Source organism: Phaseolus vulgaris, chromosome 11 (assembly GCF_051622355.1).
Source record: "Phaseolus vulgaris cultivar YP4 chromosome 11, ASM5162235v1, whole genome shotgun sequence".
Lineage (NCBI taxonomy): Eukaryota > Viridiplantae > Streptophyta > Magnoliopsida > Fabales > Fabaceae > Phaseolus > Phaseolus vulgaris.
In genome coordinates, this window is record NC_143508.1 from 36,279,307 (window position 1) to 36,351,395 (window position 72,089).

At 36.1% G+C, this 72,089-nt stretch overlaps 2 protein-coding genes and 2 pseudogenes across 12 annotated transcripts; 2 read left to right on the forward strand and 2 right to left on the reverse strand.

The window, feature by feature from the left end:
- Nucleotides 1–14,426: 14,426 nt before the first annotated feature.
- LOC137826999 (protein NDR1) lies at nucleotides 14,427–15,320 on the reverse strand. The gene has a single exon (XM_068633210.2). The coding sequence runs from the start codon at nucleotides 15,209–15,211 to the stop codon at nucleotides 14,585–14,587; it is 627 nt and encodes a 208-aa protein (XP_068489311.1). The 5' UTR covers nucleotides 15,212–15,320; the 3' UTR covers nucleotides 14,427–14,584.
- A 1,311-nt stretch (nucleotides 15,321–16,631) lies between these two features.
- LOC137827077 (pentatricopeptide repeat-containing protein At4g04790, mitochondrial) lies at nucleotides 16,632–51,973 on the forward strand. 11 transcript variants are annotated; one of them, XM_068633462.2, is made up of 18 exons: nucleotides 16,657–17,018; nucleotides 17,265–17,318; nucleotides 17,464–17,628; nucleotides 17,725–18,087; nucleotides 19,197–19,376; nucleotides 22,090–22,154; nucleotides 24,478–24,504; nucleotides 26,860–26,967; nucleotides 27,477–27,590; nucleotides 29,351–29,446; nucleotides 34,823–34,921; nucleotides 35,196–35,315; nucleotides 44,071–44,175; nucleotides 47,068–47,232; nucleotides 47,308–47,438; nucleotides 47,533–47,611; nucleotides 51,213–51,430; nucleotides 51,522–51,973. In XM_068633462.2, the coding sequence occupies exons 1-18, from the start codon at nucleotides 16,838–16,840 to the stop codon at nucleotides 51,739–51,741; spliced, it is 2,490 nt and encodes an 829-aa protein (XP_068489563.1). In that variant the 5' UTR covers nucleotides 16,657–16,837; the 3' UTR covers nucleotides 51,742–51,973. The 11 variants fall into 11 exon arrangements, 9 of the variants coding, with proteins under 9 accessions (XP_068489486.1, XP_068489563.1, XP_068489417.1 ...); XM_068633316.2 differs by having other exon boundaries at nucleotides 17,464–18,087; XM_090297194.1 differs by lacking the exon at nucleotides 24,478–24,504 and having other exon boundaries at nucleotides 22,090–22,185.
- LOC150023224 (uncharacterized) lies at nucleotides 35,709–37,398 on the forward strand (annotated as a pseudogene).
- A 4,017-nt stretch (nucleotides 51,974–55,990) lies between the features above and the next one.
- On the reverse strand, nucleotides 55,991–58,740 carry LOC150023225 (TMV resistance protein N-like; annotated as a pseudogene).
- Nucleotides 58,741–72,089: the final 13,349 nt, after the last annotated feature.

The window sequence follows — 72,089 nt, forward strand, 5'->3', positions numbered from 1 at the left end:
TGAAGGAATTCCTCAACCATTTTGGGGCGCAGGTGGTGAGGCTGAACACCAAGGATGAAACCATGATGGTGCATGCGTTCAGGAAGGGAATTGTGCCTGGACCCTTCAGCGAATCACTCATCAAGAACCGCCCCAAAACTTTCGATGAGATAAGGCGTCGAGCGGTGGCTCACATTGTCGCGGAGGGAGAAGTCAATGAGAAGCGCACATGCGTTGTCCCTACGCGCCCACGAGCACCAGGCCGACCTCAGCCCCTGGGGGTGCATGAGGCAACAACAGAGAAGAGGGCTCTAGCGAAGCAGCAGCCTTACGAGCCCAGGAAGCCCAGACTAGGGGCCGCACAAGGGAGAATGTGCCACCTAGGCACAACGTTGTGGTAGAATTGAAGGACCTAATCGTCGTCCCCAACATAGCGGAGAGGTCGAAGATATCCGCTAAGACTGACAAGAAGTTAGGGCCTAACAACAACGCCTGATGCGAGTTCCACCAAGCGTTTGGCCACCCCTTACTCAACTGCTTGGCGTTGGGACATCAGTTAGACGAGTTGGTGAAGAATGGTTTCCTAAAGAATTACCTGGTGGAGTCACTGGGAGCCCAGAACTCGACAACGTTAGGAGAGGATCAGGGACACGAGATACCCGTACATGGCGAAATCCACATAATTGCAGTGGTTTCTCAGACGGAGGGTGCACCGCTTCTCAGCGGAAGAAGTATGCACGAGCAGTAATGTTAGTAGAGGCGCAAGAGGCAGATGAAGATCTCAACGTCAATCTTGTCTTCACAAAGGCTGATCTCTGAGATGTTGTTCCCCATGATAATGACCCAGTGGTGATCTCAGTAGTGACCGTAAGGAGAAAGGTACACCGTGTACTGGTAGACCAGGGAAGCTCGGCAGACGTGATGTTCTGGACGACCTTCAATAAGCTGCAGTTGTCCCCTGATCAACTGAGGCCTTATATTGGCTGCTTGTACGGTTTTGCGGGAGACCAGGTGGAGGTGCGTGGGCACTTAGAGTTGAGGACCACCTTCACTGATGGTGCTGCGTCCCGTGCGGAGAACATCAGGTACCTCGTCGTCAATGCCCCCTCCACATATAACATACTGTTGGGTAGACCTACGTTGAACAGGTTGAGGGTGGTGGCATCGACGAGGCACATGAAGATGAAGTTGCCCGACTTGGGAGGAAAGGTGATAACCATCAAGTCAGACCAGAAGGAGACTAAGAGATGTTACGAAAACAACCTCAAGACCAAGAGAGGGGTGTTCATGGTCACCACCAGGGCACCGAGTGAAGAAAGAATCACCCCTGCAAAGATCGCCTGTGCAGAGATCACCTGGGAAAGGCAACCCGAGCTAGCAGGAGAAGTCCTGGAGAGGGAGATTGGGGGAAAGACGTTCAAACTTGGCAAATCACTAGGCCAAGTAGCGTAGGACCAGATCCCCGAGGTCATAGCACGACATCTGGATGTCTTCGGATGGACCGCCTCAGACATGCCAAGCATAAACTCATACTTCTTGTGCCACCACCTCACCATGGACCCCAAGGTCAGGCCTGTCCGTCAGAGAAGAAGGAAGTTCAATGAAGAAAGGCGGCAGGTCATAAAAGAAGAGACGAAGAAGTTGTTGAGCGCCGACCACATAAGGGAGATCCAGTACCCTGAGTGGTTGGCAAACGTGGTCTTGGTGAAGAAGGCCAATGGAAAGTGGAGGATGTGTGTCGACTTCACAGACCTCAACAAAGCTTGTCCGAAGGACTTGTATCCTCTACCAAGCATTGACGCCTTGGTGGACAGCGCCTCGGGCTGCAGAATGCTCAGCTTCCTGGATGCTTTTTCTGGATACAACCAGATTAAGATGCATCCCAGGGACGAATGCAAGACAACGTTCATGATAGATCTATCTTGCTACTATTACATGGTGATGCCCTTTGGGTTAAAGAATGCAGACACCACCTACCAGAGGCTAATGGATAGAGTGCTCGCACCCATGATAAGGCGAAACGTGCAGGCCTATATGGACGACATGGTGGTGACCTCACAGGTGAAAGATCAGCATGTGGCTGATTTAGAAGAGCTATTTACGACAATAACTAAGTACAGACTGAAGCTGAACCCCGAAAAGTGTGTGTTCGGGGTGGAAGCGGGTAAGTTCTTAGGTTTCCTACTCACCGAGCGTGGGATAGAGGCAAACCCCGAGAAGTGCGCTGCAATCCTCACGATGAGAAGCCCAATCTCCGTGTAGGAGGTGCAACAATTGACAGGGCGGATGGCCGCTTTGTCTAGATTTGTATCAGCTGGAGGAGACAATGGTCACCCTTACTTCCAATGTCTGAGGAGGAACAACAGGTTCATCTGAACCAGAAAGTGCGAAGAGGCGTTCCTCAAGTTGAAGGAGTACCTGACCAGTCCCCATTGTGCAAGCTACAGTTGGGTACTCCACTCCGCATATACTTCGCTCTAACGGAGCGGGCGATCAATTCGGTCCTTGTGCAGGAGTAGGACCAAGTGCAGAAGCCTATATACTTTGTGAGCAAAGTATTGTAAGGGACTAAGGTAAGATACCAGGTCGTAGAGAAGGCAGCCTTAGCAGTGGTATTCTCAGCTAGGTGACTTCGCCATTATTTCCAAAGCTTTACGGTAATGGTGATGATAGACCTGCCTATCCTCAAGGTGCTACAGAAATCGGATGTGGCGAGAAGGATGGTACGCTGGGAAGTGGAACTTTCGGAGTTCGATGTCCAGTACGAGCCCCGAGGTCCTATCAAGGATCAGGTCTACGCAGATTTTATGGTAGAGCTCTTCTCAGCAAATGCACACCAAGAGGAAGCCAACTTCCGGTGGGTGCTCTCTGTAGACGGGTCCTCTAACCAACAAGGCAGCAGGGCAGGCGTCATCTTGGAGGGACCAAATGGGCTATTGATCGAGCAGGCCCTACGGTTCGCCTTCAAGGCCAACAACAACCAGTCAGAGTACGAAGCCCTCAACGCTGGCATGCTACTGGGCAAAGATATGGGTGCACAAAGTCTGTTGGCAAAAAGCGACTCCCTATTAGTCATAGGTCAGGTGATTGAAGAATACCAGGCCAAGGACCCTCAGATTGCCGCATACCTAGGGTATGTCCAGATTCTTAAGGGGTCATTCGTGGTGTTCGAGCTAATGCATGTCCCAAGATAGCAGAATGCCCGAGCTTACTTGCTAGCTAAGCTCGCCAGTTTAGGTAAGGGGGGCAGGTAGAGGACGGTCATACAGGATACCCTGAAGACACCTCCAACTTTCACTGCAGATAACTTGGTGGGGTACACCAGGTCAGCACGATGAGAGGAGGGGCGAGGAGTCTTCGATCACTGACCCAGAAGACACTGAAGACTCCCAGGATAAGCATATCCAATCCTGGGGGGAATCGATGCAGGTTTGCCTGGTCAAAGGAGGAGAAACCTGGATGACGCCCTACAAGCGCTTCTTGGCTGATGGGGTACTCCCATTGGAACCCGCAGAGGCTAGGAAAATAAAGAAAAATTCCTGCCAAGTACACTCTCATTGACGGAGAGCTGTTTAGGCACGGGTTCACACACCCAATCTTGTTATGTGTAAGCGGAGACCAATGCGTGCGTATAATGGCAGAGCTTCGCGAATGGATATGTGGGAGTCATATCATTGGTTGATCTTTAGCATCGAAGGCCATTCGTGCGGGATATTATTGGCCAACCGTAAGGGAAGACTGCATGAGGTACGCACAGCAGTGCAAGCAGTGTTAGCAACATGCTGACTGGCATAAGGTGCCGCCAGAGGAGCTCAGGTCGATTTACAACCCTTGGCCATTTCATACATGGGGGATCGATATCCTGGGACCCTTTCCTTTGGTGATAAGGCATATGAAGTACCTCGTGGTTGCCATAGAGTACTTCACGAAGTGGATCGAGGTTGAGCTAGTGGCGCAGATCACGACCCACAAGATCACGCACTTCGTGTGAAAGAATATAGTGTGTTGCTTCGGGGTGCCGAAGCGTTTGGTGTCTGATAATGGCACATAGTTTGCACGTCAACAGCTGGGCAAGCTATGCTCAGAAGTTGGAATAAAGCAGGTGTTTGCATCAGTCGAGCACCCCCAGACAAATGGTCAGGTCGAGTCTGCCAACAGAGTTCTGCTCAAAGGTTTGAAGAGGAGGCTCGAGAAGGCCAAGGGAATCTAGGCAGAGGAGGTTCCTAGAATTGTGTGGGCTTACCAGACCACTCCCCAGTCCACCACCAAAGAGACACCCTTCAGCTTGGTGTATGGATCGGACGCGATGATTCCAATGGAGATCCAGGAGAGCTCGCCACGCTTCCAGCACTTTGTGGCCGAGGAGTCCAACGAAGAGAGAAAGGTGAATCTGGACCTACTGGATGAAGTCAGGGAGGAAGCAAGAATTAAAGTTGAAGCATTAAAGAGAAAGGTGGAGTATAAGCATAGCTCAAAGCTGAAGCCTCGTCAGTTCCAGGTCACCGACCTGGTGATGCGGAAGGCCCACCCATATCAGCTAGAGAACAAGTTGTCCCCCAAGTGGACTGGTCCTTTCAAATTGACAGAGGCCCTTGGGAATGGGGTATACAGGCTTGAGACGCTGGAGGGAGGCACGATTCCTCATACATGGAATGCGACCAACCTTAAGTTTTATTTCAGTTGAACTGTAGCATTGTACATAGTTCTTAGGGGACGCTCTTTTTCCCTTATAAGAGTTTTTTAACAAGGTCACCCAATAAATTTCAATTGAAGTATCTTCGCGAGTGTTTGCACAATGCAGTTATGAACCTGTCTACTTGCGTTAGAGGTCTCGAGCGAGGGAAAGGTAGGTTCGTAGAGAATGCCTTCCCCCTCAAGTGAGAACGCCAAGGTTGGACGAAATGGTTCACCAGAGAAATCCTCCTTCACCTTCGAGCGAATACGAGGTCAGATACGAACTTTTCCTTTGCGTTAGAGGTCGCGGGAGTGGGAAGGGTATGTTCGCAGAGAACACCCCCCTCCTCGAGTGAGAGCGCCAAGGTTGAATGAAACAGTTCACCAGTGAAATTATCCTTCGCCTTTGAGCGAAGGTAAGGTCAGTTACGAACCGTTCGCTTGGGTTCGAAGTCTTGAGAGTGGGAAGGGTAGGTTCGTAGAGAACACCTCCCCCTCGAGTGAGAACACCAAGAATGAACAGGTGTGGTTCACCAGAGAAATCCTCCTTCGCCTTTTAGCGAATGTGAGGTCAGATACGAGTCATCCCCTTGCGTTAGAGGTCTCGAGCGCGAGAAAGGTAAGTTCGCAGAGAACGCCTCCCCCTCGAGTGAGAACGCCAAGGTTGAACAACGCAGTTCACAATTAAGTCCTCCCCTGACTTTAAGCAAGCGCGAGGCCAGCTTGGAACCTTCCCCAGGGGTTAGAAGTCTCAAGGGCAAGAGGGATGGTTCATAGAGAGCTCCCCCCTCCCCTTTGAGTGAGAACGCCAGGGGAAAAAAGTAAGGTTCACTAGTTAAATCCTCCCTAGACTTTATACAGCAAGAACGAGGTCAGTGTGAGTTTCTCCTCGGGCTAGAAGTCTCGAGACTGGGCAGGATGGTTCGTAGAGCGCCTCCCTCTTGAGCAGGAACGCCAAGACGAGGGCATCATGACTCGCCAACGATATTAGTAAAGCGCCTCCTTGCTCAGTAAGGTAGGAGCGAGGTCAGTTAGAAGGTCTCTCTCTGCCACGCCTTATGGAGTAGGTACGAAGAGCGGCCACCAAAAGTTCCCTCACCTTTGCCTACTGGGGCAAGTTCAGGTTAGTATGCAAAATCCCGCTACCTAATGAGTATACGGTAGAATGGGGCAGGGAAGCGTGCTACCTAATGTTCAAGTGTTTGTCAAAGGCGTTGTTAAAAAGCGTCAGCGCGAGGTACAACAGTTAATAGTTGAAGACGAAGAACGCAAATTAAAGCAAGTTATGCGCAGCGTTCAAACAGTTCAAGTCATGCAAGTTTAAAGCAGATAAACAACTCAGATAGTTGAAAGTAAGTAAAACATTTATAAATATGAAGGAATATTGTATGCTAGAAGACCAAATACAAGCTAAGATGGTGGAGCCCGTGGCACGATCTGCCCATCCACGACGTGATTCGACATCGCGAAGGGCGAGGCGTCCATCTCAGGATGCACACAGGCAACCTGAGCAAAGGCGTCCTCGAACCCTGCGGCGTACGCGTCGACAACGTCTTCAATAAGCTCAACATCGGCTTTCTTGAAATTCTCGGCCTGTTGACGTTCAAGCCATCTCAAAGAAAGCTAAAAAGCAAGAAAAGAAAAGAAGAAAACGAAGGTTTAGAAAATGGTTATAGCGTAATTCAGCAAAAACAGAAAAAACCCCACACTCGAAGAAGAAACTCAGAAAAACAGGGGAATAGAGGAAAGGAAGAGGAAACCTCAAATGCAAAGAATTTAAACAATCCCAGCCAGTTATCAAGCAGCGAAATCGAAAAATAAGGGCGATCAAAGGATAAAGTTCATAGCTTTCAATCAATGTCGGTTAAAAGTTCTAGGCTTTGTAAAAGGAAAGGCGAGAGCGCTCGAGGAAGAAGATGAAGCAATCAAAGGTGTTTCTGAGAATAATGGAACAGTGATTGGAAGCGCGCGTTTTCGAATACTTAACGTAAACTAAGAAGCGCAAGCGACGTTAAGTCCTGGTCTTTGATCAAGACATGTGTGCGCAGATTAAAATGGGCACAGAGAAATGTCACTTCGGTGTACTGTTCACATCCTGTCACATAGAGCCACGTAGGTCGCCAGGGGCGAGGACTTAGTCTCTTCGCTGAACAATTTAACAGCTGGAGACTGGGGGCTTGTGTACCGACCAGTCCTCGGGTGTCGTTGACTGCTAGTGGACGTGGGGCCACGTAAGCTAGGCCCCACGAGCGGCATGGGCCAGCACCTTGCAGACGACACGCCCAGGGTGTCGAGGAGTGGTCAGGCCTCAGTCATGTAATGAGGGTGCCTCGCAAACGGTACGCCTAGAGGATCGAGGAGTGGTCAGGCCTCGGTCATCAGGATATGTTGACGTGTCGTCGGACCTCGGCAAGTCAAACAGCGAAGCTGGGCCATGAGAGGTGGATCCCAGACAACACACCAGTTACCAGTAGGGAGAAGCCTAGATCACGAGGGGCCCATGCTTGTGGTGTGGATGACGCATTCAGGCGTAACACAAGTAAAGAGCCACTGGAAGAGATAAGGCCCGTAAGGGTTACGTTCCAATGGTAAACTGCATGCATGGCACGTGAACAGTTAAGGGACTCCCAGGACAGATGGCCTCAGAGATTAGGTACACAAGTTGGTACCCAGGTGGTCATCCCGTCAGAGGTTGAACTCTAGTAAGGGAGCCTTACGCGCTAGATTGCCCTAAGAGTGGGTGATAGCGGCGCTAAGGCACACCCTTAGTAACCCTAATTACGGTTAGCAGAAACATTGGAAACAGTGGAAACCTTAAAGTATAAAAGGGGCAGTATCAAACCTAATGAGGGACGTTAATTCTTACGCAGCTTTAGGATACACACACACAGAGCTTTATACAGCTAAGTTTTGGTGTTTCCTAGCCCTAAGATTGACTTGAGCGTCGGAGTGCAAACGGCCTCTAGGGCGCCCTTTGTCTTTGCATTTTCAGGTGTTTGATCGAAGGAAGGTACGAACGAAGGCAGGGATAATCAGGCATGTGATCGTCGGAGATGTACAAAGGCAATCGAGTCAACCGACATGTACAAATCTCTTTCATAGGTTCTAATACATAATACACCATCTTATACTACAATTCACACATCATCTTATATTCATGTCTCTAATTTACACATTACTCAAAACATGTCATTTACATTTCAATTCCATGTATACACACACATTTATCACAATTTGCCCAAATTAAATAAGTAAATCATTTAAGTATATGATTCAACAATTTCTACATATAAACATACATGTACGTAATCTAAATATCCATAAAAACTAGGAAAATCCACTTGAATATGTGCGTAAGATGATACCTTGGCTTACGTGAAGAAAATTAACTTGTGTGAGGATTGATGGCATTTTCATGTGTTCTTCTTGAATCAAAGTAGAAAATAAGGTGCGAAAGCAATGGGTGAGATGATCAAGACCCTCCTAGGAGTTGTGTTGGCCTTGTAGGTGCATGATGAGTATGGTGTTTGAGTGGTTCGGCCAGCTCAAGGGAGAAGGTGAAAGGATTGAAGTTTAGAGCCTAGATTTCTAGGAGAAGTAAAGCTTGTGCACAAAAATGGCAGCATAACCTTACTCAATTAAACTTGAAAAATACAATGAGATAGCTTTCCTATTTATAAGCTATCTTGGACGTAAATGTTAAGCTATCTTCTAAGGAAAAGAAAACCAAAATTAAATCTAAATGCTAAGCCATGTGCCATGTGCAATGACCGGCCACACAACCCTAGTTTCTAGAATGTTTCCATCAAAAGTGCTTTCTACACTATCCTATCTACTAAGTACCCCTAATGGGCCTTTATGCAAACATATACAAAGCCTTCTCTCTTCCATCCGTGGCTTCATTTACTTGTGTGTGAGCATGTTTGGCCATGGATCTTGTAAGGGGGCCTAGACGGTCTAGCTCCATGGATAGCCTCCCTCCTTCACGTCCTAGACGCTCACCTTCACGTCCTAGACGCTCACCTTGGTCGTGGTCTTGGTCTAGACGCTCTCCTTGGCTTGTGCCTTGGCTTCCTTGGGTAGGTGTGCTTGGCCCTCCTCCATCATTTAAGTATATGATTCAACAATTTCTACATATAAACATACATGTACGTAATCTAAATATCCATAAAAACTAGGAAAATCCACTTGAATATGTGCGTAAGATGATACCTTGGCTTACGTGAAGAAAATTAACTTGTGTGAGGATGGTAGACAAAACACTCACTAAAGTGTATCAGACGAAACTGTGACTAGAGTGACTTAAACGAAACCTTCATTTAGGCGTGTCTATTATCACTAAGTGAGGGTACCATCTGAAGCACACACTAGAGTGCTCAAACAAAACATTTTCTTAGGTGTGTTTGTTATCGCTAAGAGAAGGGGTATCAAACAATATCTTTAATTAACCACTCATACAAAACCTCTTGGATCAACACAGAGACACTTCTTAAAACAAAATTATCTTCATTAAACTTCGAAACTCGTTCCTACATCTCTTTGTAAAACTATTCCTTTCAGGAATAACAATGAGTTTACTTACCTTTAAGACTAAAAGAAGATGGAGACTCCACATAGACAAATAAGTAAGAACCCTAGTTTGACAAACAAAACAAAGACTCCAAAATCAACATATTCCTAAAGAACATGAACCATACATGTCCTTGTAAAATTTTTACTCCATATATAATGGAAGAATTTCCAGCTTTTATGTGACACGTGAGCTTCATATTTTATGTGTAACTGCATAATTTCAAAAACACATGTATTAAAAGTTCTTCCTTACTTAGTTGAAGGACTTTCACCTTACATGCAACAAAAAAGCTTTTGGCTCAACATGCAACTGCCAAATTCTTCTACTAAAATTTTCATCAAGGACTCTAGTTAAAAAATCACTCATTTGTTTCCCTTACTTGAAACGTTCTATTCCCAAGAAGCTCCAAGTTTAAGCAAAAAGAACACCCAACACTACAGGAAATCATTAAATAAAAATCACTTTTAGAGACAAAAAATAATTAGTTACTATATTGACTAAATTAGATACTATTTTAGAGACTAAAAAATTATTGGTATATAAAGTAGTTTATATTATTAATAAAATTTATAAACTAGTTTTTAAATTGGTATCTAATTAGGTACAAAGGTTTGATTTTGACTTGCATTGTTGTGAGATTGCTTTGATCGAGGATTTATGGTAGGATTAAATCTTTTCTTTTTTGAGTGTCATTGAGTTTTTTATATGCGGTTTATTGTGTAGTTTATTACTTTGAAGGCATTTTTATAGTTAATTAGGGCTTAGGGTCCCACCACCATGTGCACATTTTTTTTCTCTATGGTCCGCCATTTTCTTTTTGGTGTATTAACTGAAGGTTTGCTTTGTAATTTGTTTGATATTTGTGTGCATATTCATATTTGACAGGGATAGGTTTAATTTATTGGTTATCATGTATAAAGGGATTTTTTAACGTTGTGGTCCACCATGGCGGGAATTTTTTAAATGCTGACAGAGTAGGATATGTTGGTGGTGAGACAACTACATGGTCATGTGACTCAGATAAATGGATTTATTTTTAGATACTAGGAATTCTAAAGGAAATTGTCTATGTAATAGTGAATGAATTTTGGTATTCACGTGGTGGGTATTCTGTGTTGGAAGATAGGTTACACCTTTTGTTTGATGACAATGGCGCAATTAATATAGTAATCATTGCAAACAAATATGGTGAAATGCATTTATTTGTGGTACACATTGTGTCAGAAGTTGTGGTTATTGACAACCTTTTGGAATATAGGGTTAGAGTGGTAATGATGGAGGAGTTCAGAGCGAGGCTAACTATGACAATGATGGTGAGGAGTTTGAGGATGAGGGCACTGGTGGTGAGGAGTCTAATGGTGTGGAGGGTGATGTAGATGAGTTTGATGGTGAGGAGGTGATGTAGATGAGGTTGATGGTGGGAGGTTCATGTAGATGAGTCTGATGGTTGACTTGTTGAGGATGAGTTTGAGAGTGGGGAGGATGATGATGAGATACACATGGGTGAAGAGGTTGAGGTTGAGGCTGAGCAAGTTAATGTTGATTGTCATAATCAGTTTGTGGAGGCTAAGGTTGATGTAAATTATCATTCTAACTTGCATGGATTATTGGAGTTAGAATGAAATGGAAATATGAGCGGAAGCACCAAATGGAATTTGGAGAAGATGTAGTGATTTATGAAGAGTGAGAGGTTAGACCAACTCACTTTAGAAGGTGCAAGAATGAGATTAAGAATGTGTTTACCCCAGGGAGAGGAAGACAAGTTTTTTGTTTGTGTAATTTGGGCAACATAATACTATATTTCATAATTTGAATTTACAAGAGGCTAGCACACTTATTTATAGTGTTAGGGCCAACCAAAAGAGAGTCAAATTCAAAATCTAGATCTAGAAGAGCCAATGAGAGTGTGACATGTTACTAGTCACACTCTCCATGCTTCCTCCCATGTGTAACACATGTTAAATGTGTCTTATGTGTGTAGCTAGCTCCTTGGTGTGCCTCTTGCTTCCACTTGGATGTCTAGGGTTTACATTGGGATTAATGAAGTCCAAATGTTGTCCTAGATAGCTCTTGCTACACTATTATAACTATATTCTACTCTAGGTCCAAATATCAGGCTTAAAACCTACACTACTTGGTCAAAATATTTGGCCCAATTATTTTATGCTACTAAGCCCAATGCATGGCCCATGAAATCCTAAATTATTTTATACAATTATTTAAGCTAAAGCGTGGTCCAAAAAATAATGTTGACTAGTCTCTTTTAAAGTTAGTCAAAACTTAGTCTTCTTGTGTTCTTTTGACCTAAGCTCTAGTTAATATTTTGATTACTTGAAGGACTTCTTGGATATGCTCATACATTCATTCATCATAGAGTTGTCCTCTTGATTGGGCATACAAAGATAAACAAAAGCCCAATTAGACTCATATTTGCAAGTAAGTCCATAAACATACTATAAGTTGTCATCCTCCTTATTATGTGGTTGTTTGTGGCTGGATTGTTTCTATCAGCAAGTTAAAGGTGATTGTCATAATCTGTTTGTGGAGGTTGAGGCTGAGAATGAATATGAAAGATATAATGTGGAAGATTATGAACCAAATTCCAAGGAAGATTTTCAATCATTGGGTAATGATGATAACCCAATTGATGACATAGGCCTACAGGATAGAAGATTTGGATAATGTGGATAAGAGTGAGGAAGTTGATAACATGCCATGAAGTAGTGGTGAATTCCCTACTTTTACCATGCCTAAAAACATGGTCAATTTCAAGTGGGATTTAGGGACCTATTTTATAGACAAGGAAGTTTTCAAAGATGAAATAAAAACATATGTTGTTTATTCTGGGATAAATCTCAAAATGTTAAAGAATGACAATATAGAAGATTTAGGGTTAAAATGTAATGGATCTGGTATAAGTGGTTTGCATATTGTGGCCATTTACCATCAACTAGTATGAAATTAAGGAAAATTAATTACATCCATACTTTTAGTAGGCAATTCAAAGTAGATTTACTTAGTACTAAATGGTTAAGTGGAAAGTTGAAGCCTTTTATAATCCAAAAATTGAAAAGTTTTGATGTACATGATAAAGTTGTCAAGAAATGGAACACAAGTATTTCTAGATCAAAGGCATAAAGGCAATGTTAATGGCATTCAAGAATGTGCATGGTTCATTTCAAGAATAGTACAAAAGAATTTATGATTATGCCCATGAGCTATTGAGATCAAATCATGGGTCCACAGTTAAAATGAAAGTTGAAGAAAGTAATGGGATGATAGTCTTTAAGAGGATTTATGTTTGTTTAAAGGCCTACAATGATATTATTTTGGCATGTAGGCTCATCATTGGTTCAGATGGGTGTTTCTTAAAAGGCTATTATGAAGGAGAACTGTTCACGACACTAGGAAGGGACCCTAATGACTAAATGCTCTCATTGGAATATGTTGTAGTTGAAATTGAGAACAAGAACTCATGGTCATGGTTTTTCAAACTAGTCATTGAAGATTTAGGAGGTGCAACAATAGTTCATTAAACACATTTATCTTTCACCAACAAAAGGTATGTACTACATCTTCATTGTGTATGCTTTTGTATATATTTTTCATCTTATGAAAGATCCATCTGCCCACAAAATGCAAGCAAACTACAAAAAGAATTAAATTTATCTTGATTTTAGGTACCAAGATTTACAATAACTTTGACCACCTTTTTTTAATTGTTATTTCTGTAATGGATAATGTGTCACTTTCGTATGTGTAATAGTTGTTCTCCATACCACTTGTTTAAAGTGAGACATATCTTTATAGTTCGAGACAAGTTTGTTGTCAACTTGGATAAAAGGGAGTGTAGTTTATTAAAATAGTATCTAGTTTAGTTCATATATAATGATTAATGATTTTTTATTTTTAATTAATTGTTATTTAATAATTTTCTTGTAGTAATATATTTGATTTTGTATTTCTCATGTTATTAGTTGAGTTATATATATATATATTAAAGAGATTTATGAATATTATTCGGAATCATATGTTTCATTATATAAAAATAGTGTGTTGAGTTGTTTACAATGATTATGATTAATTCATATAAATAAAATATTACCAAATATATTTGATTTTTTTGTATAACAAAGTTTTTTTGTTAAAACTATTACGCTTCGTGTTACAAGATTAATGCATATATCAACTTACTTATACTGTTTTGCATTTCAATGTAAGAGGTTCGAATAACATAAATTATACTTCAACTTCATAAAACACATGTCGGATTATTCCTAAGCAATTAATTAATACAAAATTTAATTTATTTTTTATTCATATTGTTAACGTCAAAACTATCCAATAAAAAAAATCTAATAGGTTTAGACTATTATTAGATCATTATTAACAATCTTCCATTATTGTATGGTAATGGATATTATAAGTTTTGAATTAATCAAAATAAACAAGAAGATAAAATAGTTTAAATATTAAAGCAGTATGAAAAGATATAGAAAGTTTTGAAGCAAATATGTAGAGACTTAAATGACAGAGGCATAAGGAAGATCAATATAATGTGTATGCAACAATTAATAACTTCATATGCACAAATTCAAAATGTTTCTCCCCATTTTCTTATTAGTATGTAACCAGCTGTTAAAACTAATAATTTTATTTACCATAGTCTTTTTCACTCCTTTTTTATTTCCTTTAAGTTTGCAGCATATAGATTAAGAAAATAAATACATTTTTTTTTTATTTTTATAAAATTATTTGTAATTTCTTAATGTTTATCTTATTTTATATGTAATTTTTAATAAAAAGGTTACATTATTAAATGGGCACATATAATATTGGTTATTCATAATTATTCTTTATTTATAAAAAAACATGTTGAAAGTTGAATATTTAGTTCTTATAATATGTTGACATAACAATTATATAAGATCCAGAATAAGAAAAATAAAGAAAATATCCTTTTACATTAAAATAACTTTTTGTTTTAAAAATATTTTATAATAAATAAATATTTTTAAATTAAAAAGATAAATAATATATAATAAAATGAAGCCTTATTAAAAACTCTTGTGTAAAAGAAAAAAACAGATATTAGATAATGTAGTATAATAGAAACCATAAAAAGTATATTAAAATTATATTACTTCTTCTAACATTTATAATTTGTTCTATATTTGTTATTTTTATAGGATCGTCAATATTAATTTCAAAGAAATTATATTCATTCATTTTCAAAAGGTGAGATGATGAGAATTCTTCATAATGTAAAAAATAATGATAGGAAAAAAAATATTAAACCAACAATCAATAATAATAGTAATAATAATTAAAAAACCCACTCAATAGTCAATGGTCAACTCAAGTGAGAAAGAAGCCGGTGACAAGAACTCCAACAACCGCCACATACCAACTCCGAACCACCGCAGCTCCGGACCCGAGCCTTGGAGGAACGTCCCCGAGCCTAATCTCTTTAGGCTCGACCTTCTCCCCGGAGCTAGCATTAACCTCAACATTAGCCCCTCCGGCCAAACGGTGCCGCTTAATGTAAAACGCCAGCCACACCTTGTACTTCACCCTAGTCGCGAACTCCACACGCAGAAACACATTCCCGTTTTTCACCGCCGCCGTGCGGTTGAGTCGTGCTAAGTGCGGCGCCACGGCGGAACCCCACTTGCGCGCGGTTTTTTCGCGGCCCTGGTAGAATGGTAGGAGCGTGGCGTTGGTGAGAGGGCGCGTGGTGGTGTTGTCGAGGAAGAGCGCGAAGGTGACTAGAACGGCGCCGTATTTGACGCCCTTGTCCTTGTTGTCGTTTTTAAGGGAGAGTTGGAAGACGATGGTGTCGTTTTGGGTGAGGAGAGAGAGGGATTGGAGGGAGCATTGGGGAGGTTGAGTGCGGAGACTGAGCCAGAGGAAGAGCGCTGAGAAACCCAGGGAGAAGAGGGTGGCGAGGCAGCACGCGCAGCAGTCGGGGCGTGCAGGTGCCATGCACGTGACTGGTGAAGAAGAAGAAGAAAAAGAAGAAGAGAGTTTTATGGGCAGTGGTGATGTACTGAGATGCTGGTTGGAATCGATGATGGAGTGTTGCTGTTTGAAATTCTTTTCTCTTCTGCCCCTCTTCGAATGTCTTCCACCTTCATCTTCAATTATTCTTCCTTTTCACTAATTCAAATATTACATTTTTCAAATAAGTTTTAAATTCTCGTATAATTATTTTTCATTTTTTTTTATGGAATGTTATTTTTTTTTTATATTTTTTAATTCAATTTCTGCGATTTAATTTTATTCAGTTTTCTTGTTGTCGATATTATTAAATTTTAACAAGTTTATTTTAAATTACTATGGTTTAGGGTTTACTGATGGTAGTTCTTCATGTACTTTTAATTTTTTTCCTGCACCCACAATGTTATGCAAAGACCAAACTCTTTCTATTGTTTTTTAAGAACCCTAAAATGCACTTGAACTGTATTTATTTTTTTTGCATTCTGGATTATGGAATATGGAAAAATTTCATATTGATACTTGAGTAAAATTTCAGATCTACCAATCCGTAATTCAAAATATGTATTTCACATTTAAAAATCCATCGTTCAAAAAAAGTATTCAAGATTCACCAATTCGTAACAGACATATGCATTATGGATTTAGAAATCCATAATTAAAAAAAAAATATTCTAAATCCATCAATCCATAACAAAATTAGGCTTCCAGATTCAGCAATCCGAAAATCAATAATTTATGCAAAATTTGCTTATGGAAAACACCCTCATTCGAAAAAAAAAATGATTCAATTATGGATTGATAAATCCGTAACACACTTCCAGATCTCGATTTCCAATAACAACGGTATCATTTTTCAAATAAAAGTTAGATTTAGAAAATTGTAAGCCAACTTGAAAGTTTGATAACAAGAGAGACCTATAATCTTGAATTAGTTGTAGGTTTTGTTCGATAAGTGAAGTAGTGTTTAAGATTCCTTCATATAATAATATACGTGGAGTATAGAAAATAACTATATAATCTGAAATATTAAAATCACTTATTGTCCATACACCCATGACATTCTAAATTTATAGAATATTGTTTTTTCTTTTCATTCAATCTAACAAAATCTAACAATAACATGTGATTTATGCTATAAGTATCATTATGTAGTCAATCATATAAAAAATATTCTTAAAATGTGATAGTTGTAATTCTTGTTTGATAAATATATTTTTAAAAAATTATACTTTTATATTTTTAAAGAAAAATACGTAATTTTGTAACTTATTTTAATAGTGTGTATTTGTACTTTAAGTTAAAAGTTAAAGACATACACAATTAAAATGTTAATATTATTAATCATTAAGTAATTATTTGTTAATTTTGTTGCTTTTATTTATTTATTTAGTGTCCTTTTTATTTTGATTTTCTTTCTTTCACTAGTCCGACACCCTCGGTTACAACATTTTGTTATTCTGTGTTCATGTTCGCCATGTATGCAGTGGTTGGGTTCCCACTTCAGCTTGCACAGCAACACAAAACGCATTTTTAGAACGAACGAAACTAACAATTCTGCAACAAAAGCTAAGCACCCAAACTCGTATTTTTCTACCTTGTTGCAGAGCTTAGATGCGCGCCCCCACCGTAAGAAACCTATGCACTCTCAGCGCCCTCTTCCGCTCTCGGTTAACCCGCAACCTCGACACCAAAGTTGAAACCTTTAGAAAATCTTCTCCTGAATTCGAAGTGGGTTTTGGTTCTGAACTGCAACACTCCTCAGAGTTCGACCTTCCTCGTAACTCTTCCCGAGGTACCCTTCTCAAGTTTTAATTTTTATGCCTACCCATGTTTTCATCTATTTTAAGTCTCATAGAGGAGTCGTATTGCGTTAATGAGTTTTGTGTTTATTTGAACTAAACGAGTTTGAAAAAAAAAATATTGGGCTTTGTGCTAGCGAATGCTTTTGTTTCACTTGTTTTGTTTCTTGGGGTTACTTTGGTGTGTTGTTGGGGTATTTGGGTTCTAATGGTGTTGTTTTTTCAACGTTTTGGTGCAGGGGATTTGGTCGACGAAGATGGGAAAACTGCTCAACTCTCTGCTATACTGTGCTGTAAGTGTTTGTTGAAATTACTGACAGAGTACATGTCTTGTGTTTTACTTCGGGTGACGTGGTTACCTAGAGAATTGAAATGGCCTTTTGCTCATGTTTTTGTTTTGTGTCAATGTTGGGCATGTGCTGTTTTTTTCTTTTGCAGCTAAACAGGACAAGGGGTCTGGTTATGATGAGGTCGATCACGAAGAAAAATGGAAAAGTGTGGTAGAAATACCATGGATACCAGACATGCCTCATGGTAAATTATCGGGCAAACGAAAGGAGCTAGGGCGTGAGCGGAAGCTTAAGTGGATTTTTAAATACTCAGGTGATGTCCGTTTCAACAGGTTAATTAAATTCTGTGCAGATAAACTAGGAACAACAAACACAGTTAATGTGTTGGGTCACTTGGGTCGAAAAACAGGCGTCAAGGAGTACAATACACTGATAAGAATGTGCGTACAGAAGGCTAGGGTGACTGATGATGAATACATTGCTCTAAGTGAAATGAGTAAGGCTTTTCACCTTTTCAAATTAATGAGGGATTGTGGATTTCCACTTGAAGAGCAAACATATGATCCACTTCTTCGGTATATAATTGATATGGGTTTGGTTCAAGAATTTCAACTTTTCTCTGATATTATCAAAGCTGAGAATCCTGGTTCAGCTTCACGATTGGGTTACTATGAAATGTTGCTGTGGTTAAGAGTTGACAATGAAGAAATGATCCGGGACATTTGTGAGTTTATTACAGTCGATGATAGAGAAGACACTTCTGCCTTACGAGGTTGGTCAATCAATTTTAATGATTTGTTTTGTCTAATTTTGAACATTCAGTACAGGATTTTAAAAGCAACTTGTAAGAAATTTGTAAGTTGCTTTATTTTTTTTCATTTATGCTCTGGTTGATCGAGAGAAGAGAAATAGGATGGATGGAAATTGTTTGAGATATGCTTTGATTATGGTACGGATATATGATTTGATTATATTTAATAGAGAGATATGATATAATTTGATTGGGAAACATCTTACCAACTATTTCTCATTATTGGAATCTTTTATGAGGAGACAGTTTAGTGAAAATATCTGCTATTTGAAGTTCCTTAGGGACATGGATTGTAACCACAAGGCCTCTGTCAAGATTAATTTTGATGAAATACTTGTCAATTTCAATGTTTGGTCCTATTATTACCAGTTTATAGGCAATGTTCATGGCTGACTTGTTATCACATTACAATTGCATAGATTAATAATATCTCCTTGTTAGTCAATAATATCTTTTAATAGGTCAGTATTTCAACAAATATAAAAAGGATGAGTGGAAATGTGTAAGAAATAAAATAGAAGTTAATGGTATTTGGTTGAAGAGAAATAGAGAAAATATAAAGAGATGAATGCAAATAAGTTAAAAATAGTATAGGGGTTCCACCGATTTCAAAATTAATTATCCTCCAAATCCCCTAAATTAAACAAGACCAACTTATTTCCATCCTCTAAACCAATAAGGGTAGTAGGGACCACAATGACACCTTCTATAAGACATATTCTTGTTCTTGCTACCAGGGAATACTAAGTGACACACTTTAAATGATAACTGCTTTGGAAATGGATGTTTATGCCTGTGCTACAATCAATGGTATTTTTCTTAATTCATACCATGTTAGAAACACAGTAAGAAAACTGAATTTGCACTAAATTGTATTCGAAATATGTTGCTGGCCTCCAGCTTCCTAATAATAGAAGTGACTGTGCTAAGCATAGTTATTTGAAAATCAGTGTATGCAAAACAATTCATCTTGTTCTGTATTTTTATGTCCAAGTCCAAGCAACATTTTTGTATAACATTTTTGTTTCACGTGGTAGACAAAACTCAGCTAAAATCAATTGCTGTTGCAGTAAGTTACTTGATGGCTCTTTGTGAAAGTGATCGGAAGATGCAGCTTTTGGATGTGGTGAAGAATATAGACATCATCAAGCTTTTATCAGCAGAATCTATTGAAAATATATTCCAATCATTAGGCAGGCTCCAGCTGGAATCTGTTGCAGAGGATATACTTTTGGATTTGAGAGCACGTGGTATGATTATGATCTTATTTTCTTTAAACATCTTTGGAGATGGAATTAGACGTGGTGCACTCTTTTGTTTATTAGATAAGACCTTAGGTATATATATGTGTTCCACTTTATATTACAACTGTGTTTTTCTTGGGATTTAGATATTTGATGTGTTTGGTTTGTAAAATTATCATTATGATATAGTGTTGAAAAGATAGAAACCGAGATTACATATGAAGAATTTTGTGTTTTAAACTACAACAGAGCTATTCAATTTATTGAGGAGAGAACATGATTGTAGAATATTTAGTTGCCTTATTTAGACTAATAACAAAATTATAGAATCAATCTAATTGATACTAATATCATTAGTTACTATATATGTAGAATTCTAACATATCTACAAGATTTTAACATTCCCCCTTAATCAGGAGGATGTAGGTCATATACACTTAGCTTGTTACATATGTAGATAGAGGATATAGGTCATATGCACTAAGCTTGTTACATATGTAGATAGTTTGAGGACCACCTGGTGACTTAGCGAATATGTTTGCTAGTTGATTGTGGGAATTGATAGAGCTAGTAAACATTTCCTTGGAGATGACTTTTTCTTTCCCAGTATGATAATCAACTTTAATATGCCTTATCTTTTCATGTAGTACTGGATTTGAAGTTAGATGCATGACAACATGATTATCACATAGAAGTGATAATTGTATAACCTCCCCAAACTGTTGTTCTTGAAGCAATTGTTTGAGTCATATATAAGCTCCTAATTGGCTACAACAATTGGTTAATCTGCCTCTGTGCTGAACCTAGCTAAAACATTATGTTTCTTGCTTTTCAAAGGGACAAGGTTATCTTCGACAAATATACTAAAACTAGAGGTTAAAAAGAGTACAGGTGGGGTCTCAAGTAGATATTTGTTTTTCTTGTTTTTTTGGGGTGTATGAGTACAATATATTTTATGCAACACACTATGAGATGCTATAAATGTCTGAAATTGAGTAAACAAATACTCACATGCATTATGTTAGGCAGGAAAATAAAGACAGCACTTGGAGGGTGTATCATAGAAGGAAATTTAAAAATAAGGGTTGAGCGGCTTAGTTAGTTGTTGGGTTAGTTAGTTGTGGTGAGGGGGTCTTTAAATAAAGACCAACCTGCTGTGGGGAAGGGGATCTGAATTGTTGTAAGAAGTTGACAGGATTAAACCTGTGTGAAAGGAGCTATTCTCCTTTGTAACCCTTTTGGGTGTTCTGTTCTGCACTGTAATAAAACAGAGTTTTCTTTCTTCTTGTTGTGTTTGGGAGGGATTCTGGGTTTTCTGTTTGGGAACCTAACACATTATCACTTTGCAAAGTTCAAATTGGGACACCAAATTGATTTTTGATTTCGTGAAAAGAAGATTGAAAAATAGAACTGGGACCCCAAACATCTGAATGGACTACAATAACAAAAAGGGGACAAAGCCCAACTAATAGTGTAATTGGAAAAGGAACTATAAATATGCTTACCTAATTGACATCAATCAAAAGACAAAGATTGCAACTTGCAACTTTAATACAATAGATGATTCTAAAGTTATATTGCCAAATCCGCATATGGTTATACTATCACCATTTGCAACTGTAAGAAGTTGTTCTCTGGTCATTTTGACATATGAATTGGAGAGCTTCGAAAAAGGAGTTATGTGATCAGTTGCTCTTCAATCAAGAATCCAAACACCTTGAGAAAAAGGTTCATTAGTATTATATGTACTCTTACCTTTCTTATCTTTCTGGGTAGGGTATACAATCTAGAGAGTTTAGTCATTGATTTAATCATTGTTTTCAAATGATTATTTTCCTCTTTGAAAGCTTTCATACTAAACATTGAAAAACACACTACTAAAAAATAATAAAGATTCAACTCTTAACCAGAAAAAGGCCTATTTGGAAACAACCAAATCAGAGTCAAATGAGACGTTGCCATTGGTGCTAAAGAGGTCCCAAAGACCCTGTGTGTGGTGGTAGCAAGTTACGCATACTTTTCTCGCCCACCGCTAACCTCAACGATGATGGTTAAGAATGGCGGTTAACTAGGCAATGGAAACAAAGCTCTGGTACCAACTTGAACTATGTTAGAAATAAATAATTATTTTATTGATATCAATCATATCAATTACATCCTCATCATCAGTGCTTATAATAACCAAAACCTTTTTAAAATGGAAATAAAAATATGTTGAAATGAATAGGAAGATTCTGAAGATTTTTTTTTAAGTACTATGGAGATATTGAGAATATCTTTTACGTTAACAATATGCTATTTACAACATAATTTTATTTAGAATTGTAGAAATTGAAATTAGTTTAAAATTGTAGTCCTAATGTTTTTGGGCTAGTAAGGGTTAATATACAAGTACACATATATTCATAAACAAGTTTCACTTTGCAAATTATTGAAGCTTTAGAAAAAAAACATGGCTTTAATTTTCTTAATTCATAATGTATTGTTCTTTAAGGTAGAGATCTATTGTGTGTATATATAGATATATATTTTCTTGAAGCTTTGTTGAAGTTGCATATGTACTAATTTATGTTCTTCTAATACTTTGCCCATATTTATTTGGAATGTGAATGGATGGTGAAAATCTGTTCTCCTACGGAAGGATCAAGTATTATCTTCCTCTTTAAGTTTGTGGCATGTAAAATTTAGGATTTTCATGATGGATTCTTTTGTGATGCAGATTGTGATGCAGATAATATTTCAAACTTCATTGTTAGTTATGCTGTTAGCATTCCAAATTTAGCGGTGAGGAACTTCTCATGTCATGAATGCTATGGTAAATGTCCTTGATGCTATGTTATACTTTGATGCGCTTTTGCCTGCCAACAAGTTTTCTTCTATCCTAGAACCATATTTGTCATTCCCGGATATCAGAGTCGAACTGCTGGCCCCAAAAGTGGGATAGCGGGATGACCGCTATTCTAATATTATATATATATATATTAAATAATTAAGTAAAAGCAAATATAAAACCTAAATTATCAATTTATAATTCTCTAATTCTTAATAATACTAATCGAAAGCTCAATAAGAAAATAAGACACTTAATAAAAAAATCATTACTTCAATTAAAAATGAAAATGGCAGCAGAACATAACAAAATCAGAAACTAAATAAGACATTAAAAAATTAGAAACTGAGAGAAAGACAAGCAGAACTCAGAACTTAATAAAAAGATCGAATAAGTAAACAACATTTTTTTCAAATAACTGAATAAAAATCTGATATAAAAAAATAGATACTAAATAAGAAATTAAAAAACCAAAAACTAAGATAAAGGCAAGTGTAAGACAAAGGACTGAATAAGAAAAAAGAAAAAAGACTGCATTAGAGAGGTGGTTGTTGGAGAAGGAGGCTTGTGGTGAGGAGAGAGTGGTGACAATGAAACGTGTTGACAATGTGTTATATAAAATATAGCTTAAAACCTAAAACCCCAAAATACCCTTACAAACCATTACGTGAGGGTATTTGGACCTTTCACATGTTTCACATCCGAGACCTCAAAATTGAGCATCCAAGGTCCAATAGGAGAATTGATGAACTAAAGCTAGAAGATTACTAGATTGGGTCACAACAGCTGAAATAGATGCATGTTGATTGGTTGCTTGAAGTTTGAGAAGCTCATGATACATTGTGATATCTGAAGTAGAAGTGGTGGCATGGGCCACATTGGCTGCCTGATATTGCTGGTGAGCTTTGGTGCGACATTCATGTTCAACATGACCTCAACTGTTGCAAAAGTTGGGGCAAGTACATGATTCGAGTGTTACATCAACCTCTAACTAGGTGTTTAGCCATTTATGGCTTCGCATTGACATAAATAAAGTAAAGAACAAAGAGCGTAGAGTACACAACTATTCCATGGCTTTTGACAACACACTTAAATATTACTTCTGCAGTGACTTCTACATTGTTCTGTTGATTCCATGTGAAAAGCTTACCTTAGCAAGCAACTCCAGATCTTGAGCAACTACTGTTTAGTAGTGGTTCTAGGGTCAAGGTCGTGGCAACCACTTGACCAAACAAGCCAAACATATTCCTGGCATTGATCAAGCCTGATGGAAGCAAATTGATGCCTCTTTATGTAGAATTTTCTGGTTCTCTATTGATGGAAAATTGTATCCCCAATATCAAGTTTTTACTACTTGTTATGAGGTATGGAACAAAGCCAAGTGACTTTATTCCAATGATGTTCATTGTCTTTACAATGTTGTCATTGACCTTATTTCTATAAAGCTTGAAGAGCATGATATGCAAACCTATCTTGGTAAGCTCGATAGCTTAATTGTTGATTATGATGCCCTTATGCCTTTCACTAATGATGCAAACAAGTATGCTGAACAACGTGGAAAGTTTTTATGGTTCTTGCATTGGCTAGACTTCCTCGAGTTTGAATCTGTCCGCAATCAAATATTCAATATTGTTGTTCCATTTTTATGACAATGTTTACGAATATTACTTTGCCTCTTGGTTCCTCACACGTTTGGGTAGTCTCTTGACCTTTCAATAAATCCATCTACCTTTTACCCCAACTTTTCTAACTGGGTCGATGGACTAGTTATCGTGGTCGACATCCTCATTACAACTATTGTCAACAATATGGCCATATTGAGGCAGATTGTTGTACAAAGGCATGACAACAACCCAATACCACTAATATTGCTCATGTCGTTTCTCGTAAAGCATCTGCTGAGGTTTCAATTTCTATTGATGCCTATAATGAGTATCTTCAATACAAGGCAACCATGCAACATACACAACTTGTCGCTGACGTTGCTCAATCTGGTAATCCCTTAGCCTTTGTTTCCTAGTCCTCTTCCCTTGGACCTGGGATTCTTGACCTTGGTGCATCGGATCATGTGTTTGATAATAAGTCCCTTGACTCATCTATCTTTTTTTGGATTTTTTACCCTTTGTTACCATAACATAAGGCTCTCAAATAAAAGTTCATGGCATTCCTCAAATTCCTAATCTTACCTTAGATTTTGTATTTTATATTTTTGGTTGTCTTGTTAATTTAATCTCCATTAGCAAACTCACCTGTGACCAAAATTTTGTTTGTGTACAGGATCAACATCTCAGGCAAATGATTGGAGTAGGACATCCTAGTCTTGAAGATTATACTATTTATCACAATCGGTTTCTTGTATTTGCATTGCTTCTCAAGCCCCTCAGCATCAACACTTAGGTTATCCTAGTATTGCCAAAATGCATCTTATGATTTCAAGTTTTCCTTACCATTTGTCTTTTCAATGTGAGTCCTTGTAGTTAGGTAAACACACTCATCGTAACTATGGTCCTCGAGTTAGTAAAAGTGCTTCATCCCCTTTTTGATTTGGTTCATGCAGATATTTGTGTCCTAGTATTGTCAATTCAACCTTGGTTTTTAATTACTTATTTAGTTTGATTAATGGTTTTTCTAGATGTACTTAGTTATTCTTAATGGAAATTCATTTTGATGTTTTTTCTATATTCCATAGTTTCTCATGTGAAATTCAAAATCAATTTGGCATCCTTCTTAAAATTCACAAATTGACAATGCTCGTGAAATGTGTTGTACGAGTTTAGTCTTTTTTGAATTCAAAGCTATTCTTCATCAAACAACTTGCTCTCACACACCAGAATTTGCCAATCACACTTGGTTGACATTGCTCGTACCCTTCAACAATATATTATCTTTGTTAATGTACCTTTTTTGAGACTACTTCCTTCTCCACTTCTATTATATTGGATTCCAATTTTGTAGCAGACTCTTTAGGCATCTTGCGTGTTCCACTCAACTAATTTTTTCTTCGCCACCTCCATTGCACCAATACCAAAGATGATCATAAAACTCGTTGTTAATCACTTAACTGATCTTCAAGTATCATATTCTCTTCCAATCGTTCCTTTGGACACGCCTCATGCACATGAACTTGCTATTATGATTTGAAGAGTTACATAAATTTTTGCTCTAGATTATGGGGATACTTTATCTACTGTCACCGAACAAACTTCTATTCACCTCTTTCGACCTATGATTGCTATTCATCATTGGCCTCTTCATCATTTGAATATAAAAAATGCCTTCCTACCTTGTACGTTGCAAGTTGAAGTTTATATGTATCAACCCCTTGGTTTTATTGCTTTTGGTGATTCTTGTCTTGTTTGTAAGTTTTATCTGTTTCTATATGGTTTGAATCAATCCTCTTGGGCATGGTTTGGTCGTTTTAGGTCAGCCTTGACACAGTTTGTCATGGTTTACTCATGTTTTTGTGCACAAGCTAAAATTGTTATTTTAGGTTTTCTTTAGGGATCACAAAAACTATATAGATAAAGTAAATGCAAGGTCTATTTTGTATGAAATGTCCTTATCTCTAGCCGATGTGGGATCTCCAACACACCTGCTCATGTTGAGGCTGCTAACTCATGCGTGTGACTAGATATTTATGTGTAGTCCAATAACAGCCTTATAGTGAGTGGCACGATAGACCCAACAAACTCTTGTTAGGATAGACTCTGATACCATATTAAAAAGTGGATTTCAAGTCGGTTTTGTAAGATTGAGTTAGGTTTAAAGTTCACTTCTTAGTATTTATGTTTAGTTTAATGAGGCTGGCAACTGCTATACTAGATGCATGAAGTCTAGTGTGCAAGAGCTCATGATCCTTAAAAGATTTGGGCTGATATACAACCTAGAAAGGTTAGGTCTATGTTCCTGTTTTTTGGCATCCTCCATGTCTTTGGTTCAAATGCAAAATTGCATGGGGCAGCTAAAGGTGCCATTGGTAGATCTGGTTGCAGGGTCATTTTTAGAGAACATCCTTATTCCATTGTGGGCTATTTCTTGTGTTCATAAGGCTATTTCTAGCTATGGAAGCTGTTGTCTCCAAAGGATGGTCCAATCTATGTATTGAGTATGATTGTCAACTTGCTTGTTAGTTGAGCTTAGTCTAGCCCTTCCATCATTCCTAGTAGATAGCTTAATTGTTTTGTATGCAACAATAATACGATCTCAGGGCTATACTTGGTGGGCTAGTGTTCCAAGATTCATTTGTGTTGAGGTTTTCAGGGATAGATTTGATTTATCCTTTTATAGCGTTAGGGTCTAGTTGTGGGTAAGGTGTGGTTCCCCAACTCTTGTTTTTATATTCTTTCTCTTTTTATGATATTTTGAAATGCTGCACACAATTGATGTTATTTGTTGTGCCAACAACATAGTGATGCCATAACATTTTTTTTTTAAAAACAAAAAACTCATGTTTTGTGCAGAAACTACTTTAATCCTTCTTCACTGCCATGAGGTTTTAAACCATTGTGCTTCTATACAACAAAAACACATTATGTTGATGAGTTTGACCACAATTACGATTGTTTGCAAGTTTTTGTTTTATTTATTATGTTATTTGGGATAATATTGGACTTAAGTAGTTGTATGTTTTCTTATGTATGTCCTTTGGTAATTTTGAAGGTTGAGGACATCATCCCAAAAGTCAATAATATGCTTGGAATACTGGAAGTTCTGCCTTCATCGTCATCATATGAGAAGCTCATTTTGCATTTCTGTGGTTTAGACAAGGTATACCTCTTTTTATTCATCCTCATGTTGTAGGCATCACTTGGCTTGAAAAAACTCTATCCATGAGAAGGAAAGAAGAGAAGAAAAAAAGCTTGAAGGAAAATGCTGACAAGAAGAGTAATGAGCTCTATTGAGAATGTGGAAAGTGTGACATGGGCTCAAAAGCATTTTTGAAATGTAGAAAACTATTTAAGATCTAAGGATTGAATAGACCAAGTTGAGTATGGAAGGACCTACTATACACTAGTTCAATAGTTTGAAAGAAGCTAAAACCTCTTTTCCATGGTCAATATTTAAAATAACATTGATTACAAGGTTAGGTGCAAGAAAGGTTGAAAATCCATGAGAAGTTGGTTGAAATAGGAAGTGTATACATAGAATCTTTTCGATTTTTATCCTCTGAAGTGAGAAAACTAGCAGAAGGGCAATACTTAGGTTATTCATATACGACAACTTAGCTTGCAAATTGTATTTATATTATTTTTTTTGCCTTTTATTTTACAATGCAGGTGGGAGATGCTCTAGATATTGTTGAACAAATGTGTAATGCTGGCTTTTACTTGTCAACTGACGTGTTACAATTCATATTACAAATCTGTGAGGAATCTTATGAATACATTTTGGTATATCTCATCTTCCTTGCAACATGTCATCTATTTCTTCTTTTTGATAATTTACAAAATAATCTATTAATCTCTTCTAACAGCATATGTAATCAAATTTTGGCCATAGATTCCCTGGTAGTCAATGTTGTGTATGTGTTAGTCTGCAAAACTATTTTTTTTGGTAAGGTCCTTAGGGCTCAAACGACAGACTATTGTCCAAAACTACACTGTGCAGACATTTAATTGATATGAGATATACACATGTGTGCTTAGAGGCATCTTAGAAATTATTAGTTATAGAATAGAATGTATTGAAAACTAAACAAAGTTTTTTTTTTGTCTATTCGAACTTGTCTATCTCAAGTATGTATGAATTTGCAAATAATATTTGATCGCACTAAATTAAGCCCTTGTAGAACTTATTTATAAATTACATTTTGAATTATTTATACAATATGTCTAACATTATGAAACAATAAATCACCAAGAACTCTAGTAAAAAGTCATTACAAATAGTAGGAATTCAATTTCTTAAACGATGTCTAGATGTACTAAGAATAAAAATTATATTGCATTAATGCCATTATTTTTTATTATATCATCATGATTATAAAATTTATATTTGTTACAAACCTGTAATACATATGAATTATATAAAAAAACTTCTCTAATTAGAAATCAAACATATGATTTTGAAGTGCATTATAGTATGTATAATAATTATTTTCATGATCAAGGTCTATTAGATTGATTATTTAAGAACATAAATACATGTACCTAACCCTTTATCTATAAAAAAACGACTTTGTTTGCAATAAATCTGTAGAAATATTAATTTGTTATGATTGTAATTTACAAAGGGTAAACTTTTTATTTGTCTTATGTTTAAAATGATTGATCACTTTAATTGTCTTCAAATTAGAGATGAATGATTTTGGATAGTTTGTGTTTTTTCCTTAGAATAGGTGCGAATTATTTCACTAATGGTTTTGGAATATGTTGAATAAAAGAATGTGAAGAGTATGGTGCTGATTTAAACTCCTTAATCTAAATAATGTGGTCCTTAAATACACCCAAAATAAAACTTGTAACTCATGAAAATGCATGAGAGAGATAGGTCAAAGTGAATAGTTCTATACAGAGACAGCTCACGAACAAGCTAAGTTGGCTAAACAGACTTGAAACTTAAACGAATTGGACAACTGAGATTTCAATGACATAGCTTGTGCTTTAGCTTGTATATAATATAAATATATGTATAGAGAATGGGTTGCCAATCACAATTTTCGAATAATTGGTCATGGAGTCTCTAATACAACCTTACATTTTTCAACTTAATGGCTTAAAATTCAAGGTGAAGGTCCAAGGCATGGTGAATTCATAGTTAATTATAAAGAAAACGAATTGTTTTGTTCACAACGTTCGTTCCCATCTATCATAAAATGGCGAACTAATCTTTTACAATACCTTTGCAAAAGACTAAGTGATTTCCACAACATAGGATGGGAGGAAAGTGTTATTGGACGAGAAATTCCTTCTTTATATCTGTACATAAATAAGAATTACATCAAGAAGTTTATCTTTATTTTGCCATTTTTGTATTTTCATGAAATTTCATTCATATTGTTGAGAAGTTTTCAATTTTTTATATTTCAAGAGAGCTTCATTATTTTAAGTCGAAATTAATTGTGTATAATTTTTAATTGTTTTAACCTTGTATTCTTCATATCGTGCTGATATCTTTTGTTCTATTTTTCCATGCTTGACTAAAAATGAAGGTGCATCGAATCCATTCCATAATATGTCGCTATCAGTTGAAGTTGAATGGTGAAATAGGCAGGTGCTTGGTACACTTTTGTGTGAGGATAAAAGATGTAAGTTGGATCTTTTTTGTTTACATGGGTGCATGACTATGTTGATTTATAAGCCATTATGGATAATAAGCTACCATAGGATACTAAATGTGTTGTTAGAAGCTATTAGAAGATTCTATATATCTCTTTGTAATCCTTATGTTAGGGTTTGAGTTCTCTGTGTATATGTATAGAGGCTAATCTACTGTTTTAGATCAATGAATTGAATAAAATTTTCTCTTATTCAAATTAATACTTTTCAAGCTGGTATTAGCACTCTCGATCTTGGGGGCTCTGCTTTTTCATTTCTTCTTTACCGTCATAGCTATGGTTCCTTTTTAGAGTTCCCTGGAGTGCACCCATTTCCTTTGATTATTAGGGTTGCTTGAACTGCACCACGTCCTTCTTAGGAACCAACTTTGTCATTGTTATTTAGTGGTCGTTGCCAAAGCCTTCAATCAGATGAAAGATCTAACTAGGAGATTTGCTATCCTTTGATTTGTCCATCCTGAGAGTCATGCGACCGTCAAAGCTGTCACATGCCTACACTCGTGTCTTCTTTCGTGTGCCACAAAGTTTTGGTTTGTGATGGCGCATTTGGCAGATGTTGTCGTTGTCGCTTGCATCGCTGAAGTCACTTGGTCTATCACCGTTTTCTACTTTTGACTCGACTTGCGTGTCTCTCTTTAAAAAGGAGTAGTGTTCACAGACAACATTGTTTATTCTTTTTCTTTTTGTTCTTGCTATTCATTGTTCTTTTTCTATTTAGGAGGGGGCTAAGGAACCATTCTTTTTGGCATGGCAACTCCACTAAGCGATGTTTATCTTGAACATTTGCTTGATGATAGCTGTTTTTTTGGTTGAGATTATATCCAGTGGGCTCATTTCATCAGATGTAACTCAAAGGTACGAGTAGGCTCAACCATATTTTAAGGAGAGGCCATATCTCTACCCTAATTTCCAAATTTGGGACTCGTGAATTATTACATGACTATGGGGATCCATGACTACAAAGATTAATAGAATTATATATTATACTTCAGTGCCTATGAAATTTGGGAAGACTTTGCAAATACCTATTCCATTCGACAAGTTATCTTTACATGCTGAGTTAGAAAGCTAGATCTTTGATGCCATGTAGGGTATCCCACCAGTTGTACAATATTATGGAATGTTGAAGGGTCTGTGTATTGAGATAGACAAATATCAAAATTTGAAGCTTGAAAATAATAGGGATGTTATCACTTTTGCTCAGTTCGTTGAACGATCTCATGTATTTAAGTTCTTATCAGGATCAAATCTTGAATATGACCTAGTTAGGGCACAAATTCTTGGGACAAACTTCCTTCTCTTTTTGTTGCCTTTTACATTGTTTGAGGTGAGGAGACTCGTTGAGTGGTCATGATGAATGAGCCTTCTATTAAAGGAGCTTCCTTGTTCTCTTAAAGGCTTGCAAACCAAGGACTTCAAATCCTGGAAACATAAAAGTCAGCTTAAAAGGTAAGGAGGATCATTGGTATACTTAATGGAGGAAATCTCGTCATACTAAGGAGACTTGCTTCAAACTACATGGAAAGGAGAAAACTCTCATTCGTCGGGCAAAACTAAAAGATCTTCCCTCAAGAAAGGCTTATTAGGCTAATTCAAATTTTGAAAATTCTAGCAAGATTATTGCGTCCTCTGAAGGAATGCCTGAACTGTGTGTTGAGATTGAATATCTAAAATCTCTCATGGATTTTATCATTAAGTGACCTTCTAGTATTTGCTCTCTAACCATGAATGGTAAGAAGTCGAGTTCCTCTTTTAATGCTTGTAAAACTGTTATGTAAGGACTCTTGGATTCTAGACTTTAGTGCGACAGACCATATGACCTCTCATTCACCTCTTTTAGTATCATATGTTTCTCTTTGCGGTAACCATATTACTGTTGCTAATGGAACTTATATCCCAGTAAATGAACATGGTAGTATTTCTCTTTTGCCATCCCTCAGCCTTAAAGATGTCCTTCATGTTCCAAAACTTTCTGATAACCTTATATTTGTTCAAAATTTTACTCATGACCTAAATTGTGCTGTAACCTTCTTTCCCACACAATGTGTTTTTCATGATCTTGCCATGAAGAGGACGATTGAACTATTAAGGAATATGGAGGGTTGTATTGCCTTGACAACTTGGGAACTAAGGATAGTATCAGTTTGTCACTTTTATTGATGAGTCTAGTTGTGTTGCATGGATTTTCATTATGAAAGATAAATTTGAAGTTTTGACCTTATTTTTCAAATTCTTATGATGAAAGCACAATTTTGAAATGGGAGAGAATCTGTAAATCATGACATGTCTAAATTCCTTTCCGAAAGTGGTATTGTTCATGAATTCACATTTGTAAATACACCACAATAAAATGCGATTGCTGAAAGAAAAAATAGGCATCTTCTTGTGGTGGCACAAACACTTCTCTTCCAGATGTATGTCCCCTAAATCTTACCAGGGCAAGGCTGTCACTACTGTTGCCTATCTTACCCTCCCGTGTTTTGGATGACCTTTGTCCCATTGAGTCTATGTTTTCCTTCTTTCCATTTGTTCCTTATCTCTCTAGTTTTCATAGTTGGGTATTTGGATGTGTTGTGTTTGTCTATACTCATAGTGACTTTCGTGGGAAGTTAGATCCTAGAGTTGCTAAATACATATTCATTACTTATGCTTCTAATAAATAGGGATATCGATCGTTGTTACCATACTCCAAGTCAAAAGATTTTTTACCTCTATGGATTTTACTTTTAATGAAACAAATCCTTTTACATGCGTCCTCAACTTTAGGAGGAGAGTTTTATAAAGGATGAGTCTTTTGAATCTCGAGTTATCCACTGTACCTTTTATACATGATCTGTGTCTTACTGACACTACTCCTGACACACCTGTATGGATGTCTTTGTTGCTACTCCTTACAAAGGCAACTTTGTTCCCGAGTTAGAGTCAACTTGATAAATTAATCATCCATAGAGTTTCTTTCTTATACATTATCAGAGGATACAAAGGCAGCCTAACTTGATCTAAGAACAAATCCAATCGTCTGAGTTAGGGTTCAGTGTTCATTCTTTTGACACCCTTAAACCTTTAGAAAATTCCTTGAATATTAATTGTGAACCTTAACTTGATGACTTACTCATTGCTTTGAGAAAAGAAACTCAATCCTATACCAAGTATCTTATTTTTCATTTTGTGACTACTAAACACCTTTCAATGTAGCATTTGTGCTTCCTTTCTGCCATTGATGCAATTAGAATCCCTACATTTGTTCTAGAAGCATTGAAGGATAAAAAGTGGGTTCAAGCCATGAATGAAGAGTTAAATCCCTTAGAAAAGAACAATATATATGAGATTGTTGATAGCCTATAGGATAAAAAGGCAGTAGGATGCAAATGGGGTTATAATGTGAAGTATAAGTCTGACTGCACATTAGATCTACCAAGCAAGGTTAGTTGCTAAGGGGAATACTTAAACGTATGGTGTTCATTATGAGGAGACTTTTGTTTTGGTGGCAAAGACGAGTACTGTTAGAATCATTCTCTCAATGACATCTTATTTTGGTTGGGAATTGCAACAATTTGATGTGAAAAATGCTTTCTTGCTTGGATATTTATAGGAAGAAGTCTACATGCAAATTTCTCCATGTTTTAGGTTATTGAATAAAGGAATGATAAGGGAATAAAGTTTGTAGATTGAAGAAAGTCTTGTATAGACTTAAGCAGTCACTCCGTGCTTGGTTTGGTAGACTCACTCAAGTTATGATCTCTGTGGGATATCGGAAAGTCAAGATGACCATGCTCTGTTCATCAAGCATTCCTCAGAAGGTAAACTTACTCTACTCTTGGTCTATGTTGATGACATGGATGTTGTAGGAGATCATGAACTTGAAGGGGAGTGTTGTGAACAAAATCCATCAATATTTTGAAGACAAGTCCAGGAAAGGGATTAATGTTTAAGAAGAATGAAAAATTGAAAAATGGAGGTGCATACTCGGTTGATCATGCAGGGCCTGTCACAGATAGGAAGTCCACCTTAAGATATTGCATGTTCTTGAGTGGAAATTTGGTGACTTGTTGAAGTAAGAAACAAAATGTTGTTGCAAGGTCTAGTGTAGAGGCTGAATTATGACACATGGGGTGTGTGAATTGTTATGGATGAGAATTATTCTCAAAGATCTTAATGTGACATGTGAAATGTTTATGACTCTTTATTGTTATAATTAATCAGCTATTAACTTTGTTCACAATCCAGTTCAGTTTGATAGGCCCAAGCATATAGAGATAGACGGACACTTTTACTAAAGAAAAACTGGACAATGGCCTTATCACTGTTTCTTATGTTCCACTGAATGATTTCATGATCTCACATGCAAGGTGGGAATGATAGATATCCATTCACCAACTTTAGGAGGTGTGTTGATTTAAAAGAAGATATAGTTAATAAGCTACAGTAAGATATTAAATGTGCTGTTAGAAGCTATTTGAAGATTCTATAAATGTCTTTGCAATTGATAAAATCTACTCTTATTCAGATTAATCCTTTTCAAGTGGTATGTTTTCTGAAACATGATCTAGTAAGGTCCTGTAAAAGTTGAGGAAATTCTATTCCTTGGTGTTATGTTGACAGAGGTATTGAATATACACACAGTATACTTCAAAACTACTCCTTGTGAGAAATGACCTCATAATCAATTATCTTGAAATAGATATAGTGTGTTCGGGTGAATGTATGCAGCATTAATTTTGGTTTAAGTTCATTTCAAAGCAAAGAGGTTTATGTTTGAATTTTTTTACCTGAAAGCTGGTTTGTTACAAACCTTTGTGTAAATTTTTAACCTAACCAAAAAGCTACTTTCTATCACTGTTGTTCAATTGAAGGAGGCAAAATCAATTTTGATAGTTCCCATTGGAAAATCAAACATACATGCTTAAAAGTAAAACTTGAACATGAAATATTATTGATTGAATTCACTTGAACAATGCTCTAGGGTACAAATCAAGGTACATCGAATAGTGAAGAGTGGGATTTTCTATATAAATAAGAGGGAGTTGCTAACATTCACCAACTTGTTTTTTTAAAGGGGGTAAGTTAGCTAATTATGACTATAATTATTTTAAAATACATCCAAGGTGTAGCTTGGGGACATACTTCTTTTAAAGAACAAGATGGTGTGTGCTAGCAAATGCATGTGTTTGTCTGCCTCTTTCTCTCTCTCTCTCTCTATATATATATATATATATATATATAGCTGAAAGAAATACAAAAAAAATAGAAAAGAAATCTAGTATTTAGAAATTCAAACTCTTTGTCTAATATTGGTGTCAATGTGTCAAATATGCAGCAAACTTATTTTGTATTTACTGAATGCAGTTTGAAGGCGCATACAAAATAATTGGTGACTTAGAGGAAATGAATTTCAAACCTACGACAAACATGTACAATGCTATAATGGCAGGATATTTTCGAGAGGTGACATTCTTGGATTTTTAAGATATGTTTATTCTTAGTCAATCTTGCAACCATTTTTCCAGCTAGATTTTAATGTTTGGCATTAATTTCAATCGCAATATGTTACAATTTTTGTCATTTTCAACAATAAGTTAAAATAGCCTCCTGACACACAAGGACATATTATCTTATATGCATATACTATTTCTGAACTTTTTTCTCTTCATTATTGAAGAAAATATTGAAATTTGTTTCAAATAATGCAATCCTTTTTCACCATTTTGATATTTTGTAGAAGAACATCAGTGGTGGGTTGAGGGTCCTCAAGCACATGCAAGGTGCCAATGTAAAGCCTGATTCTCAGACTTTCTGCTATTTGATTCACAATTGTGAAACAGAAGAGGATATAATGCAGGTACATTCAGCTTAATGTTGTGACAGTAATACATGACCAGAAATTGTGCACAAACTCTAATGTTTATGTAAATTTATTAATTTTTGTCTAGTGTTTTTGTCAAATGGTTATTGTAACTTTTGACATTGACAGTCTCCAATATTTATTTGGCTTCTGAAAATTAAATGTAATATTCAATCATAGCTTACCTTTAGAAAGATATCATGAATCCATAGCATGATAGTTTTATCGGAAAATCACATGAACTATGTCAGAAATAACTAGGAATACTGTTTGAGAAAAACACTGTTTGGGAAAAACTACCCTGCCCACTTGGAGCCCTTCTCATTAAATAGCCATTAGGAATTTTCAACAGAGACCATTTGTTTTCCCTTATGTCAGAAAAACTACTGTTTGAGAAAAACACTGTTTGGGAAAAACTACCCTGCCCACTTGGAGCCCTTCTCATTAAATAGCCATTAGGAATTTTCAACAGAGACCATTTGTTTTCCCTTAAAACTTCATCCTCAAAGAGAAAGAGTCCATCAACTAACTTACCACTTTGCAGTCTGTTAGAACAGAAAATAAGAATAGGGAAATGATAGGGAAGGTGTATCATAGGAGAAATAATAGGAACCGTTAAGGGAGCGGTTAGTTGTTAGTGGGGTATGGTTGGTCTTTAAATAAAGACCAACAGGTTTTGGGAAGGGCAATTTTTGAGTATTAGATTTTGTCAACAGGAATAGTCCTGTGAGAAAGGGAGGTTGTTCCCTTTTGAAGGCTTGTCTTCCTGTAACAGTGAATCACAATAAACAGAGGAATTTTCAGAATCTCTATCTCTATCTTTGTGTGTCTTGTTTTCCTTTTACGGGGTCCCTAACAAGTGGTCCGACTTGCCGGATCGAAGGGGAGTTTGGGCGAGAAAAAAAAATTAGAGGATGGAACAGAGGACGAGTGTGTTGGAGAAATTGACCAGCGATCAAGGAAGAGTGATGATGGAATTAAGGAATGACATTAATGGGTTGAAGGACGACATCATAGACATCAAGGAAATGGGGAAGAAAGAAGGGATGAGCGGGTGAAACAAATTAACAAATCGGAGGGGGAGGAGGAAGGAGAATGGAGACCATGGTCTAGGAGAATAGAACTTCCGATGTTTGAGGGAGTGGACCCGATGGGATGGCTGGCTAGGGCCGAGAAGTTCTTTGAAGTACAGAATGTTTCAACATGGGAAAAATTACAGTTAGCGTTCATCAGCATGGAGGGTAGCGCTAGTTCGTGGTTCGTTTTCTGGAGAAAGAATTCCAAGAACCAGTCTTGGGAGGAGTTTTCTTTAGCTCTGATTCGCAGATTTGGGGGAAAAGAACGGAGCTCCGTTTTCGAGAAATTGGCCAAGCTCAAACAGAATGGGAGAGTGGAGGATTACATCCAAGAATTTGAAGGATTGGTATCTCAAGCCCCACAAACCGGAGAAGAACAGCTGCTGGGCTATTTCTTTGCAAGCCTACAACCTAGGATTCGAAATCAAATCCGACCCCATGATCTGAAAGAAGTGATGAGAGCAATGGAGATTTCTCTTGATGTAGAGGAAGCTTTCAACGAGGAGATTAAGGGGAACAACTGTTACAGAAACGCCACCACTTTTAATCGATCGTGAATTGTGAGTCGCGTCGACGTGACGAGGGGAAGCGGTGGATCGAGTGCAACGAGCATGGCTAGTAATGCCAGGAAGGAGACGACCACGACTAACAGGGTGGCTCGGCCAGGGGAGAGCACCAGGAACCGTGGGTCGAGGACGCTTCCGTACCCCGAGTACGTTAGAAGGAGGGAAGAGGGCAGATGCTTCCACTGTGGCGGGGTGTATAGCCTGGGGCACCGCTGTCCAGAGAAAAATATGAGGGTGATGATTTGTGCGGAAGAGGAGGGGGATCTGAGTGAAGAGAATTGTCATGACGAGAAGGAAGAGAGGGGAAACCCAAAAATGGACCTGTCAATTTTCTCGGCTGGGGGTTTAACACAGCCACACACCATGAAATTACAAGGCATCGTGGAGGGAAGAACCGCACTGGTGTTAATTGACAGTGGGGCCAGTGTTAAAAATTGAAGCAACACCCACTTATACGGTGAGGCTAGGGGATGGCTACCAAAAATCTGCAAGCGGATGTTGCCCGGAGGTGGAAATATAGCTAGGAACCTATGGAATCAAGGAGAAATTTTTCGTATTTGAGCTAGGAGGGGTGGACATGATTTTGGGAGTGGCATGGTTGGCGACTCTGGGGGAAGTGAAAATTAATTGGAAGACTTTGACCATGAGTTTCTGCAGGGGAGGAAAGCAAGTGCACATCCGGGGAGAGCCCAAATTAGCTCGAATGTCGGTGACTCCAAAAGCTCTAAAAATAGAGAAAGAAATTGAAGCAGTATCCATTGTGTGGGGAAAGAAAATGCTGAAGTTTCAGCCTTAGACCAGTCCAGAATTATTCAGGATTTTGCTGATTTAACAGGGTCACAAGCAGCAGAGTTGGAGAACGTCCTGAAGGAGTATGAAGGGGTTTTTGAAGAACCCAAACAGCTACCACCCAACAGAGAAATTGACCATAAGATTCCGATCAAAGCTGGAACGGATCCTATCAATGTAAGACCATATAGATATCCTGTGCTGAAAACAGAGATAGAAAAACAGGTAGAGGAGATGATGAAGCGGAATAATTAGAGCTAGTAACAGCCCCTATTCTAGTCTGGTGATCCTCGTGAAGAAGGATGGCAGCTGGAGGTTTTGTGTGGATCACAGGGCTCTGAATAAGGCAACTATATGGGGCGCAGTATTTTTCTAAGGTGGACATAGGGCAGGATATCACCAAATTCGCATGCATGAATCGGATATACAGAAGAACGCTTTTCGCACCCACCATGGACACTATGAGTCACTGGTGATGCCATTTGGGTTGACAAACGCGCCTGCCACCTTCCAGTGCACCATGAACGACATTCTACAGGCTTATTTGAGGAGGTTTGTTTTGGTTTTCTTTGATGATATTTTGGTCTACAGCAAAACTTGGGAGGAACACCTGGACCATTTGAAGCAGGTTTTAGAAACCCTGCAATGCCACCCGTTTTATGCCAACCACAAGAAGTGCGATTTTGGTCAGCGGGAGGTTCAAATGGATCCCCAGAAGATATCAACTATATTGCAATGGCCAATACCTAAGTCCTTGAAGGCCCTAAGAGGATTTTTGGGTCTCACGGGGTACTATAGGAGATTCGTTTATAACTATGGAAAAATGGCCAGATTTCATGGAGGACTTGAAGAGCGACCCGGAGTCACAAGGGAATTATACCCTTTGAAGAGCGACCCGAAGTCACATGTCTCACTTGAAGATGCCAGATTTCAGTCAAGCTTTCTGTATTGAATGTGATGCGTCGGGGACAGGACTTGGAGCAATGCTATCTCAGAAGAAACAACCTATTGCTTTCTTCAGTAAGGCCTTAGTAGAGAGTTCACTCACCAAATCTGTATATGAAAAGGAGTTAATGGCCTTAGTGTTGGCTATCCAACACTGGAGACCGTATCTGATAGGACGGCGGTTCACAGTTTATACTGACCAGAAGAGTTTGAGATACTTGTTGGAACAACGAATAACCACCCAGAACCAACAGAATTGGTTAGCAAAGTTGATGGGGTACGGCTTTGATATTGTGTACAAACCGGGAGCGGCCAATAGGGTAGCAGACACGTTGTCTCGAAGACTGGAGGAAGAGGAAGAAAGAGTTAAGGAGATCAATATCTTGTCCAAACCTTATTGGAGGGACATCGAATTAGTGGAAGAAGAAAACGTGCAAGATCCTACCCTAAAGAAGATCATGGAGGACTTGAAGAGCGACCCGGAGTCACATGGGAATTATACCCTGGAAAATGGGAGACTTCATTACAAGGGTAGAATGGTGTTGTCGGCGTCTTCCAGTTGGATACCAAGTTACTAGAGGAATACCATACAACCCTGTTGGGTGGACATTTAGGAGTTTTCCACACCTACAAAAGGATAGGTCAGTCGTTATACTGGATGAACATGAAGAAAAGTGTTACGGACTACATCCACGCCTGTGCAGTGTGCCAGCAGAGCAAATATCAGGCGTGTTCACCACAAGGACTGCTACAACCTCTACCTATTCCAAAAACGGTGTGGGAGGAGATAAGTATGGATTTCATCGTCAGGCTTCCTAAATCACGTGGGAAGGACGCAGTTCTGGTGGTAGTGGATCGTCTTAGCAAGTATGGTCATTTCATCGCCCTTAAACACCCATATTCTGCGAGATCTATTGCGGAGGTTTTTGTTAAGGAGATAGTGAGATTACATGGCATTCCCACATCCATAGTCAGTGATCGGGATTCAACGTTTCTAAGCCTGTTTTGGAAAGAATTGTTTAAGTTGCAAGGAACGACGTTGAAGATGAGAACGGCCTATCACCCCGAAACAGACGGTCAAACAGAAGTGGTGAATAGAACGTTGGAAACATACCTACGTTGTTTTAGTTCGGAACAACCTAATGTATGGGCGACTTTACTTCCGTGGGCGGAATACTGCTATAACACCAGCTTTCATGGAGCGACGAAGTGTACACCGTCTGAAGTAGTGTATGGTCGTCCCCCACCATCCTTGGCATGCTTTATTCTCGGAGAGACGATGGTAGAGGCAATGGAACAGGATTTAATGAACCGGGATGAGGCTCTCTCACAACTCAAATTTCACATGGAAAGGGCGCAGGATTTGATGTCCAAATACGCCAACCGCCATAGGAGACCTTCCCCGATTAAAGTAGGTGATATGGTTTACTTAAAAATCAGGCCCCATAGGCAACTGTCAATGCCAAACAGATTACATCCAAAGCTGACAGCCAAGTATTATGGGCCGTTTCAAGTGGAGGTTGCCGTAGGGAAGGTGGCTTTTCGCCTACAGCTGCCAGAAACAGCTCGAATCCATCCGGTCTTCCATGTATCGCAACTGAAGTTAGCAATAGGGACACAAGAAGTTCAACCCGAGCTCCCTAGGGAGTTGCAAGGCCCGGCAGAGGAATTGCATCCAACGGAAATATTGGATAGACGAAGATTGTTCACCCAAGGAGCATATATTCCACAGCTATTGATAAAATGGAATAAAGGAGAGAGGGACACCGGTACGTGGGAGGACGTGACAACAATCAAAGAACAATTTTCTGAATTCAACCTTGAGGACAAGGTTGCTGTGTCAGAGGGGAGTAATGTTAGGACATAAAATAAGAATAGGGAAATGACAGAGAAGGTGTATCATAGGAGAAATAATAGGAACCGTTAAGGGAGCGGTTAGTTGTTAGTGGGGTATGGTTGACCAACAGGTTTTGGGAAGGGCAGTTTTTTAGTATTAGATTTTGTCAACAAGAATAGTCCTGTGAGAAAGGGAGGTTGTTCCCTTTGAAGGCTTGTCTTCCTGTAACAGTGAATCACAATAAACAGAGGAATTTTCAGAATCTCTATCTCTATCTTGGTGTGTCTTGTTTTCCTTTTACGGGGTCCCTAACAAGTCATCCTCATCAAACTCAACTTTAGACAGTGTAGATCATGTTAAATTACAAACGGACAAGTACCATATGAAATTTATGTTTTTGTGCCTGCACAATTATATGTGAAGAACTGTTACAAACAATTTGTAATGTGGCCAGTAGCTTTAGAATCAATGATTCATGGGACTTTAGCCTTTTGTTTAGAATAACAAAGAGTAACAGAAAAAAAATATCCTTTTTGAGCTAGAGAAGAGTAGGGATGAAAAAAATCCGTACCAGTGGGTTGGATAGGAAATGGATATTTAAATGGGTACTGGCTTGTAATTTAAATTGTTTTTTCTGTCTGCTTGCAAACAATGTAGAGCTGGATATAATCATACTCACACCCTAATATTTATTGAAAATTTATACTTTAGAGTGTAAGTTTTTATTGATTTATATTTTAAAGAGTATTTTTTCGATAATTTCAAGGACTTTATTTTTGCTAGAAATATGACAAATCTTGTACATTGTTGAATTAAGGGAGAAAAATAACATAGGTCTGTGGGCCTTGAAACTATATATTAAGAACAATTTTTTATTCAAAACTATTTAATTTATAAAATTCAGTGATATATGTCGCCCTTGAATGTATAAAGCTTTCCAAAGAATTTTGTAAATTTTTTCTTCCATGTAACCCTGAATATTTGTAGTACATGTGGAAATAAAAAATCCCATGGGTAATTTTTAAATGGGTACCCATGTGGGTAGCAGGGAGAGCCCAAGACAGATTTCTACCTGGTAGGGTGGGTAGCTGTATTTGTATTTATCCCATTTTGTTGCCATCCTTAGAGAAGATGATATAATAACTGGCATTTTATCTGAGAAGAGCTTGTACAAATGCTCAATTGTTTCTTAGAGAAATGGAGTTTGAGTTGCCCCTTTGCTCCATGTTTTCTCCTTTTTGAGGTTTGAAATGCCTGACCTTCTACATTTGTTTTCTTTTTTCTAGTTGGGTGGTTTGATAGATATCCTTTTTGAGCCTTGGTATCCGTCAATGAACATACCAAGACCTCTTTATGGATTGCGCCCATTCAACATAGTTTCTTCCATTTTTCTTTAGTATTAAGCTAAAACTTGAGGGCAGAGCATTGACCACAAATGCTGATGTAGTTTTGATGCCTCTAGAATTCGTGGAAGAGGTGGTTGTTGAACATAGGATGAAAGCCTAAGCTTTGATGCTATCTAATTTTAGGAGAGGAAAATGGTCTTACAATTGTTTGACTAGAATTACACTAGAGAATATAGGTAGAGCTGGCTGGTTTAGATCCTAAATGTTGAGCCACTAGTGAGTCTTGAATTGATAGGGATGGAGAAGATACAGAGAGAAAGGAAACTGATTTTATTGCTATCATAAGATACATGCAAAAAAGTACAAGATGCTCTTATATAGATCCGAATAAATTGTAATAGCTGTCGTATGACAATTGTGCAAAATTAGCTACTCCATAACAAATCTGAACAAACTTTGGTTGTCTATCAACAAGTGATACAATAATCACAGAACAAGCATACCAAAATGTACAAGGAGTACAAGGATAAGAATATTATTCCTTTGATGATTTGTGCAATAATAGGAAGAAAGCTTTTGTGCAATGGATCAATGACCACATTTGTACACAATCCAAAAAATGTCTATTAATTTCACGTGGTCCTTTTAAATAGGACTAAAGTTTCCAAAACAATGGAAAATTGTGAAGTTTGAGAGTATTTTATTGAATGAAATTTATTCGCTCAGTGGACTTGAACACTCTAGCATACTATCCAACTTTTGCTTAGCGAAATATATTTGTTGAGTGAATTCCTTGCTCTTGACTGTCTAATTTTTTCTCAGCAAAACTAACTTGCTTAGTGAATTCTTTGCTATCCAAATTTCCCTTAGCAAAAGTAATTCATGGAGTGACTTCATCTAATGAACAATTCTTCCTTTGGCTTATTTGCTTAGTGAGCTAATCCAAATCTTTAAGTTTGAAGTCTCCTTCAAGATCTTTCATGAGCTTAAGCTTCAACAATGATCCTCTTGATTCTTCTTCTCTACATATTTCCTAATTAGTATCCTATACGACAATACAATTATTTTGAAAATAACATGGTATGATACGTGACAAATATGTATTTAAAAATGTATAAAAATTCTTAAAACGTAATAAATATATAGTTACAATTATGTGGATCCAAATTAAAATCACATTTCTTAGACCCTGTCAAAACAAAAAATTATAAATTATTGTCATCATTAAGAGTATTAGTGCTTCATAGATTGAATACATCATCAATAAGTATCGATAAAGTATCCTAGAGTATTTGATGTGGATACATATTAGATATGAATACGTTATATGATACAAATTGAAATATCAGTGCATAAAAAATCTTCATGTATAAACCTCTCAAAGGAAGAGTTAAGTCAATTGTTGAAGTATAAGAAAAAGAGAAGTGTTGATTGAAACCGTGTGTCTCTTTGAGAGGACGAGTGATTAATATATATTGAGAAAATAAACAGGGGAGATTTTATATGCTCTCATAATAAAGATTTTATACTAGAATAGATACTAAATGTCACTAATGTAAATATGATCTTGATATTTAAGGTTATAAAGATATGATCCTTATTTATGTAATTATACCATCAACATTAGTAATTTACAGAAGTTCAACCAAATTTGGACAAGCAAATCTCTTTTTGTTTTATTTTTATTTTTGGAAGCCTAGCTCATGAACAAATTGTTGGGATTCCCCTCAGAAGTTACATTGCTGAATGAATTTTCATTAAGTATGCTGAATAATCTCTAGATAATGTGTGTTGTTTACATTGATCAAGTTCATATGCTTTAATGAAAGTTATTAAGAAGTGGACTTTAAACCTAACTTAACCTTATCAACCCGGCTTATAAGGTGAGATTTGCACCCACTTATATACTATGAAATGTCTTAATCTCTAGTCGATGTGGGATCTCCAACAAAAGTCAATATCATGATAGGGTTGAAAATAGTGAACTTCTAGTAATTGTTGATTGTTAAATGTTCAACCATTCACACCCAAAAAGAAAAATATGATTAATTTCTTTTAATGCATGCAGTCTTGTAGCTATATCCATCTACTTTTGATGACTTGATGTAATTGAGATTTTATGTTAACTGAAGTTCTGATGTTAAGATTTCATGTATGGACATTTTGAGTTACTAATTACAATATTTTTTGTAGTATTATGAAGAAATGAATCAACGTGGAATTCATGCTACAAAACAAGTTTTTATGGCCCTTGTTAATTCATATGCAGCTTGTGGAAATTTGGAGAAGGCAAAACAGGTATGGTATAAGTATCATACCTGGCATTACGATTATTGGGACTTAAAGGGTAATAGAGGCATTGTACGAGCTTTAAATATCTAGCTAATCAAACTTGCAATATGTTAAGTAGCTGCATGTAAATTGTCATGTCCGCAATTATTATTGTTAATGGTTACAAGTAATTTTATTTAACTAATTTGATCTAATTAACCATAAATAGTTTCTAAAATCACGTGCCCTATGCGTGACACTGAATTTATTTATGGAATTGTTTCACTTCTACTTTAGCCAACTTTGGTTCTGCTTTAGTTTTTTTGCGAAAAACAGGTACAACATAAGAAGGGAAGGTTGATTTGTATTCTAAAAACCTTTTTCACTTTTTTGCAAATATAGTTTGATGATATGGACTCAGACAATATGTCTAGGGTGTGATCTAAAAGATCATAGGATGCTCACTAGGAAGGGTTATCGTCTATCGACTTGTACAAGGTTTAAGTTATTTTTTCTAGTTGGCTAGCTGAACATAATAGTGTTCTTACAAAGGCTTTAGCTCATAAAATATTTTAACAGCGTTTTGACGCCTTGCAAATTATGGCTCAGATTCTTATTCTTCTGTTCAAAAGATGATTGTTGCAAATCCTTTTCTGGCTGTTGAGAAGCTTTAGCTCACATGAACTTCTTGCTTGCATTTGAGCAACGTGGATGTAGAAAATGCATTAAATGTGTTCCATACATGCATTAAATGTTTTTCTCTTATTTAAGCAAAATTTTGATAGCTGGAGGTACTTATCTCTTCTTGGTTACAATGTCTTTACTTGAAATTGTATAAAGCACATAGTCGTACAAAGCAAATGAACTTTTTTTGAATTATGAATGTATGTTTAATTATGTTATGTATTTGGACTATTTTATGAATTATGAATCTATCTTTAATTATATTATGTATAGTAGTAACTCAAGTAGTAACTTTTCCGAGTCGAGTTATGATCCTCGGGTTACGAGTTTTCATTCCCTTTCTGATCCTCTTCCAAGTTATGAGTTTAACAACTTTGCCATTATGGAATTGTCATTTCTTAAAGGAAGTATGCCTTGGATATTTTAGAGGAAAATAATGAATTCCAAGCCTATTGACTCATCCATGGATACCAATTCCTAACTACTACCTAGTCAGGGGAAGCCACTACTTGTTCCTAAGAAATACAGATGATTAGTTGAAAAATTGAACTATCTTATAGTTACACATCCTGACATTTTCTTTGTAGTCAGTGTGACAAGGCAGTTTCTAATTCTCCGTGTACAAGACATTGGAATGCAGCGATTTGCATTCTGAAGTATATTAAAGGTGCCCCTTGAAAAGGTTTGTTATATAGTCATAATCACACTTGGTTTGTGGGTTATTCAGATGCATATTGGGTTGAATCTCCATGTGATAGGAGATCCACCTCCAGATATTATGTCTTTATTTGGGACAATTTGATCTCCTGGAAAAGCAAGAAGCAAACTCTAGTAGCAAGATCAAGTGTAGAAGAAGAATATAGAACTAGAACTAGAGCCTTTGTCATCTATGAGCTCATTTGGCTCAAACAGTTGCTTAAAGAATTGAGAATTGGGATAACCAAGTTGCTCAATCAAATGACTTTTATCTTTGATAACCAAGCTGCCCTGCATATTTCCTCAAATTCAGTATTTAACGAGAAGAGTAAACATATTAAGGTAGATTGTCAGAAAAGATAGCATTTGGAGACATCACCACTCAATTTGTTAACTTTAATGATGAGCTGACAACTCTAAATCATTGTGGGGTCCTTGAATTGATTTATATGATTTATATGCATCAAGTTAAAGGGGAGTATTAAATGTAACTGATGGGCCTTAGGCCATCACTTTGTATCTTCTTTATATTTGAGACACTTTATATACATGCTGCTCTGGTGGAATAGGCATACAAAGAGATTATTTTGTCTCTTCATCATATATCTCAAGATAACTCAAATTTCATATGCTATTAAAACCTATCAGACTTGATATTTTAACCACCCTTTGTAGCTTTTTTCTAGTGTAGTCTACCTAGCTTTGCAGTTGTTCTAATGCAATATAAAGAAGCCCTTCTGAGGATCTCCTTGCTTCAAATGCTCATTCCTAAGCATAGGGGCACGTGGTGATCCCACATGAATTATATTTAACCAAATCAGATCTCATAAAGGTTTGGGAGCAATTCTCACACAAAAAGCTAGCTTTTGAGATTGTCATAGGCCAAATCCAAATTAAAGTTCTTTCATACTTTTATATTGATAGCATATTATCACAACTGTTATTTTACAAATGTTGTACACCTAAAATTAAAATTAAAATTAAAAATAAAAATATAAGCTTTTACAGGCTATACACATAATTTAATTTTACTAGGTAAATACTTAAAATTAGCCTAATTAGTTAGTTTGAATTTAGGCGCCTATTTGAGCTCACATGGCAATCATGAGCAAGGTGTGCATCATGTGACTCAAATTAGGTTAAATGACCGACCCTAGGTTTAATTAGGAGTATTCTAAATTTAATCTAGTTGGTTTTTAATGCCCAATCCAACCCTAATTACATTTTAGAAAAAAATACAAGTAAAATTCCTATTCTTCTTTTGACAAGAAAATTGAAGTCTACTCTACTAGGGTCTTGGCTTCTTGGAACATGTAGAGAAATGTTTCTCTGCCATCAGTAGCAGCATCCCAGTCCTCTTGAATCTTCTTTGCCATAGCCCTAGTTGTTGGCCCCAATCTTCTAGTTGTTGGGCTTGTGCTTGGGCCTCTTCCATCAATATATGCCATGTTTTTCTGTAGTCCCCGTTTTGGAGTAACTTTGTACATCACCTCTTTCTTCAATACTGGTGTAGAGCATAAGTTGTATTTCATGTTGCAGGTAGTTTTGGATCCAAACACACCAAACAACAGCTTAATTGAAATCAAGAGTGTACTTGCTGTAGCTCTTGCATCACATGGGCAATTGTCCGAGGCTTTTCTTGTCTATGAACAAATTAAGAAAGCTGGACATAATTTGGAGCCAAAAGCTGCTACCTGTTTGATTGTAAGGTTTTGCATTAGTGTTTTTTATATCATCTATCTACCTTCAACTTTTTCATTAATTATTGGATATTCTTAGGAAGAGTTGATTCAACATAATGGGGAGTTGGATAAATTACTGCTTCTGCTCAAGGAAGTGAGTGATCTAGACTATTGGGTTGATGGCTGCTTCAAGGTCATCTTGTACTGTGCACGAAACAAGAATTTGAGGTTAGATGTTTTTACCCCTCCCACATTGAATTTCAGTGTTTTGAAATTGTATTCTTCAAGTTGCTTATCTTCATACTCTGGTCTTATGGTTCAGTTCTGCTATTCTTTTGTTCAAACAACTCAAGGATAAGTTTGAAAATGATGAAATGGTAATGGAAGCCCTTTTTGATGCAGTGAGTTCTTTGTTCCCTCCTAGTTAATTTTTATGAACTTACAATATTATGCCAAGATCCTGATATAATTTGTTTTTGAGTTTGAAACACTTTTGAGGTGACTTCAAAATATTTGTTATACACGGAAATTCAAAATTTTGACATGTTTCACTCTCTTCATCACAATTACTCCCATTGATATGTTGTTGAAGACTTCAAGTCATTTAAAGATATAACCAAATTATAATAGTGGTTGCACAATCTAACCTTAAAGACCGATTCTATAAGGTTGAATTTGGCTTCAGGTCCATTTTCTAAGATAGTATCAAAGTCTATCTCACAAGGTTTGTTGGCTCAAAGTCTATCCGTTATCGGGCTTACTTTATTCCCATACTCAAGATGTATAATTCTGTGTCAAAAAATATCTGTTTATGATATTATTCAGTGAGGAGCAATTGCTCTTTAATAGAATACAAAGATTTAATAACTGAAAATCCTATTTTATGGTGGATATGATCTATCCTAACAATTCAATATCAATGATCCTGTACAATAAATATAAAATATACTGTCAGCTTATTAATCCTCTTAATTATTGAATGTAATTAAATCTCCTAGTTACGTAATTCAAATTGTACATGGAAATACTAGTTGCAACATAAATCAAGGGATTTTGACACTCGCCAAGTTGGTGAGCGGATCTCATCCATTCCCAACTTGCCAACAATAGACTAAATGTAGCACCACTTACCCTCTTGTCAATGCCTTTGCAAGTTGATTTCCAGAAGATACAAATGGTGTACATATTGTCCCATTATCCAATTTCTCCTTTGTGAAGTGTCTGTCTAGTTTAACATGCTTAGTTCAATCATGTTGCACTGGATTATGCGCAATATTTATTGCTGACTTGTTATCAGAATACAATCTCATAGACTTCTTCCAATCAATCTTTAGGTCTTCTAAAATTATCTTTAACCATAGATTTCACAAATCCCTAAGGCCATGGCTCTAAACTCTACCTCTGCACTTGATCTTGTCTCAACATTTTGTTTAATGCTCCTTCAGGTGACTAAATTTTCTCCAAGAAAAGTGCACTATTCAAAGGTAGATGTTCTGTTGTCTATAAAACATGCACAGTTAGCGTATTCTAAGATAATCTCATTCCCCTTTGTAAATAGAATTCCTTTTCCAGGAGTTCCTTTCAAGTACTGTAGAATACTATGAGATGAGTCTCCTTTGGACTATGCATCAATTGACTTACGACCCCTACAACATAGGCAATGATGGGCCTAGTATGAGACAAGTAGATTAATTTCCTGACCACCCTTTGATAAGATTTTCTATCCACAACTACATCTTCAATTGATTCACCATGTTTGTGACTTTGTTCAATAGGTGTCTCTACTGGTTTAAGACTGTTATTATTGTGTTTTGGAGGGTAGACAATTGACCAAATAAGTAGCAGTAAGGATAGTTTTTCCTTAATACTATTTTGGAACATTTTTATGGAGAAGAGAGACTCGAGTTAAATTTGTGAGATGCCCAATTTTTTGTTTTGTCACCCCCATTTTGTTGTGAAGTGTTCACACAAGAAGAGAGACTCGAGTTAAATTTGTGAGATGCCCAATTTTTTGTTTTGTCACCCCCATTTTGTTCGGAAGTGTTCACACAAGAAGATTCATGAATTATCCATTGTTCATTGAAGGAGGACAATATTTGGTTGAAAAATTCTTTGGCATTATCTGAATAGACTCTTTTAACGGTTGTCTCAAACTGATCTTTAATCATTTGGATGATGTTTTCAAAAGCTTGGCTTCACTTTTTTCTTTCAAGAGAAATACCCATGTCACTCGAGTGCAATCATCAATGAATATGACAAACCTACTTGTCCCAGCTAAGTAAGGAATACTAGAGGATCCCCACACATCACTATGTATTAATGCAAAGGGAACAACCATTCTTTTATTACTAGAGGGAAAGTCAACATGCTCGCATGTCCTTTGCAAATTCACAAGTATTACAATGAAACGTTTGTTCTTCAACATTTTGAAATAAAATAGGAAACATAATTTTTAAGATACTGAATGATGGATGGCCTAAAGGAAGTTGGTATAAGCAAATTTTTTTCTTTATTGGAGAGTTATTTCTAACATCAAAGATAAAGGAATTTGACTCTTAGTGCTACACATATTGTTAGCATCCTTTAGAAGGTACAAGTCCATTGACCTTCCCATTCCCTGATCTTGAAATTGGCAGGTTGTAGAATCAAAAAACACCAAACCTTCAGATTGGTGTATAAATCCATTGTAAGCTTGTGAACAAAAATCAAATTGGTAGAGAATTTGGACACATGCAAAACATCCTTCTGAATTAGATTTTGGTTTGTCATTATATCTCCTTGTTCAGCAATTGTAATGAAAGTTCCATCAGCATGTGCAATTTTTTGTTGCTTGGACAGTGTCTATAATATATAAACCCAATAGATCATTGAGTCATGTGGTCTATGGCTCTAAATCAACTACCCATACACCTTTAGAGGAATTAAAGGCATTGAGTAAGGATACTTGAGTCTACAGGTTTTGTTAATGTATTCAACAACCCCCTTAATTTTAGAATCTCCTTTGCACTGAACTTTGTGGTGGGCTGAGTTTTCTGAGTATCAGACATTTTTTAGGTTTGAAGTATGGCAATGCAGGCCTTGAGCGAATACAGTGGAAGAAAGAAAGGGTTGTGGTGTTGCAGCAATGCAGGCTGCATTGGATGGATGAAAGAAAGGGGTGTGGTTTTACAGCAATGCAGTTTGCGCATTAGATTACACATGCTCCAGGCTCCCAAGGATCTTAGAGCGTTGATACCAAGTTAGAAAAACTGTTTCTAATATTTTTCAGAGGAGCAATTGCTCTTAAATAGAATACAAAGATTTAATAACTGAAAATCCTAATTTATAATGGATATAATCTATCCCTACAATTCAGGATCAATTATCCTGTACACTAAATATAAGATATATTATCAGCCTATTAATCCTCCAAATTATGAAATGTAATTAAATCTCCTAATTATGTAATTAAAACTGTACATGGAAATATTAAATGCAGCATAAATAAAGTGATTCTGACACTAGGCCTGAGAGGGTGTGTTGAGATATCACATCGATTAAAGATATAACAAAATTATAATTTATAAGTGGATGTAAACCTTCGTCTTATCAAACAAAGATAACGTTATCGTCTACTTACAAAGAAAAATGTCTTTGTTACATACCAATATTATAGTAGTAAAAAACGAAGCAGAAAAATATCAAGGCACCGGAGAATTGTATGTTGTTTGCAATAAAAAGGGAACTACAAAAGGGAGGAAACCTCCAATGGTCGAGAGCATAGCTCCTCTAACAGAAAAACAGATAATCCCCCCTATCTCCTCTGCCTCTTGAGACTAAATAATAAAAATATTGTTCCACTTCTAACCACCTCCCCAGTACTCATGCTACCTCAGCTTGAGGATTTCCCTTCTTTCTTTTGTGCACATACTTCTTCCATGCTCTTCATGGACCGATGGCTCTTTCAGCCCATAAACTTGTTGGGCTCCAACAGTCTTACTAATATCAACTTTGTGTCTGTAGGTATTTTCTGCAATTGCAGCGTCTGAGTCTACTCATTTACAGATTGGCCTGGACTTGCTTTGGGCAATCAAGGATGAACTGGACCTTATGCCGTCACGGCAGTGTCTTGATTTTCTTTTGAGTGCTTGTGCCAATGCTAGAGATTTGAACAATGCTCGCTTGATTTGGAGAGAGTACGAAATTGCTGGGTTTCCTTACAATGTATTAAGTTACTTGCGGTAAGTTTTTATCTCCCTAACCCTTACAGTTTTTATATAGTTTTTATCTTTGGCTCATGGTTGTGGCTTTCAATTATTTCCATGGCTGTAGAATGTATCAGGCACTTTTGGCAGCAGGAGATGGTAGCTCTGCAAGCTTAATTCTTAAGAAAATTCCACGAGACGATGCGGAGGTTTGTTCTGTCATAATAGCATGTCAGGAAACATACAGTGCCGTTGACTCTGTAGGAGAGAAGAAAAAGCCGGGAAAAAGTAAAGGAAGAGAGGGCAAAGACCTGAATACTAGTTCCAGTGATATGTGTAGTGTATGATAGAGGTAGGGGATGCCTAAATTTTTGTGTTGCTTTAGAAATGTTCTTCCGAAGAGTGATGTATCCATTTCATTCTTATTATATATCCTACTATGCCTCCTTCACAGTGAAGATATGATTTGATCTTAATAATTAGGGATATTCTTCATTATTAGCCATTATTAGATTTCATCATATTGTATTTTGAATGATTATAAACAAAAGATATATGTTTACTTTCATATTATTAGAACTCATCATCTTCTTAACAAAATTACTATATGTAATTCATTCACATGTTTCCAATACCATGCTTGGCCTGCCGAAGGTAGTAAAGATTCTGTGAAGTTAGAGATGATTATAATTGGATAATTACTTCTTTATCAAATTTGAACCTGCACCTCATTTCTTTTGAAATGACAAAAACTAATGTTGTCAATGTAAATTATTATTATTATAAATGTTTATTGTTGTTTCTTCTGTATTTTCTTATTATTAATTGTATTTAATTTTATCATTTTGTTATAATTTTAATTGTTTCTCTTTATAATTAATAATGTCATTTATGAAATTTTAGAGAAAAACATTTAATAATTTTATGTTTCAAGTCTGTAATTTTATGATAAAAATTGTCTATAATTTCTCTGTGAGAAAAGTAGTGTATTATGTGGGTTTGAGATTTAAGAAGTATTTTGTGGACGATTATTTAATTAAGAAGATTTTACGAAAGATCTTAGTTAGTCAAGAAGTAGATGAAAATACTTTAATTAAAAAATTCACTTAAAATAATGATTTTTCAAAAAGAAAATTATAATATGAATTATTTTGTTAAATAATTATGTGAATTATGAATTTTTTAATTTAAATATATTTAATTCTGTTTTGTTTGATTTTTTATTCATCCGTATTTTTATAGTTTATAATTGAAGGAATATGTAAGCTCTATAGGCGGAAGTTGAATAAAGTTTGAAAAGTCCTTAAACCATAGAAAGATCCATAATAACACACTTATCTTGTTAAATAATTATATATATATATATGTGTATATAAATTAGTTAAAAATAGTATAATCTTTATGCTATTGTCATGTTTATATATTTATATCTTGCGTTGTATCTTTACACTTCCTATTAAAGTTAATATTAAAACCTTATTTCCCTTCCTTCTCATATGGCATCGGCATCGTCTTTTGTTTCATTATTATCATGCTATCTAAAATCATATTTATGATTGGGAGTTGTTGTAATGTGGTTCAATTTTAGTATGGGTTTGAGATCATGTTTGCAATCTGACCCCATTTGTATCCTTTTTCCTTTTTTTTCACCGTTCCACTTCTCACATGACTTGTTATGTCCCATTATGTATAACCCTTCTTCTTTGTTTATGTTTTAGATTTGGTCTTGTTTTGTTTTTTATTTCCATATTCTTTATTATTCTACGTGTAATTAAATATGACCAGTGAAATGGAGGACTTTCTACATTCCATTAGTATATTTGATTTTGTAAAATAATTTCAAAAGTTCATTGTTACTAAGTCACATGTCATGTTGATATAAATAAGGATAGGCAAAACTTGTTGAGAATAGAGAAGAAGAGACAAAAGGAAGATTTTAACATGTTATAATCATATGCTAATGGAAGAATAAATATAAGAAGCAAGCATGACAAGAAAGAATAAAGAAGAAGGAATAAAAGGAAGATTTTAACATGTTATAATCATATGCTTAGGTGAGTTAGCTTTGGATTAGTAAAGGTAACTCAAATTTAGTATCTCTTCCATGAAACTCATGCTTCCACCAATGGTTGTTGAAAATCAACGGAGTTTCTCTTTTCCATACTTCCTTGAGTTGATCAAGATTCTTCCATTCTTTTAAAGTTCACATCACATGTCTACTTCATCCTTATGAACTTTGTTGAAGGAAACTATCATGCATCAAAATCATTGGCTAAAAGGATGGAAGGAGACTCTATATTTGAATAGTAAAAAACTAGAATTTTCTTTTTTTCATTGTTTTGTACAAATTGTATTGTTGTAGTTTTTCTTGTATTTTTTTTTGTAGGATTTTGTAGAGGTATAACTGGACTTCCTTTGTACCATAATTGGGCCTTGACTAGGGCTAGAAATATTAGCCAAGAACCATAAGGCACGGTCAAAATTCGACCAACACATGAAAAAGAGAGCTTGAATCATGGAAGTCCCACATCACATGGGAGAGGCTAAAAATAGTGCAATTTGAGATGTTTATCTTCTACCTCTTTAATTAAGAAAACAAGAGATTGAATTCCAATTAAAGAAAATAATTGAATTCTAAATATGTATTAAAAAAAAATTCCTTAACAAAATCTAGAATTAAAAAAGATTAGATTGTTTAACACACACTGTGATAGAGATTTTAAAAATAAAACTTTATTGAACATAAACCTCAATTTATTGTGAAATCACAAGAGAATAAACTCAAAAAAGTTTAGTCCTCCATATAAAGGTAAAATGAAATAATTATAATGAAGAAAATAAGGAAAATAAGAAAACTTCATTATTTCTCCTTGAAACTTGTATCTTTTTATAGGTTTCTTTGTTCTAAGTATATTGAAAAAAGATTTTGTCTCAGATATTGCTCACATATTCTCAGTTTCCAAATTTTTGGAATTATCGGATTTTGTTTCCAGTTTTATCGTGAATTATGTTTGTTTATATTTTTGCAAATGATTTGCTTTTAATTTTGTTTATGAGATATTGTGGATTTTATTATGTTATTCTACTCAAATTTCATTTTTCATTTTGATTTGGAGAAGAAACTTAGACTTTCGCTTGATCAGGCTTGCTTGTAGCAGTAAATGCTTCCTTCATATCATTTACTCCATGTAACCACTAGATCGTATTCTAAACAATATTATACCATGTACTATAACTAAAAATGTAAAATTAATTTTTTAAATGGTTATGTTAAAAATAAACCCAATTAGATGAATTATGTCTAAAATAGTTGATTTATACATAATTTTAATCTAGGACAACTATGATTAAAGATTCTAAGTGTGATTAAATTATACTCCTCAACACATTTTTTACTAGTGTTATTACTTTATATATGATATTATTCACCTCACTACAAAAAATCATTAAATAAAGTTAATTTAAAAAAAAATAATAATTAGTCACTATATTGACTAAATTATATATTATTTTAGACTAAAAAAATTGTTGGTATATAAAATAGTTTCTATTGTTATTAAAATTTATAAACTAGTTTTTAAATTGGTATCTAATTAGCTACCAATTACTTTATATTATAAAGTTAGAAGCTAAAACCTTGGTAGCTAATTAGATACTAATTTAGAAACTAGTTTAGAAATTTTATTAAAAATAGAAACTACTTTAGTTACCAATAATTTTTTTAATCTTTAAAATAATATCAATTTTAATCAAGATAATGATTAATTATTTTTTATCTTTAAAATTAGTTTTTATTTAATGATTTTCTTATAGTATCTATTGTATTCATATTAGTAGATTGAGAGATATTAATGTTAGCCTAGGATATGATATTGAGATATAGTAATATTAAGTACCTTAATTGAGTCAAATATAAAATTTGTGATAGCATGAAGTACCTAGAGTTCATCTGAATACTAAATTTGTGATAGCATGAAGTACCTAGAGTACATCTGAATACTATTGAGAATATTTACTTAAAATCTTTCTATTTAAATTAATTTTTAGAAAATATTTTAATTTTTAAAAAATATCTTTAAAAAAAATATTTATTTATAAATTTAAAAAATTAAGATTGAGATATTGTTAAGATTTAATATTATGTTACATTTTGTTCTATATTTGGAGTATATCAATAAAATAAATCACAAACTCCTCTATAAAACATACTTATAGTTTTCAAGATATATTTCCAAAACCCAAAATTCCGAACAAAGTAAAAAATATAATATTAGCAATTAATTGGACTGTATATTGTAAGGGAAAACAGTGAGCATTTGTTCCATAATTATTTTTAAAACAAGTGAATTCTACAGTAACAATATTGTATGTTGTGATGAGAGCAATGGAGTGCCTCAGAGAAGCCAAGGGAATTTGAATGCTGCTGCTTCTAATGTGCCTCTTGGTTTGGTTTGATTATCAACTCATGCTTCCACATTCAACAATGGCTTCAATTCTTCACTACGATGCAAATGTAGCTTAATGCTTCAATGCAAATGTAGCCACATAACTGAATACATCTATAAAATCGAATGGAAGTACTTTGATGGGAAAATGTTATGTTCTTGGAGAAATCATTTCCCTTTCATTGCCTGAATAGAATATTGCACAACACACAACACCAATCCAATTATTGTCATGCATGATAGGAGAGACATCAATCTCTTTTGAATTGCCTATGCTCACAAACTGATTGTTGAACCACCTTGGTATTTTCCTTTCAGGGATAATACTTTCAACACTTGGACGGAATGGAGTGGATGTAAGACATCTGTATTGGTGGGTCGCCTTGTACCTCGATGGAGTTATGCGTTAGTAGTTGTTTTCATACCTAAAAAAATATATATTAAAAGAAGGAAAGAGAAAGGAAGGAGCATGCACACCTGAACAATTTGTATCATCCATGAAACAGTTAAGCTAGTGTAGCGTTCTCTCTCATCTAATTCTGAGCAGTTGAAAATGGTTAATCCTGCCACATCTTCATAGTCCTCTATGGAATATAAGAGTGGAAGCTTGTAATTTTTCATGGTAAGTTCGTTCTTGAAGGGAGATGTGGCAAATATTTGAATCATTGCAGTGTTGTAAGTTTAAATAATACAATCTGAAAAGGTCCTTGAGGTTGGGAAGTGTAGTGAAATTGTTTCCCTTCAAATTTAGTTTTTCTAGACAACTTAACTTTCCAATGACATAGGGATTTTAACTAAGTTACAGAAGATTAGATCCAGATCACACAAACAAGGGAGAGTAGGAGAGGAGGTAACAAGGAGTTGACTGAGTCTCTTTGTGCTCTAGACAACAACACATCTAATGCTTAGTGTTCAACTAAACAAAGATTCTTCAAATGCTTAGTGTTCCTTGGTTCATTTAATAACTTATTAAATATAGTTTTGAACAGCCATAGACATTCCAATATTCAAGAGAATCCAGACCCAATATGGTATTGGGTAAGCTTACTAGACTTTTATAGTTTCTCAAATTCGAAATAGCTAGCTTTCTCAGAAAATCGATCGATGGATTGATTTTTTGGAGCTTTGTATGCATTCATCAAGATATATGTTTTCAAGATTTAGGCCTCTACAACATCTGGCATCTCAACTAAATTTTTTGAGAAAAAGAGATCCAAATGCTTCAAATTAGCAATGACATTTGGGCTAATAAAAGTAAAAGGAAATAAAAAGACATAGTTTGTCATTTAATTGGTTTATTTTAAAAAAAATAGAAATAAAAAATTAATATACACAACCTTTGTGCCTTTCCATAGTTGTTGAATACTGCTCCCAATCTGGTTCAAAACTTGGAGACAAACACTTTTAAGGACATTTGTACCATTTAAGATATCCTAGTTCACTTGAAAGATGATTGAGACTTCCTATAAACTTCCTACAAGACTAAGGAACTTAAGGCTTTTAATTTTTGATAAACCACAGTTTTATAAGTCTCCCAATTACCTTTAACATACACAACTTCAAGATTTTCAGTTGCCTAAACTTTATGCAAAAAGAATAACATTGTTATATTTTTTCAAGGGTTTTCATATTCTAGAAAAAAAAGACAATTTAAGATTTTATACTCAATCTATTACTTTTACCTCATTCTCTAACATAGCTTTCTCGAAATCTTGGTAATCCCACAACCTACTCCACTTCATGGGCTTCTTAGGTGATTTTTCTCGAACAATACTCTTTTCCAAATCCTTTAGCAAACTCTGCATATATATCCTTCCATGTTTCTTGGTTATGATTGATTTATCAACAAGAACTTGTATGCCATATTCAGGATGAAATCCACGAAAGTTTAAAACTTCCTTCACATAACTCTCATTATAATCGTTGAGGAAGCATGTAATATCAAGAAATATTTCTTTATCTTATTCTTCCAACTGATCAAAACTTATACGTAAACACATCCATAATATTTTTACTTCTATTATATCTTAGCCTACCCAATGCACTTCTCCACCGTGAGACATTTCAACCAAACAAAGATGACCCAATTACTCCACTGGCCAATTACTTCATGTGCCAACTGTTCATAATCATTCAAAATATAGTTTACTTTGAAAGAATTTCTACAAAACAATTGCATAGCATTTTCCTATCTCAACGAATCACTTTGATAAACATCATCCACTCCCTGTGTCCTCAATATATGTTCGTCCCTAGAGTTATGATGATTCTGCTCCCTCCACCAAGGCATCCACGTAACATATTATCTCTATTCCTAGTAAACAGCTTAAGTTCTTCAAGTTGATCAACATTGTCAAGAATACAAGTGCTCTTGCATTGTGCAACCTAGTCCATACAAAACATGTTCCCTAAAAAGCATTACAAATTTCAAGATTTTTCTTATTTAGAAACTAGAAAAATTAATTGCTTTTGTAAACCAAATGAATTAGAATCTCAAAATTTTTTGCTTACATCGTCAATAAATGGGTCACCATCTATACAAACTGAGGTCACCACTTACCCCTACAAGGTCTCCAATGACCACAACTAAATGCTTTCACTGACCAAATTCACATTCCTATGCTAATGAGGTAGCTTGACACATATCATGCACTGCCAAGATTCCCAATAACCAAAATGAAACACATCACCATGCAGAAACTTTGTCATGGGTCGCCACTTATAGAAACTGAGGTCACCCGTTACCCTTACAAGGTCACCAATGACCACCACTAAATGCTTTCACTCACCAAATTCACATTCCTATGCTACAATGAGGTGCCTTGACACACATCATGCACATGCAACTCTTGAATCCCAATAACCAAAATGAAACACATGAGCATGCAGAAAACTTGCCATGGGTCACCACTTATACAAACTGTGGTCACCACTTACCCCTACAAGCTCACCAATGACTACTACTATATGCTTTAACTGACCGAATTCACATTCCTTTACTACACTGAGGTGCCTTCACATAGATCATGGACTGCTAAGGCTTCATTCCCAATAACCCAAATGAAACACATGACCATGCAAGAACCTTGTCACGGGTCACCACTTATACAACTTCAGGTCACCACTTACCCCTATCTCCAGTCAGTACGAATAAATGCTTTCAATAAAAAAACAACAGTCAATATCAGTGAATACATTAACATGCAACTTCACATTCGTGTGGTCCAATGACACATTAGTGGCAAAATATGATATACAGCAATACTAGACTTTGTACAGTGCAGACCGCTTACTCAAAAAGGAAAACTGAAATTTCTTGCAGTCCATTAAACTTTTCCATGAATTAAATAACTTAGATCAAACTGAAATTATTTGCATTCATTCATCCATTCTTAAAATATAATCCAAATTGTACGATTACAAAAAAAGAAATATCATCATCAAGGATAAGTGCCAAATTTCAGTAATATTTCATATTAAAATATAGGCATTTATGAGTATTAAATGATAAAATAAGTATAAAATAACCCCTAATTTATGAAATTGTACCTTTTTACATATTTTATGATTTTAATTTAAATAAGAACAATTTATTCACAAATTTGTGCTAATTTCAGGTTTCTAGGGAAGAATGGAGATAATTCGGCAAAACAAAAATATACAAAGCTAAAAAGAGAAAGTTGGAATGCATTAACACTCACCAAAGCTGCCCAAACTCACACAAAGCCATAATGCCGCTAGTGGATCTCGCTTGAGCAAGATAGTGCAAGAACGTTGGGCTTTTTTACGTTTTATTCGCCCAAGCGAGCCCATTAGTGCCCAAGTGAGAAGTCACTTAAGCCTAAGCAAATTAGGTTAAATAGGAGGCTTGAGACACAATCCTAGTGTGCAAGATTGAGAGGAAAACATCATTGAGTGACTTGTAACCCATTTGGGAGAATAGAATGTGTTAGAAGATGTGTAGCTAATTCTACCTTGTGGATTTGGGAGTAATTTGTTCAAACTTTTATGTATTGAGGTGATATCTGAATATAATATTTTGTTCTTGATTGATTATTGGTATTATTGTTTTGCTTCTAATTTTTGATCTAGAATCTTAAATATGACTAAAAAGTATTGTTATGGTTCTGACCTAAACACTAATTCTTAACATATTTGAGTGTTAGGAATAAACTTGAAATTTTAATTGCTATCAACGTCTAATCTTAATGATAAGTGTTTTTTATAAATATGCGAGGAATCAATATTTAGGAAGCACCTTAATAATGTTATATGCGAGGAATCGATATAAATGATTTTTATACGGGCATCAATATTAATCAAAGAGCACAATATTATCACGCTAATCAAAATACAAAAGAGTGAGAAAGATAAAACCTAATCCCTATTTTTCCAATTGAAGCAACAAATCTTTGCCTTGTTTTCTTATTAAACATCGCCATTACAACAACTTTCAACACACTTTCATTATTCTGTTTTTATATTTCATGAATATTTTACTTGATTATTCAACTGTGCCTTGTAGGTTCGATATTCATCATTAGGAACACATTATTACTTATGACAACGCGGTGCCCTTGTTGTAAAATAGTCATCAAGTTTTTGGCACTGTTGCTGGGGAACAATTGAATTTTTGAATATAAATTCCTAAATATTGTGAATATTCAATCTATTTTTCTTTTTTGTTAATAGTTCTTAATTTGTTTATATTTTGTTACTATTTTTTATTTTGATATATTTATATATTTGTTTTTATTTTATTTATTTTATTACAAATTTGATTTGATTTGATTTTCTTTTAATTTGCTGCTTTTGTTGTTTTAATCTTTATTTTGAATTTATTTGTTTTCAGATTTATTCGGCTTTTAATTTATTTTGAGATTTTTGAATTTATTTGTTTTTATTTTATTTTCATATTTATTTTATTTTATTTCAATTTTGAATTTTAAAAGAATTAATTTTGTTTACTCCTAGTGAATATTTTCAAGTTTTTTTATTTTTTTATGTGAATAATTTTTTAGTTTTAGTTTTTTAAGATTTGTACATTTTTCTAAAGATTTATTTTTCTTTTTGTTTTGAGTATGTTTAAAGTTTTATTTTTTTTTTAAAGTCATCTTGTCCTCCTTATGTTATTGTTAGAACTAAAGGCTTTAAACAAGAGGAGGTTGAATTTTTTAAATTGTCAAAAATATTGGACAAGAATGAGGATTAATGAAGAAGCATAGAAGAAGCAATAAGATCAGCCAAGAAACAAAACTGTTTTTAATTTATTCCAGAAAAGAGGCAAGAATCAACCGATTGTTTTTATCAGTAGTTTATAAAAACACAGTTCAAACAATTTTAAGGAGTGAGGGATAGAGAGATTCACACACAATGTTTATACTGGTTCACTCTTACACCAAGAGCTACATCCAGTCTCCAAAAACCCCTAGGTATTCCACTAAGTAATCAACCACAAATTACAAAACACAAACACCAAAGAGGTGATCTTGAACCCTTGAAGATCACTCGACCTCTTTGATACACAAACACTACAAGTCAGAACACCCTCTAACTGTAGACACCAGTACCTTACAAGTTTTACAAATATGAAAACAATTACAAGTAAGTGTTAGAATTGTAGGCCTTAAACAAGAGGGGAGGGTGAATTGTTTTTTAACGTTTTTCAAAAGTTTAGAAGGTATGAAGATAATCAAAGAAGAATCACAGCCAAAGGAATCAAAAAATGCAAGATAGAAAACAGTTTTAGTTGAATTCCATAAATTCAACCGTTTGTTTCAGTGATTCAACCAATTGTTTGTATCACCAATGTATAAAAAAAACTAAAAACAATTATACAAGAGTTAAGGGAGAGAAAGAATCACACAAGCAATTTTATACTGGTTCACTCTTGTACCAAGAGCTACATCCAGTTCCCAGAAACCTCTGGGTATCCACTAAGTAATCAAAAACCAGATTACAAACACACAACCACCAAAGAAGTGATCTTGAACCCCTCAAGAACACACACTTCCTTTGACACACACAATCACACCACAGATCAGAACACCTTCTGACTCTGTGAACACAAGTTCTTACAGAAATACAACTGAAGGAAGAAATAGAATTGATCACACCTGGTACAAATCAAATCAAAGTACACAGCAAGTCCTAATTCATTCTTAGAGAAAAATCCAAAGCTTTAAGCAATCTTGGAAAAAACCTTGATTTCAAAATTTGATCTTGTAACCCTTTTGGTAGGAGAGTATAACAGAACATTTATACTCCAATTAGCAATTAAAATCATTTTTTATTAAAGTCAAATCAGTTTGAAAACATTTAAAGCATATTTAACAAACTTAACAGAATTTTGTTAAGGTAGTTAAAAAAGCAATCGGTTGTTTTGTCGAAACAACCGATTGACTTGGTTTGACAACAAAGTCAACCAAGTTCAAATCTTCCAAAACTAGTTTAAAAAACCTTAAGTATGAAACAACCGATTGAAACGATAAAAGAACTGGTTGTTTTCTGCTTCTTCATAAAACATTCTTTTAAAAAGACTTGAATTAAACCAGCTTTTGGATTCAAACTAAGAGTGAATTAATAAATTCAAACTACCAGAATACACCCAACTAAGCTACAATCAGCCTTCAAGCAATCCATGGAGATTTGGAGTAATCAAAGCTTTTCTTCAACAATCTCCCCCTATTTGATGAAGACAAATCCCTGGTTTTCTTTGTTGAGTTCTGTTTGAATTTGAAGGTACCTGCAAAACAATCAAAAAAGCAGTACCAAAGAGCAATTCCATCCATAACCTCTTATGCTATTGAACCAGCTTCCACTATGTGATTTTCTCAAAGAGAAACCTCAAAATCAGTGTGAAAACTGTAAGAATTAATGGCTTAAACAGGGGGGTGAATTGTTTATCAAAGATTTTCGCAAAGATTGAATAGGAATGAAGCTTTAACACAATTCACAGATTAAAAAATCAAGGAAAGCAATAAAAAATGAGTAAAAAACTGTTTGCAGAAATTCAATCGGTTGAAACTTTGTTTTAATCGGTTGTTTATGGCAGTAGCAAAAGAAAAATTAAAACAAACAGTTATGAGGAGTGAGAAAGAGAGAGATTTACTCAACCAATTTTATACTGGTTCACTCAACCTTGAGCTACATCCAGTTCCCAGAACAACCACTGGGTGCCACTAGTAATCACTCACAGATTATAACTTACACAACCACAAAGAGGTGATCTTGAAACCACAAGAACCACTCACCCTCTTTGCAAACACACACCTCTAGCCAGAACAACCTCTGACTTTACAGGATCTCACACACACTTACAAGTGTATGAAAGATCAAATACAAGAATCACGAAAGGAACATAATACACCTGAGTTTACAGTAATCAGAAAGCTCCTATGATCAGACCTTGAACCAGTGCACAACTATACAACAATCTTGCAAAACTTTTGAAAAACTTCTTTCAAATCAATCTCAAACTCACTGTGTTTGATATAAAACTTATGTATTTTGTTTTGAAAGAAAGGCTATATTTATAGCAGACAAAACTAGCCGTTCTAGGCAACATTTATTAGCCAAAACAGTTTTGATTCACATCCAAAACAGATTAAATGTCACAATCAACCGGTTGAAAAGTCATTTTAACCGGTTGAATTAGTTAGGCCGTTACTTAACAAAGTCAAAAACAGTTTTAAAACCTTCAAACAAGCCAAGTGCCAAACAACCGATTATTTCGAGATTTCAACCGATTGTTTTTCTCTTTACTTAGAAAAACACTTTTCTCTTTCAAAACATATTTGAGCAAGCTTGTGTAAGGAATTAGGAAAGATCTTACAAAGATTCTAAACACCCTAGACTAAACCCAAAACAAAAAGCAACAGAACTTCAAGTTTCATCATGGATTTGAAACATCAAAGCTCCCATGTTCTACAAAAACTAGTGAAGTAGGAGAGAAAATCAGAGTTTCCTGCACAACTACATATTAGCTTATTAAAAACAATTAAAAACAACAATCAATCAACTATCAATCCAGCATATTCTCCCCCTATTTGTCTTCACAAATAGAGTAAAAGAGTATAAAATTGTCTAAGCAAAATAAACCCAACAAGCATTGTTCAACAAATATAAAATCATCAACAACAAAAGACTTTAAGACATGACCAAGTCTTCAACCATCTTTCCCATACTGGATTTCAAATAGCTGGTTCTACACAACATCTATTTGCTCATCCAAGTTCTCAAAACGTGCATTCATGCTCTGGAATCTATCATCAAAGTTCTGAAAATTGGTAGCACAAAATTCATGGAGATTTCTTTGGTTTTCTGCAAAACTGTCTATTCTGCTCAACATCAACCTCTCAAAGGGTGACATGGATGTGATACGTTCACCCATGTTTCTAGCATTTTGTTAAGCATCATAACCACCAACACCTTCTCCTCTAGCTTCCATATCAGCAACATCTCCTTCAACAACAGCTTGATCTTCATCTTCACCTTCAGCATGTGCATCTCCACCTTTGCTTATCCATCTTCCATTAACTTTGGTGAATCCCATCCTACTTAGTGATCCATTATTGAATTCACTTGTAGACTTCACAAGTTCAGATTTTTCATCCTCCAAATCAACTTTAAAGTAATGTAGAAATTTTGTGATCAAAATAGCATAAGAATAGTGATAATCCTCTAGAGTAAGATTACTTGAGCGAGTTTGGGTCGAGTTTTGAATGTTCCAACTTTCCCTTTTAGCCCCTTCATCTCACTTTTTCGCTAAAATCCTAAAATTGACACAAATTTGGGAATAAATCGTTCTTATTCATATTATAATCATAAAATATGAAAAGAGGTTTAAATTCATAAATTAAACGTTGAATTATAGCTATTTTATCAATAAACATCTATAAGTGCCTATCTTTTAATATGAAATAATATTTCCTATTGCAACTCTACCCGCATCCTTTCGGTCTTCTTTCTCATCTCATCCATTAATTCTTGACGTAGCTTACTGTCCATTTCTGCTTTGCTCTCTTTGGGGGAGGAGAATGAGTGTCGTGGTGCAGCTCCAAAATATAGTTTAATTCCAACCCCTTGTCTAGCTGCACGAACACGACCACAATGCTCAGGTCGTCCAATTGCTTCCACCAGGATATCGTGACGACCTTGAGAAACAAAATTACCTTGGGAGTCCAAGGTATCTGCAAGAGACCAAAATCATATCATTTTTTAATATAATTAATGCTTTAAGAGACTAAAAATAACTCACAATTTTTTTGATGATAACCCCTACTTGCTCTGAACTTGGTGCACTTGACTTCTTAATTCGGGCCATCTTCCATTTTACATGGCGCAAAGGTGGTGATGGAGGAGAAATGACCCCTGTCTAGATTGCTCATTTTCCACCATCAGTGATTGCTCAAGCTTTCGGTACCCCGAACGAAACAATACGTGCGGGGTAAGATTCTTTAAAGCTATGTCTTGAGCTTTCTTCTGACGATCCTGTCATAAATGAAATAAACAAAGTGAATTAAATAATATTAACTTATTAATATTATATAAATAAAAAATATATAAGTAACTTCACTTACCACCCAAGCTTCATTTTCACGACTTTCTTTAAAAAGAAGCCATGTCTCTTCATCAATATGTTTGTATTATGGTATAATTACTTTTTTCGCCCCTATATTTAGGGTCCAATTTTCTACCGTAGTTTTAAAAAAAATCAATTTGGTCCCAGGATTTTTAAAAAAAGTATGCAATATGGTCCCTTCGGTTAAATTTTGACTAACAACGTTAATTTCTGATGACGTGGCATACACACTATCACTAGTATGCACAAGTGGACTTTGCACTTAGGGATCTGTGTTATTACCTTATATACGCGCTAACCAACAACAAAAGAAACACCAATAGAAACCGCAGAGCCAATTTATCTATCTTTCACGGTTCTTCCTTAGAAACCGAAACAGAAATCCACCATCAGAATTCCCAATCAATTAGCGATCTAACTACAGTCTAACATCTCATAGATGCAGTATACACCGGATTCAATTAGTCAATGACGTAAATTTGTCCAAAAAATAATGAAAGAATGGGAAAAATCTACAACAAAAGATGCATCGTCGGAGCCTTGTTTTCGAACAATAAGTTCAAGTCATTTTCCAACGGCGTTAGCTTCAGGTCCAATTCCAAGCATATCACCCTCTTGCTGCTATTGAAACGTTTCAGAAGTGGTGATTTGGGAATAATAGAAGAAGAAAACCCTTCGTTCATGCTACCCTTATGTTTTCTTATGTAAAATTGGGAAAATGAGATAAATGGTTCAATTGCAATCATTGCAACCACAAACACTCTACCAGAATAACCACCAACAAACCCTTCACCTTTCTAATTGTTCCAAAAGGTTCATAAAAAACATGGAGAGGGAGATTCCTCCGTGGCAGCGACGAATTCATCTCCACTCTAACAACGCGGTTGGGCATCCTTCTATGATGCGCTTGATGCTCCGAGATGCGATGCTTAGGCTCCGCAACAACGACTTCAGCATCCTCGCCCTAACGATGAAGGTGAAGTATGCGAAGCTCGTGACTCTCAACAAAATGATAGTGTTCGCTGTCAACGACCTCTCAATCTTCTCTGGTTCTCACGCATACGTGGTAACGTCAGGTTCCATCGTGCCGAACCTTTACCTGTCGATTGCGGATCTCAATTGAATGGCGACAGATTGTTGTCGCTGGAGATGGAGAGGAAGGGCGTCCGTAGCGCAAGGTTTGACCAATACGCTGCCGTAGAGGCCCTGGTTACCGGAGTAGGAAGAAGGATGGTGGTTTGGGAAGAGTGCCAATACTCATTTCATTGCCTCAGCTCTTCAAAGTGGTGCACAACCACCATACCTGATTGCTTTGTGTTTCAAACTCCATTGCCCCATCCTTTGACCCTGCTTGAATCTAGGGTTAGAATAAATTCCTTTGACCCTGCGCTCCACCTATACATACTAATGACAATGTGTATGCCACATCATCTGAAGTTAACGCTGTTAGTGAAAATTTAACAGAAGGGATCAAATTGCATATTTTTTAAAATACTTTGGGACTAAATTGATTTTTTTAAAAATTACTGTAGTAAATTGAATATTGACCCTAAATGTATGGACGAAAAAGTTATTATACCTACTTTAAACAAGGACTTTCGCTTTTAAGCTTTCCAAAAACATAATTCGTCGTCAGTCTTGACTTAAATTGACGAAATTTAAGTGCGATATTGGATAGAATCTTTGATCGAAGCGGTTCCACATTAGGGATTTGAAAATTTGCCTGCAAAATAATATCATCACATTAAGTCTTAATCAATGAATATTAAAAGGCAATATATGAAAATGATAGTAACGTAAAGCTTACCTGAACATCCTCCCAGAGCATGTTTCGATCCACCTTTGATACATCATCCCATGAATTAATCAAAATGGAGAGCCTCTCACGAGAAACAACTCCAAGATAGTTGTTAAACGTGTCAGCATTATGACCAGAAGCCACTCCAGTGTTGACGTCAATATCAACATGTGTCTTCTGACCAGCAACACGTCTCATTAAGAGAAACTTCAATCTAGTAGGTCATCTGCTGCCTCGTTTGGATCAGGGTCAGATTGGAGTCTGATCGTCATCCACATTTGTGTTAAAAAATTAGGTAACATACATTGGTTAATCTGCATCGAAAGAAAATCATATAAAACAAATACATAAAATTCTAAATGCGTATTACCAAAAATATTTCTAAATTTATTACCATAGTCTATGAATGTTCATATGTAAATTCCTTCACTGTGGTCTTTACGGGTTGCATGTACATCATCAAGTACATCGTCATCTTTATTAATTATCATTGTTGTTAATGAACCGGGGTCACCATTTTCAATATCATCTATGGCCTCCCCTTGTTTTTTCCCGTGTAAAACGACATACCAATGTTCTGACGTAGGATCTTGGACGTAGAAAACCTGAGATGCTTGTTAAACCATTATAAATGGCTCATCTCGATACCCCGTCTTTCGAAAGTCCACTAGTGTGAATCCTAATTCATCAACTTTAACCCCACTTTTATTGTTAACCCATTTACACTTGAAAAATGGAACAAAAAACTTAGTATAGTAAACCTCCCATATCTCTTCTATAAACCCATAGTTTGCCATTGATCGTATAGGATTTGTATCTTTCAAAGTGGAAAACTGCATGGACTCGGCTTCAAGAGTAACACCAGAATTTTGAACTGTACTCTTTTCATCCATAGACTTCGTGTAAAATATACAATTATTCACTTCGTACGCTTTACAAGAAATGACATCAAACTTCAATCCAGCAGCGAACCAGGTCAAGGTCTCCGATGCCGTTGAATCCTTTAACACCTCATCTTTAAACCAAGGCATGAAAGTTCTATTATGTTCCATCAAAACCCATTTCTCTGCTTGTCTTGGGTTATTTGCCTTCACAATGGCTTTATGAGCTTCTATGTAAGATATAACTTCATTTGTGTTATTCCATATATACAAATGTGCTTGCAAGACTTCTGATTGAGATTTGCTTGCAATATTCACACCACGTAAACATTTACTTATAGAACGCCTGTGGCGCCATGAATTAGCTGGAAGACCTATTGGATTTGCTTTTGACATGTACTCTTAACAAAATTCAATACTTTCTTAGGCTATGTACGATTCAATCATTGAAGCTTCTGGACGATAATGATTTTTCACATAACGTTTCAAAATTTTCATATACCGCTCAACAGGATACATCCATCTTAAGTACATTGGTCCACACAATCTAGCTTCTCTAACCAGATGCACAACTAGATGAACTATGATGTCAAAAAAATATGGAGGAAAACACATCTCCAATTCACACAAGATAACAACAATTTCATCTTCAAGTTCATCTAATTTTAATGGATCAATGACTTTACAACATATAAAAGAGAAGAATGAACACAAATGGGTTATGGTATGTCTAACATTTTTTGGTAAGATTCCACAAATAGCTACCGGCAACAACTGTTGCATCAAGATGTGGCAATCATGAGAATTCAACCCAATTAACTTCAAATCTTGCGTTGACACTAGGCTCTTCACATTTGAGAAATGTCCTTGTGGCACTTTCACACCCTTTAGACATTGACATAAACTTACTTTTCATCTTTTGACATCCTGTAACAGGTTGGGGGCAAATATGTACGCTTACCCATTTGTATGGGTGCCAAATCGCCTCGTATGTTCATCTCAATCAAATCTAAACGAGCAATTAGACCATCCTTCGTCTTCCCGTTAATGTTAAGAAGTGTACCAATTAAGCTGTGACACACATTCTTCTCAACATGCATTACATCTATACAATGTCTGACTTCTAACCTCGGCCAGTACAGAAGATCAAAGAAGATTGATTTTTTCTTCCAAATGTTTGAGATAGATGACTTTTTTTTTACTTAGCGAAGGTGTGGTCTATGTTATTTACCTTTTCGTAAACCTTAACACTTGGAGTTGGTGGACCACTAGTCTCTTGGTGTCCATTAAAGGTTTTTTTCAACCTTCGGTAAGGATGATGACTTCTAAGAAACCTCCGATGCCGAAGATATATTGTCTTCCTTCCATGTTTCAATTGTTGAGAAACAATGTCTTCTTCGCATATTGGACATGCTTTATGACCCTTAACACTATAACCTGATAAGTTACCATATGCCGAAAAGTCATTGATGGGGTAAAATAACATGGCATGGAGCTTGAAAGTTTCATTAGCAAATTCGTCAAATACATGAACACCCCGATCCCACATTAACTTAAAATCTTCAATTAGGGGACTTAGATAAACATCTATGTCATTCCCTAGCTGTTTCAGACCAGATATCATCATTGACAACATGCATTTTCGCTTCATGCACAATCCAGGAGGTAAGCTGTAAATAACTAGTAAAACAGGCCATGAGCTGTAATTTGTACTCATATTACCAAACGAATTCATTCCATCTATAGCTAAACCAAGTCGGATATTTCTTGATTCTTTACCAAACTCTGGAAACTCATCATCAAATTTCTTCCATTGAATAGAATCAGCTGGATGTCGGTACATGCCATCACATTTCCTCTCATATGCATGCCATCTAAGATTCTTAGCATCGTTTGGGTTTGCAAACAAACGCTTCATCCTTGGAATGATAGGAAGATACCACATAACCTTCATTGGGGGTCCAAGTTTTTCTATCTCTTCAATAGTATCGTCATCTTTGTGTTTAAACTTATAACGTGATAACACAGACCCCAGACAACTTTTCAACAATTCAAAATCTTTCCTGTATAATACACAATCATTAGGACATGCACGTATCTTTTTATACTCCATACCCATTGGACAAAGAATCTTTTTGGCCTCATAATTATGATTAGGTAGACTATTTCCCCATGGAAGCATATCCTTCAACAATTGAAGCAATTCCATGAAGCTTTTATCGGTTCATCCATTTATCGTCTTCAAATTCATCAATCTTAACTCCACCGACAACCGTGTGAACTTAGTTGATCCAGGATACAGTGGAGTCTCTGCATCGCTTGACATACTTCCATATCCATGTGCATCTGCAAAAGACTCGACTCCCACATCACGAATCATGTCCTCAATTGATCATCATCTACATCATCATGTACTGCATCATCCATGGTGGACCCCACATATTCTTCAGTTACGGAAACGCATGGTAAATTTAATAATACACTATGCCATGTCCAAGTTGTATAAGATCAAAAAAACCCATCACATAGAAGGTGCTCTGCAGACTCATTTTTGGGGTAAACTCGGTGGACTCGGTGTGGAATCGGTGGACTCGTAGTGGACTTGCGACTCTGGTCCGAGTTGGTGAGTCCAAATGGTTTTTTTTTTAACCAAAAATGTGTCGTTTTGAATGGGGGAACTGAATGAAACCAAAATGAACTTAGGTTTCGCGTTCTGTTTTGTATTTGCGTCTTCTTTTGTGGAGTGCGACGCGGTAGATTGAGTGGTTGTCGCATCGCGGTGGTCGCGTCGGAGTGGTCGTGGGACTCGTGGTTGCTGCTCATCATATAAGGTTAGAGATGGGTGGTGTGAAATTAGGGTAGGGAAGGGAAGGGATTAGGGTTCTATTTTTTTTATTGGCTGCAGAATGAACTGTTTTTTAATTGGGAATAGTTGTTGGCTGCACTGCACATTTGTTTTTTTGGACAAAAATTGAATTTGGAGGAGTAGTATTTTTGTTAAGAAATTTCTGGGAGTGGATCAAATTCAAGTGAGGTCAATAGAACTGCATCTTCTAATAGAAGTAAAAATGCTTCAGGAAATAGAATTGATGTTGGATGGAAGCATGGGATAAATATTAATGGAAATGGTAAAAAAGTGAAGTGTAGTTATAGTTCAAAGACTGTGAGTTGAGGAATATTTAGGTTCAAGCATCATCTTGTTGGAACTAGGGAGGACTCTGAACCTTGTTGTCAATGTGGATGAAGATAAAGATGAAGATGGAGATGATGATGGAGATGATGGAGGAGAGGATATCATTAGAGGATTGGACATAGAAACTTGAATTTCTAATTATTTAATTTCTATGACTTGAATTGAACAATTTAACTTTTGTTGTATTTGTATGAACTTCTTTATTTGAGACTTTGAAGTTAGATAATTCTCAATGAGGACTAAATGTAGTTATTTACACTATTATTTTTTTTAATATGAAAGTAGACTCTTACGAGTCTACGAGTCGAGTCTACAGAGCTCCCACGAGTCTACGTAGACTCGCAAGTTTGACAACCTTGATTATAACAAATACTAAATAATATAAATTTAAAAAATAAGAATTATAATAAATAAAATATAAACAAATGCTTAACATTAAAAAAAATTCAAAAAAATTTAAAACAACACCAACCTTGTGCGTGACGACAACGTTGGTGAAGAGTGGAACGAGAGTGGCAGCAGCGGCGACAACAACAGCGACGACGACCACAGAAAAGCATAATGAAAAGGAGCGAAGGCAATGAAACAATATACTTAATGTTGAGCACGGGAGCTTTGATGTTTCAAATCCACATGAAGCTTGAAGTTGTGCTGCTTTTGGTTTGGGTTTAGACTAGAATGTTTAGAATCTATGTTAAGATCAATTCTTTAATCCTTACACAAAGCTTGACCAATCTGTTTTGAAGAAACAAAGTGTTTTTCCAAGCAAAGGGATAACAATTGGTTGAATTATCG

What these genes read in the sequence shown, in the direction of transcription:
- LOC137826999 (XM_068633210.2), bottom strand. Translation starts at nt 15,211, where the DNA reads ATGGCACCTGCACGCCCCGACTGCTGCGCGTGCTGCCTCGCCACCCTC.
- LOC137827077 (XM_068633316.2), top strand. Translation starts at nt 16,838, where the DNA reads ATGCGCGCCCCCACCGTAAGAAACCTATGCACTCTCAGCGCCCTCTTC. An exon ending in TGGAAGCCCTTTTTGATGCA is followed by an intron (nt 47,612 to 51,212) that starts GTGAGTTCTTTG and finishes TTGTGTCTGTAG; the next exon opens with GTATTTTCTGCAATTGCAGC. An exon ending in AATGTATTAAGTTACTTGCG is followed by an intron (nt 51,431 to 51,521) that starts GTAAGTTTTTAT and finishes CCATGGCTGTAG; the next exon opens with AATGTATCAGGCACTTTTGG.